The sequence below is a fragment of the Physcomitrium patens genome, chromosome 15 (genome assembly GCF_059467195.1).
Source record: "Physcomitrium patens ecotype Gransden chromosome 15, ASM5946719v1, whole genome shotgun sequence".
NCBI classification, from domain to species: Eukaryota; Viridiplantae; Streptophyta; class Bryopsida; order Funariales; family Funariaceae; genus Physcomitrium; species Physcomitrium patens.
Window position 1 is genome coordinate 2258107 of NC_143424.1, and position 70997 is coordinate 2329103.

General features: G+C 35.1%; 6 protein-coding genes across 11 annotated transcripts; 1 reads left to right on the forward strand and 5 right to left on the reverse strand.

Moving 5' to 3' along the window:
- Nucleotides 1–13985: 13985 nt before the first annotated feature.
- On the reverse strand, nucleotides 13986–15892 carry LOC112292890 (upstream activation factor subunit UAF30). Of its 2 annotated transcripts, none has more exons than XM_024541852.3 (3): nucleotides 15511–15892; nucleotides 14963–15142; nucleotides 13986–14333 (listed from the first exon to the last, which is right to left on the reverse strand). In XM_024541852.3, exons 1-2 carry the CDS (start codon nucleotides 15673–15675, stop codon nucleotides 14984–14986), a joined length of 324 nt encoding a protein of 107 aa, XP_024397620.1. In that variant the 5' UTR covers nucleotides 15676–15892; the 3' UTR covers nucleotides 13986–14333; nucleotides 14963–14983. The 2 variants fall into 2 exon arrangements, with proteins under 2 accessions (XP_024397620.1, XP_024397621.1); XM_024541853.3 differs by having other exon boundaries at nucleotides 13986–14345.
- Nucleotides 15893–16837: 945 nt separating this feature from the next.
- LOC112292889 (uncharacterized) lies at nucleotides 16838–23391 on the reverse strand. 3 transcript variants are annotated; one of them, XR_002972850.3, is made up of 10 exons: nucleotides 23011–23391; nucleotides 21646–22435; nucleotides 20273–21357; nucleotides 19827–20127; nucleotides 19229–19561; nucleotides 18835–19008; nucleotides 18437–18640; nucleotides 17876–18002; nucleotides 17491–17604; nucleotides 16838–17270 (listed from the first exon to the last, which is right to left on the reverse strand). XR_002972850.3 is itself a non-coding variant. In XM_024541848.3 (10 exons), exons 1-10 carry the CDS (start codon nucleotides 23076–23078, stop codon nucleotides 16911–16913), a joined length of 3543 nt encoding a protein of 1180 aa, XP_024397616.1. In that variant the 5' UTR covers nucleotides 23079–23391; the 3' UTR covers nucleotides 16838–16910. The 3 variants fall into 3 exon arrangements, 1 of the variants encoding a protein (XP_024397616.1); XR_016506524.1 differs by having other exon boundaries at nucleotides 17876–18281; XM_024541848.3 differs by having other exon boundaries at nucleotides 17876–17989.
- Nucleotides 23392–23616: 225 nt separating this feature from the next.
- On the reverse strand, nucleotides 23617–33854 carry LOC112292888 (kinesin-like protein KIN-14I). Of its 2 annotated transcripts, none has more exons than XM_024541845.3 (24): nucleotides 32753–33854; nucleotides 31911–31980; nucleotides 31599–31730; nucleotides 31438–31506; nucleotides 31136–31305; nucleotides 30598–30925; nucleotides 30159–30258; nucleotides 29682–29863; nucleotides 29457–29572; nucleotides 29140–29242; nucleotides 28795–28947; nucleotides 28450–28596; nucleotides 28134–28349; nucleotides 27843–28007; nucleotides 27511–27714; nucleotides 27140–27277; nucleotides 26658–26852; nucleotides 26331–26457; nucleotides 25953–26155; nucleotides 25531–25713; nucleotides 25195–25293; nucleotides 24742–24939; nucleotides 24306–24577; nucleotides 23617–24129 (listed from the first exon to the last, which is right to left on the reverse strand). In XM_024541845.3, the coding sequence occupies exons 1-24, from the start codon at nucleotides 32890–32892 to the stop codon at nucleotides 23955–23957; spliced, it is 3885 nt and encodes a 1294-aa protein (XP_024397613.1). In that variant the 5' UTR covers nucleotides 32893–33854; the 3' UTR covers nucleotides 23617–23954. The 2 variants fall into 2 exon arrangements, with proteins under 2 accessions (XP_024397613.1, XP_024397614.1); XM_024541846.3 differs by lacking the exon at nucleotides 32753–33854 and adding an exon at nucleotides 32531–32678.
- A 3775-nt stretch (nucleotides 33855–37629) lies between these two features.
- LOC112292556 (uncharacterized) lies at nucleotides 37630–40271 on the reverse strand. The gene is made up of 6 exons (XM_024541151.3): nucleotides 39922–40271; nucleotides 39377–39603; nucleotides 39079–39189; nucleotides 38767–38919; nucleotides 38279–38517; nucleotides 37630–38133 (listed from the first exon to the last, which is right to left on the reverse strand). The coding sequence occupies exons 1-6, from the start codon at nucleotides 40269–40271 to the stop codon at nucleotides 37810–37812; spliced, it is 1404 nt and encodes a 467-aa protein (XP_024396919.1). The 3' UTR covers nucleotides 37630–37809.
- Nucleotides 40272–40949: 678 nt separating this feature from the next.
- LOC112292555 (uncharacterized) lies at nucleotides 40950–46122 on the forward strand. 2 transcript variants are annotated; one of them, XM_073539143.2, is made up of 14 exons: nucleotides 40950–42146; nucleotides 42279–42371; nucleotides 42551–42755; nucleotides 42889–43002; nucleotides 43150–43207; nucleotides 43493–43589; nucleotides 43694–43839; nucleotides 44027–44105; nucleotides 44256–44337; nucleotides 44469–44535; nucleotides 44776–44849; nucleotides 44991–45214; nucleotides 45382–45529; nucleotides 45705–46122. In XM_073539143.2, the coding sequence occupies exons 1-14, from the start codon at nucleotides 41034–41036 to the stop codon at nucleotides 45956–45958; spliced, it is 2754 nt and encodes a 917-aa protein (XP_073395244.1). In that variant the 5' UTR covers nucleotides 40950–41033; the 3' UTR covers nucleotides 45959–46122. The 2 variants fall into 2 exon arrangements, with proteins under 2 accessions (XP_073395244.1, XP_024396918.1); XM_024541150.3 differs by having other exon boundaries at nucleotides 41034–42146; nucleotides 44991–45169.
- Nucleotides 46123–46142: 20 nt separating this feature from the next.
- On the reverse strand, nucleotides 46143–49078 carry LOC112292557 (UMP-CMP kinase 3). Its single transcript, XM_024541152.3, has 9 exons — nucleotides 48960–49078; nucleotides 48628–48786; nucleotides 48208–48325; nucleotides 47805–47961; nucleotides 47468–47548; nucleotides 47181–47288; nucleotides 46890–46958; nucleotides 46536–46622; nucleotides 46143–46371 (listed from the first exon to the last, which is right to left on the reverse strand). The coding sequence occupies exons 2-8, from the start codon at nucleotides 48764–48766 to the stop codon at nucleotides 46545–46547; spliced, it is 750 nt and encodes a 249-aa protein (XP_024396920.1). The 5' UTR covers nucleotides 48767–48786; nucleotides 48960–49078; the 3' UTR covers nucleotides 46143–46371; nucleotides 46536–46544.
- Nucleotides 49079–70997: the final 21919 nt, after the last annotated feature.

Consider the following 70997-nt stretch of genomic DNA (forward strand, 5'->3'; position numbering starts at 1 on the left):
TGAATGCCAAATGCATGAAGGAGCTTCAATCCATAGTAAGTGGCTTGGATCTTGGTCATTTCAGCTACAATGCCATGACACTTGCTTATAAAGGTTGTATACAAGGCAAACAACAAAAGAGTTCATTTCCAAATGGAATTACAATACATGCAACCAAATTATTAGAGGTTGTGTATTCTGATGTTTGTGGACCAATCAAGACACCATGAATAAGAGGAACATGGTATTTTGTCACATTCATTGATGATTTTTCAAGAAAAGTGTGGATTTACATCATAAAAGCTAAGAGTGAGTGCTTTTCAATGTTTAAGGAGTTTAAAGCTCTTGTAGAAAAATAATATGAGTGCAAGATTAAAATATTGTGTACAAACAATGGAGGTGAATACATGTCAAAGTATTTTGATGAATTCTTGAAGATTCAAGGTGTTGCAAGACAAACCTCTACCCCTTACACTCTACAACAAAATAGAGTTGCTAAAAGAAATAATCACATCATTGTGGAGATGGCAAGGAGTATGCTTCATGCACAATACTTTGGGCATGAATATTGGGCTGAAGCCGTGGTTACTTCAGTGTACACAAGGAGTAGGTGCCCTACAAGTACACTCACATCAATGACTCTATAAGAAGCTTGGAGTGGCAAGAAACCTTGTGTTTCACTCATGAGGATCTTTGAATACATTACTTATGCAAAGGTACTAGATTGCATGGGATCCAAACTTGATACAAAGAGTACAAAATGTATATTTGTTGGATATTGTGAAGGTACAAAGGGATACAAGCTAATATGTTTACAAACCAAGAAGATCATCAAAAATCGTGATGTTGAGCACTTGAAAATGTATTCAAGTGGGAGTAATGGTGTATTTGTGGATACATCATTAATTTCAGCAAAGAAAGAAGAAGAAGATGATGGTAACAATGAAGATGTCCGAATTGCAAATCAAGATAAAGTGCCAAAGAAGGTAGACCATAGTGAGCCTTTGATTGTTAGAACGAGCAATGAATACAATGAAGATATTGATGATAATTATGATGATGAGTAGTATCAACCTTTAAGTGAGAAAAGACAAGCTTTAAGGAAAAAGAAGCTTAGATGAGAGCATGAAGTGCAAGAAGATGAAGCCTCTCCAAATAAAAGAAGATATCCTTTGAGAAAAAGAAAACCACATGGTGAATAGTGGAAGGACCACATATTTTCTCATGTAAGTGAAGAACATGTCAATGTTGCTCTTCTTACTGATCCATTAAGTTTGTGTGATGTAATGAAGTCCACGGATGCTATCAAGTAGAAGAATGCTCTGGAAGAAGAATACAAATCACTCATGGACAATGGAACATGGAAATTGACTCAACTTCTATCAAATCGATCTTTAATTGGTTGTAAGTGGGTATTTAGAACCAAAAGGGATGCAATGGAAAATATTGTGAGATACAAGGCTAGATTGGTTGCCAAAAGCTATTCACAAGTTGTTGGTGTTGATTTTAATGAGACATTTGCTCCTATGGCCAAATTTACCACCATTAGAACCATTGTGGCAATTGGGGCAGTAATGGACTTGGAAATGCATCAAATGGATGTAAAGACGGTATTCTTGAATGGAAGCTTAAAATAAGACATCTACATGGATCAACCTCAAGGATTTATACAAGGCAATCAACACCTTGTTTGTAAGTTGAAGAAATCTTTGTATGGACTAAAGCAATCTCCAAGGACATGGTAACAACGCATTGATACTTTCTTTGTGATTGAAGGATTTATAAGGAATGAGGTTGATCATTCCTTATATGTGATGCAATCAAATGAGTTCATATTGATTGTCATCTTATATGTTGATGATTTAATTATCTTAACTAATATTATGAAGATGATGGATTAATTGAAGGCAAAGTTAGAAAGAGAATATGAGATGAGTGATTTGGAAGAGCTTCACTATTGTTTAGGAGTGGAGTTTATGAGAGATCATGCTAACAAGACCATTACAATGAGCCAAAGTAAGTATATTGAAGAAGTGTTGAAACGATTCAACATGAAAGAGTGTAAGCCTATTGGAACACCTTTGGAAGCAAATTTGAAGTTGATAAAGCTCATGGATGAAGAGTTTGCTAAAGTTGAAGGTCAAATATAAGGAATTCCATACAAGGCAGCAATGGGCTCACTAATGTATATAATAGTTGGCACAAGAGTGGATCTTGCATATATAGTGAGTGTTATAAGCCAACACTTGTCAAAGGCTGGACCAATCCATTAGACAACCATCAAAAGGATCATGAAGTACTTAAAAGGTACTTTGAACTTCAAATTGTGCCTTGGAGGCAATAACATTACTTTGTATGGCTATTGTGATGCGGATTGGGTTAAAAATACAAATGATAGAAGATCAAAAACAGGGTATGTATTCTTTGTTGGAATGGGAGTTATATCATGGAATTACAAGAGACAACCAACAATTGCAAGGTCTACAATGGAGGCGGACTACATGACAACAAGCTATAGTGCAATAAAGGTAATATGGCTAAGACAACTTTTGGAGGACATTGGAGATGTGCAAATGGAAGCAACTCTAATGGAGTGTGACAATCAAGGATGTCTTGCATTTGCAAAGAATCCCAAGTATCATTCAAAGATAAAACACATTGACATTCAACATCACTTCATAAAAAAAAAGATTGAAATAGGAGTGATTGATATGAAGTATTGTACAATGGAAGATATGCTTGCTGATTTGTTGACAAAAGCATTAGTAAAGGATACACATCACATGTTGATAAAGGCTTTAGGATTGAAAGTTCTTTGACCAATAGCAAAGTGGGAGTGTTGAAGTAAGTCACTTTATTGAAGTAAGTCACTTAGTAAAAGGTATTACCTTAGGAAAGTTGCTAGTGGTCAAAAGGCAACAAAAGAGTATAAGGAAGTTATTATAGTGGCTTGTAGGATTTGAAGGTGGCGGCTAGGTTAAAAAAGAACATAGAATTTAGTTGGATGAAGTAGAAATGGATGTAATATCGATGGAAGTTGTCTCGTTGGTTGGCAACCACCACCTATAAGTAACAAGACTTGGAAGTAAGAGTTATCTTACTCCATACTCTCTTTTGTAAGCAACCTTACTCATGCTAAGTATTGTGACTTCAAAGTGCTTGTTATTCAATAGATTGAAAGGATCTTAGATCTTAGAGATAGTTCAATCCTATTTCAAATACCATAGATACTACTTAGCCAGATAAAACATTTTTATGATATAATGAGATAGTCTATTAAATTTGTAAAGAATTTTAAATGTACTTATATAGAAAGAAGATTCTAAAACTTGGTTTGTAGATAAAAATGAGGAGATGTCTTTAATAAAAATAAAATTATCATATATAATATTTTATTTTTATAATTATAAATATAATTATAATTGATATTTATTCTTTATACTTTTTTAAGAATTAATTTCTTTTATCAATTTCAGAGTTGACCTCTTTTATTTGAAAATAAATTATAAATTATTTTCTTTTATAAATTATTGATCCTAAAATAAAAGTGAATAAATCAAATGGTAGAATTTTTCTAAAATAAGATATAGAAGCAAAATTAATGATATTATTTTTTTTTAGCTATTCTAATTATATATTGAATTTGTATCTAAAATATAATTCTGAATTTATTAAAAAAATAATTATCAAAAGTAGAAAAATTTCTTATATTTATAGTCCCAAATAAAGCCATGCCTTGGAACAAGAACCATATTTACTTCTTTCTTGGTGAAAGACTTCTATACAAAATGCTTTGGTTAAAACTTCTTAATCAAATCTTTTTTCATGCACAATACATAATAGAAGTTACTTCTTTTTGAATACAAAAACATACAAATAAAGGACTATTTTTTCATTTTTTTTTTTTTTTTTCATTTTTTTTTTGCTGTAAGATACAAATCCTAATGCAAACTATCTTGGTATGGTATATACAAAGTTTTCAGATATCTTTTCTATGCTTTCAAAATCCTTTTTAAATCACCAATTAATATCAAAATATAATTTTTTCACCTTAGTTATCACACTTGATTTAAAATAGAGATAATTAAATAACTACTTAAAAAATAGAAATATTAATATAAAATTTCTATTATATAAATTAAATTAATTTTTTATTTATGATTTTTTGTAATTTTTATTAAAATAAAGTACCACATTTATTGTAGAACTAATATGTTTTTTCAGAAAAGTGGCATAGAATGAAACTTCAATATATTTTTGAGAAAAATCAATAGTTTAAAATGAAAAGAATAAAATAAATTAAAGGTTATAATATAAATTTATTTTGAAAATTAATTGTAATTAAATATTTTAGAATAGCAAATTTATAATATTAATCTTTAAAATATTATAAAAAATAATTATAGAATGCAAGAAAAGTGTGTATAAAAATTATAAGTTTATTTATAAAATTAAAAATAATAAACAAAAAAATATATGGATAATATATATTTGTACAAATACTTTTAAGAACTGCTTGGTACACATTTGCTTCCTTATCTATACACATTCTTGCAATAAATAACTAATTTTTATTTTAAATCATAATTCTTTTATATTTTTTACTTTGATATCAAAATTTTATTAGTATTTATTCATTTGTATTACATGATCTATCTTATTTCAACCGTCAATTCTTTTTTTCTTACAAACCTTTGTCAATTTAATTTTTTAAATAACTAAAATATAAATATTGTATTTTGTTACTACTATTATTTATCAATGTCAAATAAAATTTTAAAAATCTCTTTTATATGCAAAACTACTTATTGTTTTTAGAAATGTGAATACAAGGCAAGGAAGCAAAGGTATTTGTATATCAATCTAGCAGTTTCTATATTTATTTTTAGTATGTATATAAAGTAAGACAACAAAAGTAATATTAAAAGAGAGACGCATATTATATTGTAATAGAATACCAAAAATTGGCAATGCACTAAAGACATGACAAATTCAAACATATTATAAAAGAACTAGCTTAAAAAAAGAAGGATCCAAAATAAAAATTCTATTATTTTAATAATAATTGAAAAGTATAGTATTAAAAAAATTGAAAGAGATAACCAAATAAAATTTGAATATGACATCAAAATGAGGTAAAAATAGTATAGTTTGAGAATAGTAGTGGTACCAAAAAATTTAATTAAAGAAATAAGATAAAATAATAAGAAATAAGGAAATTAAAGCATACAAGAAGAATTGAAATAATATATATACTCAAAGAAAAAAGAACATAAAAGAAGACAAAAAAATAGTACAATTAGGTAGAAAATTGGTTATAAAAAAATTTAATAATAATATCAATTGAAAAAAAATGTATACAAAAAATATTAAAAAAATATTATTACATAATAAGAATAGTAATGAATTAAAAAGATGATTTGAAAAGATTAAATATCAAAAGAAGTAGAAAGAATAAAGTTCACTTAATAATTAAATAAATTTATATTAAATAATCAATTATTCAAGGACAATAAGAAAAAAAATCATATTAAAGGTGCATTTATCAAATTTTAATAAAAATAAATTTAAGAAATTATTAAAAAAAAATTAAAAGAAAAAATAGAGGTATTTGAAGCATGAAAAGGATATTAATAAAAATCATTGAAATTATTATAAGAATTTTAACAAGAAAACAACAAAGATAAGATCCAAATAACAAGATTTAAGGACCATCTATTAGATTGAAGTGAACTAAAAAATTTAAAAATTTAATTTAATAAAAATTTCTTTAAATAATAAAAAAATGGTTTAAATAATATAAAAAATATAAAAAAAAATATGGTCCAAAGAAGAAATAAGAAAATATCAAAGAAAGATACTTTTATAAAAAAATATTTAGAAGAGTTATCCAAGGAGGGTGATTAAAAGACTTATGTTTTAAGAACTTAATATTCTTGTTATCATATATAAATATATTTATATTTTTTAAGAATTAGCATTGTAAATGAATAAATTAAAAGAATGATTATTGAGTGCAACTGGTTTCTTAAGAATATACAAGTTATAACCATAACTTTGTATTAAATAAATTTTAAATTTTGACATCTGGTTTTAGAATACATATATATATATATATATATATATATATATATATATATATATATATAATTTAAAAAGGTCTAAAAATCAACCTTCTATATCTTTGTCTTATTTATACATGCACTTTTAGTGCTTAAAATGATAAATAAGGTCTTTTAAAACTTTAAAGTTAAATTTTCATAACTTAATACTTAAGACTAAATATTTCAAATAAAAAGATGTCAATTTGAGATGGATAAGCCACCAAATAAATTGCATCATTTATATCAATTTTTATACAATATTTTAACCATCTTTGTATATTAATTACAATTTTTTTAAAGTAATCTAGTATTTAAGAGGAATATAATAAATATGGCAATAGATTTTTAAAAACATTATATCTAAAAATTTGCAATAATATCTAATTGACTATCACATTTTACAAAATCAAAGTATCAAATTTTACACAATCAAACATATAGGAGATAATTAAAGTTATTTTATTTTAATGATAATTAGAATTTGGTTCAAAAAAAAATCATTAGAAGAATATAGAGATTCTAGGCATCATGTTTTCTTTGATTGCATCAAATTTTTATATTATTAAATAAAACCAAGTATTAGCAATAATCTCTATTTTTTTATCTAAGATGTCTACAAATGCTACCACTAAGATGTTGATTATTCTATCATTATTTCAATTGAGGCATTGAATCTCTATCATGTCAATTAAGATAAACAATATTAACTATTTTATGTAGAGTTGCAAAAGTTTACATAATTTTTTGATAGAAATTATCAAGATTACTATGTATTATTAAAAAATAAAAATAAAATATTATAATTTATTATAGCTACTTACATAAAAACATGGCATAATCTAATTCAATGTCTTTTCTTATAAAATAATCAACTTTAAGTGTCTTCTAATAGATGCACATGTGTTGTTGGTAGATGTCAATTTCATTAAAATTATATGTAGCATATATTATATAAAACCTTAATTTTATTTTTCAGTGCATTATTGTAATAAATTCTTGAAAATTTTCTTCAAAGCATTAGTTTTTGGCTATAAGATTAATTAAATTTTATTCTAAATAAGATTAGAACGTATTTTTTAGACTTCATATGAAGCTTGAAATATTTAATTATAGTTATGTTTACTTTGGAAACTTCTTAGCTAATATTAATTTGTTAAATGTCTATATGTAGGTATCTTCAAGTCTAATTAGTAAGACATAATTACACATTATATTTAAAAACCTATAAATGCTTATAGTCTATATATAATTTTAGGCATCTTCAAATAACAACTTATGATTTTTTACAAATAAAAAAAATTATTTCATTGAATAAGATAAATAAAGTCTAATTTTATTTAGTCAAATTTTTTAATTGACTTAATTTAATAAGTCAAATTGACAATATATATATATATATATATATATATATATATAGATATAGATATATATATAGATATAGATATATATATATATATATAATGAGATATTTTAAAACTCTTAAATACAAAATAATATTAATTAATTAATATAAATTAATTATTATAAATTATAGTCTAATTTAAGCTATTAATCTATTAATTGATTAAGATTCATACATCCATCCAATCAATACTTATTTAATCTACATTCATCCAATCCATGCAATAGATGTTATATCAAATTTTCATCTATAATACATATTACATCCAAATTGATGATTTTATTTAATTATTATATCTATCTACAATTTTAACTATTAATCTAATTATTTATCTAAATTGATCTCTACTTCTTTTTCAACCTTCTATCCAAGATTTATCCATTAAAATTAACCAATAGACAAAAAACATCACTTAAGTAAAAACCAAAGATATTTGGCACTTCTAAACAAATTACTATATCTACCTTTAAAAATTGATATATTACAATTTATTCTAAATTTAAATTGAATCTAATTGGTTTTTATTGGTAAGAAGACTCAAAAGAATACTTATTCTTTAAATTATGCCTTCAAATTTGGTTGTATGCCTTAAATATTGCCTCTTAAAGTTGATGCTATAATTCACCACAGTAGCAAATTTTCTTCTGTAAAATTAAGAACTATGTCTTGATTCTTGATTTTTTTTTAATAAACCTAAGCTTATTAAAATCTTGACTTTAAATTTCATCTTTTTTAAATATATGGTCTTTATTTTGTGCTATTCTTCCTGATCTTATCCTCCAAAGTTATATCTTCTTTTAGTTGCTTGAAATTAGAGTAAACAAACCATCTCTCACAATAATCAATACTACTATTATGTTATTTTATTGTTATATGGCTATTAAATAAAAGAGAGAATAAATATTACATTATATTAAAAATTTATCTTAAAATTATAGCTAATATTTAAGGAAGTAATAAAACCAATAAGTGTTAATAGTACCTTTTCATAAAAATAACTTTTACTTCTTTTGTAGGACCATAAGTAAGAAGAAAAAAAAAAAGGATATATTAGCAAAATATTTATTATAGGCATCTTTAGGTATACAAAAAAAATAGTAATAAAAAAATTACTTAAATGAATCTTAGATTGATACCTATGCAAGGTTGAATATGAACAAAGGTCAAAATGAGACCTTGAGATATAAAACTATGTACCTACGATAGAAGAGGCTTTTGTTTGTGTCAATAAAAATGTGGCTTTTGAAAAAAAAATTGATAAAGTTTTTTTAAAAATTGATTTTTAGAGATTTAAATACACATATATTTTTTAAAAGCTTTACAAAATTAAGATTGTTTTGGATGACTTTATTTTATGTTAAATTAAAAAGATTTTGTGAACATATTTGTATTAAATAAATGTTTTGAATTTAATCTCAATTAGATGGTTAGATCAAACTTAACATTTTAACAATAAGATATTGAAGCTAGAAGCTTTGCTTTGAGGTTAGAGAATGGAGAGAGCTAACATCCAAACAAATTAAGAGAATGTCTCTTTAATTTTTAAGTTAGATCTTCTTCAAACTTTTTATACTTGTTTTCAACTAGTAAATTGAGATGTGTAATTTTTTTGAATTAAGATCAACTATTAATATAATATTTATTAAAGTTTGAAATTTGATGTCATATTTACATAGGCTTTGACTAGGATTTGTTAAAATTTACTTGAAATTTGATTAAGATTTTTAGGCTTTTTTTAGGAATCTATTAGGATTCAATTAAGATTTCATTACAATTCTATTCAAAGTTGCTTAGAATTTAGTTCAGCTTTATTTTTATAGGAATTAAAATTTTTTAGGATTTATTTTAATTTCTTTAGGATTTTTTAAAATATTTCTTTAATATTTTATTATTATTTAATATTTAAATTTTATTTTAGATTTTTTAAAGATTTTTTGAAGTTGATTATAGTGTAATAAGATTGTTTAAATTGCTTAAGCTTAAAAAGGTGCTTTTAAATACCTCATGCATTACTTTTTTGGATTACAAATTCAACTTCAAGATAAGATTATATCTTTTTATAGCCAAATTTTTAAAGTATATTTAAGCTTATTTTATATAACACAACACCTTTATTTTAAAATAATCAATTTTTATTATTCTAAAAAATTAGACTTTATTATATTTCTTAAAAATAAACTTTTATATTTTTTAGCTTGAGACCAATGAAGAAGAACATTCTAAAATTGAGCTACCAACCTGTAAAGTCCATATATCATCTTTTACTAAACTGGAAGTTTTTTTTTATCTAAATTCTAAATTTTAAGATTGTCATATCAACAAAATGACAAAAAAAATTCTACCTTCACTTTAATATATAAGAATTGATTCTAAAAAACTAAAAGAAAAAAATAAAAAAATATTGGAATCATTTACAAAATCTAATAAATAATTGGCATGGCTTTTCTATTAGTACAAAAAATATTTCAACCAAATGAATCCATGATACCTCTATATATTATTATCCTAAGACCTTAGGATGGTGGCTACATTTATACCTTTGAACTTCAAGGAGTTCAATTGAGATCTACTATCTTCATTTCTTCAAGAATCAAAATCCAAAATTTAGATTAATGGTCATCTAATAAATCCTAAAAATTCTTCTTTGAAAAAACTAACTTCATTATTTAGTTTGATTACATTTTTTAATAAGATTTGACTATTAATATTTCTTTATCCAAAGAATTTTTTTATATTTATGAAAATTAATTTGTATCTTTAGCCAAATCTATTTTTTCCATGCAAAGAAACAAAATCATAGTGCCTATTTGGCTAGCTTAATTTGAAGTGGTGGATGCATGATTATAATCTTTGAAAGTCCTTTGTTTGGTCTTTTTATTAATTTAAAGTGTGCCAATTTAGATTAATTGAATTTATTCCTAAAAGTAATTCTAATTTATTGATAGCTAACTTATGACATCTTTTTTATCTAATTAAATTTTAAATTCTATAATTAGAAAAAAAACTTTAAAAAAATATCAACATTGATTCAATTAGTGATCAATTTATTATGCTTACAAGTGATATCCAATAAGACAAGATATTAATAATTGTAGGTGGTTTCAAAATAAAAATTTATAGTTCTTGTCAACTCTCAATTATACTCTAAATTTTAAATTTTTATTATTTTCCTATTTTACGATAATTAAACATGTTAGATTATGATTTATATAAGTAGAATTCAGTTTTATAGAATTTTTAGGATTACAACCCCTCATGGTATAAATCATAGCCTAATTCCTTGAATTAAGTTAATTAGGACTAAAGTGACAAGAGTTAGAAAATTAAAATCGCAACTTAGTTAGTTTAATAATTTAGATGTTGTTAGTCATTACTATAAGGGTTGACTAAAAGCCAATGAGTATGTCTATAATCATTCGCATGATTTAGGGATTGGAATTATAACTCTCTAAAAGATTTAAGAAAGTTAGCAATGGTAATTTTGGATTTTTCCTCCAAATTTGGCAAATTTAAGTGGCATGGTGGTTCTTCTACTTAATGTGAGTCTCTTTAATGCAATGGTGGCACCGGATTTACCTCGTGGAGTGAAGAAAACAAGATCAGCAACCTCTCCTTCAAAATACAAGAGAAGCAATGAAATTCTCATTTTGAAGAATTTCACAAAAAAATTGCAAAGATCCTTGTAAGTAAAAACTTCTATAGAAATTATAATTGAGCATGGATTGGGGCATAAGAGTAGTCGATCTTAGCTTAAAAAGGTGTTTTGAACACAATAGTGAAGTTAGATTTACAAAAAAATGCCTTCTTGACCACTTACAAGGGCCATCAGCCTTGATAACGAGATTGGCTCTTGGATGAATGAAGGCCGTAGATCTAGATTAGGGATCTGAAAAATCAAGGGTGGAGATGTAGCCACCCTTCTACGAACCTCCACTCAATTGTATAAGAGAGGCTTGGTTTTCCAAGCCCTCTCTCTATCCTCTTTTGATGAAGGATGAAGCCATGCTAAAATTTGGCCAAAAATCCTAATTTTAATTTCATTTAGATTTTAAATCTCATTGTGAATTTTGTGGGTGGGTGTGAATGGATTTCGAGTTGTGGATGATAGTCATTGGGTCTTAAAACACGTTTCATTGTGGTGAATAGCTCCCTTGGCCTCCCAATTACTCCAAGGGTTTCAAGAGCCTCAGATTTCCCTCCATCAGTCATTCAATTGTTTTAGTTCCAATGTGATTTTTTTTGTGGTTGTAGCTTTTGTTGTTAGCTTTCCAACAAGGTAAATCTCGCTCCATTTAGAGTTGAACTGAATTTCTGGTAAAATTTTGAGTGTGAGGGGGTCGACTGCCTTCGCAGTTTGGTTTAATCGAGTTTGGGAAGGCATTTCTCAGTGCCTGATAACTGGATTCGTTTGAAATTTTGGGAGAATCAAGATTTGTAAGCTAAGCTTTGAAGGGCACAAGTTTCGCTGGATTTGAAAACAATTTGAATTTTTAGCAAATTTCTAAATGAAGGGGGTTGGTCTCCGCGGCAGTGTGGATCACTCAACTTCAAAGGAGCAATTCACACGACTGGATCACTAGATTGCAATGAGATTTGTTGGGGCAGGAGCGTCTTTAAGTTAACCTTGCAACAACTTGCTAATCATTAAATTTGGAGATACTTAAAATTTTTTGGCGAATTTTGGAGTAGAAGGGGGTCGCTGCCTTCAATCCTTGGCGTTGTCAAGGTACCTTCGCTTTTACCTCTCTAATTTTATTTTTACTTTTATCTTCACAGTAACTCGTAATCTCCACATTTCAACTTTTGATTAATAAATTTTAACTTTTAACTTTTAACCTTTAATATTCTCACTTAAAATTTTAAACTTTGAACTTTAACTTTTGAATTTAATATTTAACTTTAAATTTTAACTTTTAACTTAACTTTTAACGTCAACTTTTAACTTTTAATTTAAACTTAAGTTTTTATCCTTATTGTGAATTAATAAGAAAAAATTAATTAATTACTTTTATCCTTTTTTTGTGTGGTGAATTTCATCTGATATTTTAATTTAATATCAGTAACCATTGCTTGGAAGGTGTTAATTTTAATTGAATTACAACCACCCACATTTTAATTAACCTAACAATTTCACAATTGGGAGTTCTTCCATTCTACCTCTTGAGCTCATTGTGTAGTACTAAATCCATAGAGTGGTGGATTTTAGGCGCACAGTTCTTAAAAAAAATAATAAAATAGTCAAAGAAGGGAAAAAAAATAAAATAAAATAAAAAATATTGTCAGGGCAATGCAATTTGATAGGTCAAATGATTTTATGCAAGAAATTAGATTTGAAGTTATTGTTGAAATCTTTGTAGAGTTTTTGAAGAAATAGCATTAGATTGTGAAGTAAGTCTCTTTGTTTTTGCACTTGATAATACTTCATGAATGTAATAAAGATATTACTAATGTTATTTAATACTTCATGAATTTAATAAAGGTGTTACTAATGCCACCACAAATTTTGCTTCTACTACTACAACTTATTTTTTATAAAAAATAATTTTTTTTTTACATATTTATATTTATATATATATATATATATATATATAAATGTTTAAGTGACATATCTATTTACTAAATCAACCTACCTTGTTGGGACTATCATTTAAAAAATAGATCATCTCTAGAAACCATTGTTATAATTATAGCCTTCATTCTAACCTATTTTGTTCCTAGCTCCCCCTCCCTTAGTTTTCAACATTTTTTATTCCCACCCCCATGTTCTCCTCCTCCTATTCCCAAATTCTCATTCTAAATCCCCTTGTTCTCTACAATAGAGTGTCTCAATTTAATAAATGGATGGATCATTTTAACATTTCTTTGTATATATTATAAATAGTCACCTAATTTTTAATTAATATAAAAGAAAATAAAAACACATATTAAATGGATGGTAAATCGTAGTGATAATAGCATAAATTGTGATAGCATAGGCAACAATAGGCAACACCCTATAATGAGGTGATTATTTTTATACAATACAAACAAATCATAGCATATGTAAATCACCTTCTACAAATTTTCACTATTATTATTATTATTATTAATTTTTTGTCTCATGAAAAAGGCTTTTAATGCTAAAACCTAAGGTTATAACAATTCAAAGTTCATTTACTTCATTCATGTTTACATTTTTCAAACGAAGTACATTTGTATTTGACAAAAGCAACTTCATCCAAAACAGGACAATTTAACTGACCCAAGATACATGCTTTGTAATACTATGTCTGAAAGTTTGTCAAGAACTTATTCCTCATTATTTGCATGTGATGATCACTAGGTATTGAAGAATAGGTGCCAGTTTTGAGGAATGCAGGAATTATACTATATAAATAACCAAAAAATAATGAACTAACAAATCAATTTGATATATCAAATATTTTCCAATATGTGAACATCATCAGAATCAATTACATAGTAAATATCATCAATTCAAGGAGTTGAGCCTAAGAACAGAGTACAGCAGAGAAGCGGCCCACAAGAAAGGTTGAAATTGATTGATTGGACCTTGCGAACAACATTCACTTTACAATGTGAAATTGACAGTTCAAGCATTTGCCGTGGAGATATCTCTTGGACAATCATTTACTGAGAGGACGATTAACTTATCACAAGGGCATTCCAATCTCACAGGCACCACACTGCACAAAACGGGGAGCCATATTAAGCCTCTCATTTCTAAAACCTTTCTCCCACACGAAGATATAGAGCAACGGAGCCAAAAACAAACAAATGCTGTGGAGCAGCCATGTCAGCGTCAACTGTTGTTCGCCGTTGGTGGGACAGTCGCAATCAACCTGTACAACCTGAAAGCAGAACTATAATTCCAAGCGTCAATGTAACGATGAGGAAACCCACAAAATAGATACTTCTGCTAGTCAGAGAGATCGAATTGCAGAAAGTCAAAGGATCTCGTGAAGTATCAATATGACACTTCACATGCATCATGAGTGTTGACAAATGACTACCAGGACTTACGTTTGCGTTAAATCCCGTATTTAGAGAACATGCAATTCTAAACTCTAAAAAACGTTTTGAAATCCAGTCAAAAAAGTGACCATTAAGGGGTTCTTATCAATATGACAACTAGAAATATATGTGCAAGCATTGTCATTAATTAGGGTTCTTGTCCTTGCTCGTCCGGCTCTCATATCTCAGATATTACGCCTAACCCTAAGTCAACGCGCATGGAGAGCAAGTGGAAAAGAACATTAATACCCCAGCAAGGCAGTTCCGAAATACGAGTCTACTCAACAAAATCCACCAGTGTTGACGATACATCAACCACATAGATTCTCAGCCTGCTTACTATCAAGAGCATCTTTGAAAGGCTAGATGCATGTGTAAGCATTCAGAAAGCCAAAGAAACTATGCATCATATCCGAAATTTACAAGCACCTACTAGTGTCCGATGAAGATGAAGATGGTGCTTGACCTGGATGAATAGCAAAGATCTTCATGTAGACGTATCCACTGGCGTTTTTGGTGTCTTCGGTGCCTTCGGAAAGTGCTCGCTCAGGAGTTTAGCAATCTCCGTAAATCCAACCTTGTCTTTGCCTCCTAAGACTGGCTTTAACTTCTCATCGCAGAGGATTTCTCTTTTGTTCTGCGGATTCTGAAGAACAAAATTGAACATTCATTTTCCAGTCAGATATACTGTTAACAAATCGAGTAGGTGGATAGTACATCATTAATCCTTAAGCATATCTAATATAATAGCCGATTCTTTGTTTACATTTCTGTAAGAGTTAAACTCATTTGTGCTTGATTCCTCATCAGAACAATGCCGTTATACAATAGCTAATACAGACAGTCAGAGCGCATACCCACCAAAAGGAACATACTAAAATCTTGCTGCTAGGGAGACATGCAAAAAATAGGACAGCGCAATCAGCACCAAAACGTGGAATATCCACTGAACAAAACAAACGCACACAACTATTACCTACCTTACACTACCACTAAAGCACTAAAACAATGTACCTGAAGCTTTTGATCCTTGATATAATCCCAGATGCGTTTCATTGACTCGGGACGCGAGCATTCTCCAACGCCGAGAAACTTCTTAAGCGTAGGCGACACTTGGATCGCCCGAGTGAGTGCACCTCCCACTTTCGTGGCAGCCTTTGCTCCCGACGATACAGGCATAGTTCCCCTTTGTTACTTGCTTCCGGCAAACGTCGAAATGATTCGACCTCCTTAAGAACCCTACCTCCTGCTTCTTTCTCCGCTAAACTCCGCCAATATTGAAGCGCAGCCGATCTCCCAAGCCGCACAGCAAACTTAACTCCGACCAGCAAATTTAATACTGGACGATGAATCGAAACACAAAACAACCTACCAAAATTCCAGGAGACAATTCGGAGAGGCGACGAACGAGGCGCCGTACCCCGGCTGCAGGCTTGACATGGATGATCGCGGTCGAGGGACCTCATCCACGGCTATAGAGATCGTCGCGGCTATGGGGCTTGGTTCCTCTCCCGCTCTTGACAGTGGTGGCTCTCATCGCCTTCAAACTTCAAAACAATATGCAGAATGGAGGTTGAGGATTGTGAAGATTGGCGGTGCAAGTGTGATTGGAGTGTATGTTGCATTGATGGTTTAGGAGGAGGAGGAGGAGGAGGTGGTGGTGGTGCGTAGTTTGAATTGAAATTTAGCTGCGCAAGGATTAATTAGCAAGTGGTCAGATAGGTGAGAGGTTGAGTACAAAATGACTGAGGCAATCGGGAGGTGTGGGCATTGTTTATTTTTTAATTTTTGTAAGAGGCTATTTTTTCTCATACTCCGTGGATCGTCGCTAGCTAAGTGTGATGAAAACCTATGGAGTTACGATTCGGTTGCTTTGCACACGGCGGGTTCTTGTATCGGCTTTCGATTTAGAATTTCGTAATGCTGACATTAGCGATGAGCATTTGACACTAGCGCGTGGAGTCTTGATTCTGTTGTAGTCACAGTGGAAAGAATCGAGGATAGTCGAGTCCGTGTGTGAAATGTTTGCGACGTCTATTGGAATACTGACACTTAGCTGGATGATTTCATCATTGCTAGATGTGCGTCGAGGATTCATTCATGAATTCTTGAGTATCGAAATCTGAAGCGTACAATAAAAGTCGATGAGGACGGCCCACACCAGCATGTAGTTCGCTACTCCATTGTAGACGATTTCATGAAGGATATATCTGAGACGACAGAACACGTTCTATAACTTGTTGGTCACTAGCAAAATGAATCTCTCAATTTGCACTTTTGTCAAGTTAGATTAGAGAGATCAACAGTTCCCTTTTGCAATTAACATGTTGCTCTACCGATCTTGACCAAAAATGAACTTGGCAGCTGTAAGTCGACTCTTGTTAGCTTTGGGTTACTAAATACAGTGTACGTTCTTAGGGGCTCCAAACCTCTTTGAGAAGTTGGTATCGTCCTGTGAACACTAGGGAAGCATCTTGTGAGTGCATCTCTGCAATATCCATTTTATCAAGAGAAGGAGAATTGCGTGTGTTGGGACTCTCTTTAAGCCATGCGAAAGGGGTTTGAAAGTGATTGAGTTCATCGTCGCTTCCGTAGCCCTTCCGAAGAAGAGAAGATGGTGCTTTGCCCAATTCTTCTGTTCCTGGAGGTTCGCCAATCCACAACCTAACAAATTCTGACGATGGAGGAACGTAAAAAACAATCGGCACCGGGGCTATGCTGATATCCTCAATATTCATTTCTGCTTCGCCTTGCATCTGCCTCTCTAGGGACACCTGCAACAGGATGTATTTGTACTTAATTTGTGATGCCTAATTACCACCTCACACAAACTCATATCAAGCGCCTAGGTTTAGGGTCAAGGGTATACACAATCGAACTTGCAGTGAATCGGCAACTAACGACCAAGACTGCAGATCAGGACAGTAAGTTCATGCATAAATATCCCAGAACAAAAATTTCGCTAAAAGTTTGATGAATCACTCCAGGATCTACCTCAGCATTAATGGCCGCCACAAGGGACGGCGATACAGGTTCTGGGGCAAATTCGTCGGGAACAAAGTCGTACAATATGCGGCGGATCAAAGGTAGTTGCAATTGTGGGCAAACCTACCCAACCATATTCACAAGTATCCTAATTTTTAGATGATTACCATTCTTCCCCACATATATGCTCTCTGTACAGCTTAGCACATGGTAGCAGATCATCACTTCAATCAATCTGATTTTTCCCGTCAATCCTTATAACAGTGCTTACTAGACCTCTTGAACAAGCATGTTCATCTTTCAAAGTCAGGTGTGAAGTTATGTTTGCAGAGCTTAAGAACATGAGAGCTGATGAACTCGATGACCAAAGAAGAACTGGCAATGGATGAGGTACCTCTTTCCTCACTGACTTATCCGTTAGCATATCTTTCGGCAGCATTAGGAGGTCGCCCGCTGATCTAAGTAGAACAAAATAAGGACTGCGTTTCTCAGCTTCTTTTCTGGCTGCCTGGAATGTCCACCTTTCAGGCACATATATTGATCTCAACAATTATTGATGGGGATCGACAAATATGTATGCTTTTGCAAACATGCAGGCCAGTGTGTGGTTTTAAAAGGATAAGGATTTGCACAATCACAGCCCAATTTCTTTCTAGCGTGTCCAGCCTTTCTCGTGGTCAACAATCGTAAGGCGAAGTGGAGACGAATATCCATTTTCAGTATTGAAGGTGTGGGGTGTTGGTCCCAGTCTCAAATGAATTTAACACTGACATAATCGCGTAACGTAGACAAACGAAGGTCTGTTAACAAACGACATTTCCAGGTAGCACTAAGCAGATTGGTATGTGCAGCTAAGCTCAGAGGTATTTTGCTAACACAGACTACGTATGTCACAGCCCCTAAAAAATGACTGTCAAAGACGTAATTAGCAATTTCAAAGAGATCGGCAGCGTACCTCTCTCCTCATGGCCATCTCGATCATATCTTTGGGAACCATCAGCAGGTCACTCGCAGTTTTGACAATGCTATACCTCTTACGCAACAGCACATTGTCATCTTGTTCATGTTCAGAATGTTCCGACGAATTATCCTTAATATTAGATTCTGTAGGGGCTTTGACGCTAAGTAACGTAGATAGCCAAGTCGACCATGTAACAACCTGCAAAATGTTCATGTAAAATTGAAACGTGCAATTGACATGGTTTGTTTTTCCAGGTTTCGAAAACTACTATTGCAACGAAGTTGTTCGCCTGAACAACCTCAGAAGCTTCAAGCATCCGAACAAGAAGCTGGTCAGTCATATGAGCGGATTGAAGGAATGATTTTGTCTTAAAACAGTTATAAATGGCATACCGCATTCTTCAGCTGAGAACCTGCTCCAAAAGTCAGGGCCCCTACAGGAATTGGAAGGACTGAAAGGTCTGTAACAGGGTCTGCTAGAGGATCGGTAGGAGAATCTTCCCCTGGGTTCCGCATGATACCGTTGAACAGAGCTACATCCAGCCTATCCACGCATTCTGAAATCACCTGCAAAATCAAACACTAAAAACCTCAAACAAACAATCCTCCACACCGCGAGTAAATTTAGTCCTCAACCAGAAGGATATCAATGCCGTACAGGGGAAGAAATCCTGCTGTGCGTGATGCACAAGACACTATGACCATCACGAAGAGGGACTAGGCACTTTACATGAATGTGTCCTTTCCTAGGAATGGAAATTCTTGAGAGTTGGACATGGTCTTGTACCTGTCTGCTCAAAACAGGCAAGCACCCGCATTCTCCCTCGTGGCCTTGAAGGGGACATAGTCTTTTCAATGCGTCTGCGAAGGCATTCTTCCAGATCTCGATGGAGATGATTCCTTGGCGGGCATCTCCAAGCTGCGAAATTTTTCCATCTTGTCGTTCCTTTGTGAAGAACTCCTTTACATCTCCAGCAAATTTGTTGAGTTCACCGAGGCCATCTTTTACCTTCCCTGCGATTCTGTTCAACTCATCTCGCACGTTGATGAAGGTCTCACCTAGGGCGCCTGCTCGTGCCTTCCGATCACTGCCACCAACTTGCATAGGTGGAGCCATAGCCTATGCGCACTTAGTGTTGTCAGAAAGAAAGATTCTTGACAAATTTCATCCTTGCAGATCAGTTCCCAGCCAATAATCAGTTCGTATTCAAAATTTCTCTCAAGGTCTTCACCAGCTTAGCCACTTCTTGTAAAGAGACCGACTAATCAACCGTATAATGCAAGACTGGCTGATAAACCTGAGAGAGACCAAGAGGACACACAGAGCCCCGCAGTGCATTTCGGGATCCGTTCACTAATAAACGAGATAAGCAGTGGTAATGTACCTGCCACCATACACACTCGAGTATTCTTCCATGTATCCACGTCTCAACTTTCAACAGAGCAACGACGAAAGTGTTACAATCCTGCCATTTGTTATTGAAATGCTTAAACCCTAAAATTTCATACGTGCTTCCAGTTCTGGTAGTTCTTGTATGCTGCTGCTGGTACTGTTTGGCACGATCAGCATAGCTACTGTCGATGCCACTAGGTGTGGCAACATCTGGATCTGTAGTAGGCTCCGCATTGCAAGCCTGCATGATTGACTCTCTGAGAACAACTATATTCGACCACCAGTATGTCAACCTAGAGTCCAAGGCAACAGTTAATATTAGGTCCTGCTTGTCTTTGCTCAGAACAAAAACATGCGAGCTATTCTTGGCGGCACCTGCTTTAAAAGCCTATTGGACCAGGTGAAAAGACTGAGATTGCTAAGCAGAGGCAGCCGCACCTTGGGACATCATTGCCACATGCCCGGACAACTACGACCAGGCCCTGAACAGCGTTTCTGGCTGCGCTGGCATGTCTATCCGAGTTACAGTTTTTGTAGGCGTATACGTAGAGTCTTGCCAGGCGGCGAGCGGGAGTGTGCACTTTGTGAGAAGAACTTGTATGCTCAGCCACTATCGAATATAAAGCAACCTCAATAGCAGCCGTATCTCTCAACTCGTCTTCGCGCTTCAGCAGTTGTTGTTTCAAATCTCGAGCTATTTCTTTTCCCTTCTCCTCGTTAGCAACTGCCTTCGCTTCTGCTGCTGCCACTTTAGACCTTAATTCTTCTATGGCTCGTTTCTCAACCAAGGCTATCTTTGCCCTTGCTTCTGAGAGCACACTTTTACTGCCATCACTTTGGTAACCTGCATAAGACCATTTCTTTTCCGGTTGAACCTGACTGGAAGAGCTCGAAGCCGTGGCAGAATCGATTGACCGCGAATACAGCTCGAGCTTGCCTCCAGTATCAATGGGTGAAAAGGTTCCGGGCGTAGACCCTTCTGGAGTAGAGCCCTGAGACAGTCGACTTTCCTTGATCTGAGATACCTTCATTGTGGCATACGCAGCAGCGGCTTGCACCGCTGGTGACTTGCCTATCCCAGCAGAAACTTTTGCTGATGCAGAAGAAACGGATTTTTCTAAAGAAGTAGCTGCCTCCTCAACCATCTTGGTAGCTGATGCTGCGATGTCAGCGGTCTTACTCAATCCAGCCGATGCAACCACTGCTTCAAGATTGGTCCCTGCCGAAGTCGCTTTAACTGCTTCAACGCTCTTTTCAGCAGATTTTCTTGCTGCTTCTACGGTACTCCCAGCCGAGGTCGCTACCCTATCAAGATTTCTCCCCACAGGAAATTGTCTCACTGCTTCAACACTCCTTTCTATGCTCTTCCCAGCTGAGACCGGTGCTGCTTCAAGAGAATTTGCAGCTTTTGCCAAAGCTCTTCCTGGGGGTGCCGTTAAATTAAGACCTAGCAACTTCTTCCGCTTCTCCTCCTCAGACAATTTTGGTGGTTCTAAACTACTTTTTGATGTTTCTGCATCAGCCTAGAATCATCACTCGATATAAGAATGTAACAGAAATTGTCTTGCTGAGAAATACATAACCATCAGCTCAAACCAATCGTACACCAACATACATCACATGCATCCCAGCAGTCAAACCACAACGAATACTGCTCATAGATTTTGTTTTTTAAAAATGCTTCATGAAAGCTACATATATGTGAGACAAATAAGTCATTATTCATTGATATTCGTTCAATAGATGGTGGTGTCATCTGATAGAGTTCCAGTTAATAAGGTCAGCGGCGTGCGAATTTCGCAGGACCATACCTTCGCATCAAAAGAACTGCCAGAACTTTGACCGTTGTCGTCTGACGGTGCAGGAGAAGCAGTCCTTACTCGGGCAATGACGGGGTTTGAGGACATAAATTTGGATGCATCTGAAGAAGCAGAGGCTGTGGCAGAAAACAACTGATCTCGTTTGCTTGCTGGTATTTTTTTCGTGCTCATTGTGTTATCATAAGAGGACCTAGGAGAATCTTCGTCATCAGTGAACGAGTCGATCTCATCACTTTCATTGCCGTCTGAGTCGTCAGTTTCCGGCAAAATATAGCTCGTTCTCTGGCTCATGCTATCTGCTCTACCTCCAGATGAAAGTCTTCCAGAGAATATTGAAGGTGAAGGAAGTCTTCCACTAGAAGAAATCCTCAAGGATAAATAGGGGTCACTTCCCGAATTACTTCCACTTAATGCAATGGTCATTGGAATACTGACACATCGCGGTTCAGTCAAATACACAAACTGTGATAGGTCGATCTCTCCAGTGGCGAGTTGTCTGGAAATTTTTATCGCTTTTGCATTCTCGTCCTCAATTAACGCGAAAGTCACGCACTTCTTCTGTATCTGCCCCGAGCTTCTTTCGAACAATGTGGCAGGAAGTCTGAAGCTCTCGTTGAAAGCTATCCTCCCAACTGACGGAACCACAGTCTTTGTGGTGCCAGAGCGATTGCTGCCCCTTTGCCAAGCCAGCAAAAGGGGAATAGTTGCCCCATCACTCCATGGCTTGATATCCTCTATGAAGATATCAAACTCAAACTTGACGGGCGTACCCTTCAGGCCCCTGAAGAACATGGTTACATCAACTCACTATGCATTTCCCTTCAGTTCAAAATGAGAAAAAAAATTCTTGTATCCTAAGAACAAAAGAATTGAACCGTCGATGCTGTGAAAGCTCCTCACGTAGGTTTTCATCATCTTAGATCCGCTCATGCTTATGAATGGCAACGGCCATATCTCACGGATCCGAGAGAGAGAATCGTATTATTATGGAAACTAAAAACACACCCCTAATGGTGCGAATGTCCAGGAGTAGATTTTGAAACTTGTAACAATTGCTTACTTCGCGACGTTTTGTTTCCCCGCGCGCGACTCTTAAACCCAAATTCTTTTACATATCTCTCTGTTCCACAACCTCCGCCTACGCTATTTATCACGTTAAAAGGAAAAATCAAACCACCTTTCCTAACTGCAATTTTACTCTCGCATTCATAAGAATTGCAGGGCACCCCATAAATCCAGCATCCACATCAGTACTCTGAGAACAGAAATGCTCCGGTGTGAGGAGACGGAAGATTGCGGAGTGACGGGTTGTCGCATTCAATGCCTGTGCACAAGAGCATGAGTGAAAAGACGTACAAAATGTTGGTCGCAGGGCGTGCACGACGCCCTTCCGAATTCCGGCATGGACATGGATATGGACACATGGGATAGGTAAAAAGAAACTCTCAAAAGAGCCGAAGCGTCCCTTAAATGCCACTATGAGCTAACCACTAACGTAACCCTGGGAAAGTTTTCAACTCAGGGCTAACCCTAAACGAAACTGGAGCACCATTCCTGTTCCCAGCCACTCCACACATGCATATTACATGTTGCAGTGCGCTAGGCCAGCAACCCAATTACACGAATGATTAACTTTACAACAAAAATCCGGTGGATTCTGTATTCTGTTCTTAAACAGCGTAATTGCCGTTTCATCTGCATACCACGCAAACTACACTTCTACTGAGATATGCATGAATTTTAGATGATAATACTGAGCCGTGGCCACAATTCCTCTTTCCAAAACCCCTCAAACAAAACTGAAGTTGTGAAATATGCCAGAAAGTCACCCTCGTGTGAAGTGAGTCACTTCTGGGGATCGGTAAATTCTAACAAAAATATGAGGCTGTCGTGGCATTCATCACCAATTCGTTGATCTCACATGATCAAATCCCATCAAGGCAGTGATGCAGTAATCAAGCATTGAAGAGTATCAACCCTACCATGAAAGTAGTGGACCACAAGTTACGCTCCACTGCAAGGTTATCTACTACAAGATATCCCTCGTCTGGGCAAATCTCACAAATTGAGACCTGAAACCCTCTGAATAAAAGTGAGGGAAGAACCAACTGTTCTTACAGTTCAGTAATTTTTACCTTGTTCATCTAAGTACACCTAGCCAGGTATGAAGGAAAGGTCACATAGCGCACGGTTAGAGCTGAATATTCACACCGCAATGCTACGCGTGATGTGAATAGAAAGCACCACACTGAAAGCAACCAACCTCACTACATTGATCCCAGCGACTGGTTTCTTCTAACTTAATCAGCAGCTTTGATTACACGATCATCCATGACCTCTTCAAGATCTTCTGACTCTCCCATCCTGCCGGCTTGCTCCTTCCAGTACATCATTTGTTTCTTCAGTCGTAATATCTCTTTCGTTGTAGTGTTTTTACTGGCCTCATTAATGATGGATCTGACCCTTGTTGCATAGCTACCAATACAACAACAGAAGTCAGAAGTAAGCATTTTCAGGCTGGAAATCAAATCAACTCATACATCTAGAAATCTCCATCTTTGAACCTTTATTAGAATCTAGAGACATCAAAAGTGAAGTGAAAAAATAAAGATAAAAATTGGAAAGGAACACGAGCCAGATCAGTTACTCACCAGAGTGAATTATGGGTCTCATCCAGGTTGGACTCTGCCGGTGAGATATTTACAAACATGAGTGTCTTCGCATTTCCACCAAGAGAATCGCTCATGAGCATTGTTAGCTTGTGGTTACGGTAAGGAATATGCTGTTCCTCTGTTGCAAGGGCGCTGATGACATCACCTAGTGCTGATAACGACTTGTTGATGCTTTGGGCCTCCTTCAGCTGTTCACCACTAGATCCAGATTTCTTCACTCGTTCGGAGCCCGCTAGATCCACAAAGCTGAGCTGCTCGGAGTTCGCAAAAAATAACAAAATAACAAAAAATAAGAAGATCGCCAAAAGGTGGTGGCATTGATAATCACAAAGAAGTGACCAAATTAATAAAGTATAATATTCTGAAAAAAGGTCGGAGAATTTCTTTTTGCATCAGTTTAAGAGTAGCAGCACACCTTGCCCTTCACAAGAACTTGAGACTGTCGGTTGGTACTCTCAACGATTACTGACAAAATGAGATGTGACCGTGAACTCTCTGAATTCATGTGGGTGCCCGACACATGTCGTCTCTCGAGCCCCTTGTGAACAATAGCTTGCAGCTCATCATGTGATGCTATCGGCAGCAATGTAGCATTCTCTACCACAACCATGCCCTACAAAGATACAAAACATTTAAACCGTTTAGAACCTCACAGTACCTCAAGCGTTGCCCTGTATCCTGAATATGCCAATACTTGGAGACGGATCGAGTAGCTGAAATTGATTCCGTTGATCAGAATCAATCAGTTGATATAATTTTCATGAGTCAACCTCCAAACCAAACTTAAGCACGGAGAATTATTCAAAATGTATGAACACTTGTAGCGGACTGAATTAACCTGAACTTGACAGCAGAGGGTTACAATTACCTTCGAATCCTTCTTAATCTCAAGCTTTCGTGGCTTTGCAGCACTCTTTGGCAGAAGTAGATCAATGAGCGAGTCTTGATATATTTCAAGCATGTAAACCTGCAAATACAACGTAGGACATTAAATTCAAGCTAATCAAGAAGTCCACTGCAAGTCAAATCCAAGCAACACGTATGCAAGCAAGTCATTTTCCCAGAAGGCGATAGAACCTTTAGACAGCGTAAATATAACACAAATCAACTTCCAAAACCATACCTAGTTCTACATGCCGCAAACATAACAATGAGCAGCATTTCAGAAATTGAACATATAATTCTTCACAAGAAAGACATGTACCTTGAGACTAAACGAAAACTTATTAGCATCTCGTTTGAGGTAGCCAAAAAGTTCTTTTGTAGCCCGTGGCGTCAGACCTGGGTTATTTTCAGAACCATAAATAGTAAAAGTTTTCCCTGATCCAGTTTGTCCGTATGCAAAAATACAGACATTGTACCCATCAATCGCTGATTGGACCAAATACTGCACACGTTACATTCATGTTAGCTGCGCAGAATACAGAATCATTATTGAATAACAATGAAGTTTTTGAATACCCTAAAACAGCAGGACAACTAGGTGTGTAGTTCAAAACAGTGGGAATAATCAACGTCTTTTAATTGGTCGATTGTGTTTCTTGAGACCAATAATTACGAGCACAGAGACATACCCTGTTAAAATTGCAATAGTTGAATCAATTATTTTGAGATCAGGACGTTTACCTTCGTATCTTCAAAGACCTCCTCTTGGGTTGCATAATGATCGAAAACATGATCAAATTGATGTTGTTTGGGTTTATCATCTTTCCAAGGATGTTCGATGGTGAATTCATCGGGGGCTATCAACACATTTTGTTGCCGCTCTTTGATCTCCTTACTACTAAGTGGTCTCCACCGAGCATACACTCTTATCTTACCCTTCATGTCTGAAATCCATTATACTGTTCTGATAAGCCCCTCTTTTGTTACGATAAGATTGCCAGAGGGAAAAAGAGTACCTTATCGAGAGCTTGCCTCGCAGACAAGTTCTTACATTGTGATATGCGAACATTTAAGTAAAAAGCATATGAAAGGCAGAGAAAATTTGTAAATGAAGTGTACCTTCCATCATGTTGAAGTATCGTTTTCGAAGGACTTGTTCTTCTCTGTACAACGTTTCTAGTTCAGTTATCTGGTCTGCCTGTCGCTTCAATATAGCTGCTGTTTGCTCATTCTTTCTGTCAATGTCCTAAAAACAAAAATAAAATAAAATAAAATAAAAAAGTAATCATAATTCATTATCTTTCAAAGTTAATAATCCTACACAACTCAAGTAGTTATAAAAACTCAATAAACGATGATTTCAATAGGTCACAATAACAAAAAAAAATATATCAATAGTCATGTCAACCATGCATTTTCATCCTAGATACATGTTTTTTTCTCTACCTCTTTCATATCCCGAAGTTCATTAAGCTCCATTAGACTGCTTTGCATGGATTCGAGTTCGCCCTCACGAGTTGCCAACGTTGACTCTGCAAGACTCAAATCTTGCGTACGCTCTGCTAACTTCTTTTCCAGAACTACAAGTCGTCCCCTCAAATCATCTCTTTCGAACTCGAATTTTTCTTCCATAAGGAGGGCCTGAGCTCAGAGAGCAAGAAACCATCAGAACTCCTTCGACGCTAAATGTGGACACGTGTTTGTATTCACCAGATGTAAACCCCATGTAATCTTAGTGCAGCCAAATAATAAAGCTTATTCATAATGGTTCAGAGGATTTTAAAATCTGATGCAGCAATTAGAATCTGCCACCACAATGCGCCTGAAATATATCTGGACCTTGCAAAATTAGCAACAATAACAAGGAAGAACGAGAATTTTCAAGCCGTGAAGAGGTGTTTCAATAACCGACAAATGGTCATTATTACCTCCTCACTCTTGTTTTTCTCAAGACGAGATGCCTTCTGCTCAAGCAGTTGTTTCTCCTTAGTAAGATTCTTGACTCTTTCCTCCTTGTTACGTAATTCCTCCGTTTTCTGTCTCAAATCATTGCGCAACTCCTTAACCTGGAATTCATCAGGTATTTTCACATAAAAAAATTTGAAGACAAACATGTGAAACAAGAGAAGACCACGGCCTACTTTTAGAAAACAAAGGTTTCACATCAACTGTAACAAGTAGCATGATGTTGAAAGGTGTACATTGAAACATGAAATAAAAATAGAAACCAACTCAGCAGCAGACGTAAACATAGGAATAAAGTGTTGACCAGCATATTAGGTGACACACTGAAAATTACCTGAATCTCTAAATTACGAACTGGTTCATTGTTTTTGTCCCTTTGTCCAGGAGGTGGCAAATCCCGCTCCCTACGAATTCCTCGAGGAGTTCCAGGCGCTACTCTTCTAGGTGTATCCATATCTGTACCAAGATCAGATCCTGCATCCTCGACTGCATGGCTGCCTGAACCTGACGCCAAAATTGTCTTTTCCGCTTGCGCAGTCTGTCGTTCCAAATCCAACATGTTAACTCATCAGAGCATATTCTCGACTGTGCTTGACTATTGAAACTACTTCCGCATAAAACTACTACACAGAGTTATCCCTTCATAAAAAGTGTGAAAGGGAAAACCTGCAGAGCAACTTCCAGGTCCCCAAGCTGCTTCGACAGTCGCTCTCTCTCTTCAGAGAGCTCTGCTCTTGTTTGCTCCTCTGCACGCAATGAATCACGTAGTCCGGCTAATTCTTCCATCACCTGTGTTTCTCTTTTCTCTTTTAAACGAAGCTCTTCTGCAAGCTGCAAGTAGAAACAAAGAGAGCATTACAAATCCATAGGAATATCGTATCTGCTGTGTAGCTTAGCACAGTATCCAGACACCTAGCTTTAAAAATCATTGAAAAGCCTGGGTATAAAGGGATCTGCCTGATCAATTTTCTTCTGTGATTCTTCCAGTAACTTGGACATTTCCTGTACGTGTTTCTCGTACACTTCAATGCCTGGAGGCTTCTGAGTTGCCACTACGGCAGCAGCAGGTTCTGTCACTTGCGCCTGCCCATTGGGCACATTGCGTGTTCTTGAATACCTCCTCAACATTACGTCATTTATATGTGTTTGCAGAGCGACACATATGTCCTCTCCCTGTTTCAAAGGGATTTTACATTAAATTGTTGACTCATAACTAAAATTAAATCCACACCGCAGAAGCTTGAGTATGACCATAGACATTAAGAATAGATACCTGCTTTGTTTCGAACTGAAAAATATGTAGGACTCCAGCGACTCGCATTTTAAAAAATACAGCAGTGTTACTACTGCCAAACTGCATGATATCTCGCAACTCTGCAGAGTGTAGATACTCCTTTGGAACCGGTCTAAAAAAGTGCACCTGCCAAGAGTGAAAATAGAAAAAAACAAAGTGAGAATGGAATAGAAAAAATCAGACTACAAGTTACAGAAGACGTGTAGTCTGCTTAACATGACACAAAGCTCTAAAAACACGAAGACCATGCAAACTGACTTGATAATAAGGAATTGCGAAACTCAGCAAAGCTAACCCACTTAGCTACAGGTCCATGAAACTTACTCCTCGCTTGTTTATGCCGAGGATAATCCTCCCGGGCAATAAGCCTATAGGGTCTTCAATTCTTCGCACACTAAAAAAGACAGAATTACCATACGGTAATGAACGTAGCATTCGAAGAAGTTGTTGCTTCGCATCATCCTTGGAAAAATGTGCCTAAGTTTAAATAGCAGAGTATCCCATACCAATGATCAATGCACCGGCTGTTAGGTAACAGCTCAAAGTTTATCCCGCAACATCGGAAGAATTCACAGGAAAGTGGATACTGAAATATATATATTAATGAAATATTTAAAATCTCTGTGTCGGATTCTCATGGTTCCAAAGGATGCAAGGTAGAGTGCTCACCAACGCCCGATACCGGCTCAGTATGTCCTGATCCCAATCACGCTTATTACGAGTTGCGGCTACCTGCTTGGGCAGATAACAATCTAGCATGGAATTCCACTCCCTGCAGAGACCAAAACTAAGTCACACTTTAGTATAGCCCATCTTAGGCGTATACTGCAGATAAGATATTCAGCGAATACCCTCTAAATACAACTAGTTGGCATCCAAAACAACAAAATCTTTCGTAAATCTTACATTGTTCATCAAGAACCACTATGTCCTAACCTGCTCACCGCTCAAGAAAGCATGATCGGGGCAACAATATCAAAACTTACGCGCTTGTTTCAGGATTGGGTATGCTTCCAAGGTCTGCTATTGTCTGTAGTGCAGCCAACTGTGCTGCATCTTCCCTACCAACAGGGTAATTTCCTAGAAGAAAATCATGTTGGGACTGTAGAGAATCACCCAATTCATAAGAATCATAAGCTTATTCCAGTTTGATATGCACTGCAACAATAAATGAGATACTGATACATGAAGGTCCAAGCAACAGAACATACCTGGATATAGCACAACTGTACGAACATGGGCTCTGTGATGGCCTCATCAGATTCTCGAAAAAGCCGTTTCTTAAACAGCAGCTTACTCTGAAAAAGCTCACCCTTGCTACGATCTCGTGACAACTTGAACTCTGCCACAATATCTCCGATGTACTTATTATCATCCAAGCCTATATGCTCCTCTGCAAGCCCCATTTGAAAAGATGAAACGCGTGTTAAAAACAAAAAAGTAACGTAAAAGCAAAAAGTAAAATAAATTTATAAAATTATTAAAATTATTAAAAAACATATAATAACATATAATAAAACATGCAAAAAAAAACATACAAAAATTAATACAACAATCCATGTCGATCCATCAGTGAACAATCCCAATCGTCCTTATATTCCAGACCAGGCTGGATTAATTGTATATAGATTCAAACCAGGCTATAAGTCCAAAACTGTTTCAACAGACGGGAGATTACATGTACATACCAATTGCGGCATCAACTGCTCTCGACCCATTCAAACTTTTCCGACATTCGAAAAGACTGAAAGTATGGAAAGAAGATAATTTGATAATGCCTGCCAATTCCTGAAAAAGAGCAAACAACTCCTAGTCAATTCCGGGTCATTTTTTATCAGGCATTAAGTAAAAGCAATAGTTCAAACCATACGCTTCCATCCAAGAATGTGTACAGAATACTATTGACGCACAAAATCGAGTTTCAAATGCAATGGATGATGAACACCAAAGACTTCGTTGGCACAGCCATCAGTAAACTTTACGCTTCGTCAACAACCAGTAAGTACGTACTTTACAAAACAAAAATTGCAATAACTCCACTATGGTTTTAAGGCCTTTCCTTCCAAGAACTACAGATAAAAGGGGTCACTAAAACAAGAAAACTTCGAAAAAACCGAGTTTCTCTACCTCGACAGCATCTGAAACAGTTGTTGACATGTCGTAGGTAATGTCTTCAAATGTCTCATCCAAGAAGAAGGCAATGGTAGTCAATTTACGCCCTTCTAATAAAGCCTCAATCTCCTCTTGAGTTGGGTCTACCCGCCGAGGGCCTCCCTTAACGGATCGCTTCAACGCTTCCCCTGTGTTCAAAGCAAGCGCTTGTACGGAACTATCCACTCCAGGTGAGTTGGCTACATCATGTACATATTCTGATAAATATGCACCAAATTCCTTGCCTGGAGGCATTGCTGAAGAGCACATGTATAATAGTTCCCATGTTTTCAGCAGGCTTGTCCTATCAAAATACAAAAATTATATATCAGTATCGATTTATGCGTGTTGTTGTCGCACCCTTGTCAACCATGACCTCTGCAACATTCACTGTTATGAAAGCTACGACCCAATCCGTTCTGAAATATTGAAAACACTCCAGATCACCAAAACGTAAAAATGTGTCCGCCATTATTCGACTAATCGATTCCGTAACCCATAGACTTACACCCACCTATCCGAATTGTTGCGTGTCTGTTTCACCAACTGTGCAAACAGTTCATCACGAAGCTCGGATCTTTTCAAAGTGTGTTTGTACAGCTTCTTAAGAAGTTCAATCTGCTCTTGTCCAGTTGGTGGACTTGAAGGCCCTCCCTCTGGTACACCAATGTACTTAAGAAGGACCTGCAAGCGAAGAAAGCAAGAAACAATATTACAAAAAGGAGGAATAGCTCTATTGGAAAGAAATATTACGAGAAATCTGGTTCTGCAATACATCAGCCTCTAATGCATTATTTATGGTCGTCGAAAAAGTACCTGGAAAAGTTTCACGGCGCGACTCACAAGATCTGCATTTATGCGCAAGAGAGACGTGGGGATCGGCTCCTGAAAGGATCAGTTTTCCGTCAGCAATTCCGACACAGGATATAGTGAAACACTCGAATGCACTATCATGAAAAGTTAATGAGAAGCTATACCCGCTGGAAACAAAGCATATCTTCAACGGTATACTTGTCGCGGTTTTGAGGAGCTACAGCCCTTTTCCCAAAGAATGACCTTTTACCCCCACTCTGCAACTGTCTGTGCATGGCTTTAAGGAAAGCTTCCACCTGGATGGCGTAGAAACTATTAGCATTGATAGAATAACAGTAAATCCTGGAATTACAGAATTAAACCCCAATTTGAGCTCCACATGGCCACATTACAAAACTTCGACCAGCACAATCAGACTGTGAAATACATGGATCAGAAAACGATGAAAAAAATGAAGACATTGCTATCCATATTACCTGATACTTCTCTAGAATCTGAGAACCCCCTGCCGACTCCGGAGCCACGGAGGCCGACAATGTACTGGGCCTGTACAGACGTAAAACCATCTCATAAGGCAAAGCTTTAAGTACCAAGCCTAAAGACAATTGATTACAAGAAAGAAAACGTCGGCCACTGCTAAGATCCGCGATATTTCGAGCAGTGTCTAAGTTAAGTCATATACACCGAAGTAAATTCAAAGGTACCAGGTAGGCATTGAAAACTATTACTTGACATCCCCAACAATGTGAAGTAAAATTATCATCGTCCCATCGCGTTCATCACATGTGGGAAAGTAATATGTAAATCCAATGACTTTTACTATCACAGTAGTTCTGCGAGGGCAAAGAGAATCACGAAGTTTCTGCTCATAGATCTATGCCACATTTCATGTAGTAGAAAAGCCCTTCCACATTGTGCCAGCAATTCAGGAGAAGATCGACTCATTACATCTCACAGTACCCTCGTTCAAAAACTACAATGTGAGGTACGCAAGCCATTCGAATTTGCTGCGTTGTTACAGAGGGGTGTTTGTGAGCTGCATTTACCAAGGTGAGGGAACATGTGTTCGTTTATAGGAAAGGGGAGGACTAGTTACCCTCCACTCATATCTTTGGAGTCTTCGATTTGATCTCCTTGCTGCATGTAACTTCGGAATGGACTAGGATAGGAACTTCTACTACTTACACCACTACCACCGAAACAAGCATCTAAATACAATGCAATGCCACATCATAACAAACAGAGGATTAAATTTTCAAAAAGTGTCTCGAGCATGAGGCAGATTAGAACAACTGGTTTAAAAAGAAAGAATGCGTACGAGCTATTGTCGCTGTCCAAGTCGGGTTCATCAACACTTGGAGGCACCCTAATTGGAGTCCCATTAATAGAGCTGGGAGGTCGCCTGCTCCTGATATACTCCACTCTCACATCGTTGACATGGGATGCATCCGAGGCCATTTTATTCTCCGCCAAATCCACCCAAATTCCTACTCGACCACAGGACCTCGTCTGTTTCGCTCCCTAATTGGACTGCCCTCGAATGTCATATAACTAGCAGTCGTCTCTCCGCCACATATTTAAATCTCCAATATCCCAGGTCTCCACAAAACACTATAATGTGAAAGCCCTAAAACACACTAGCAAAGAAACAATGCCAGGATCCGATGCACTCGCGCTCCACTCCCGGAGCCCAGCAAGCAAAGAATCTGTAAGCCACGGAGCCTTTCCCAATGCAAGAAGATGCGTTGTATTTGCCAACTACAGAGGCCAAACCAGACGGCAACCCGCCTTCTTTTTTCCCACCCTGCATTCAAAATACCATCAGCACAATCAACCATTCAAACAGGAAAAAGACTCCACAGCTCCTGGTTCCCATAACCACACCGAGATCCACCACCTCTCTCCCCTCCAACCTCGGATCCACGCCCGATCCAAAAACCCACCTCAAATCCTCTCCAAACTTACCAAACCCACCGATCTACTCGCCTCCACCTCCCGTCTCCTACTCTAATACCCAACCACCTGCACCAAATTACCATCCCCGGCACAATGCCACCTCCCTCTCCCTCTCCCTCTCTCTCGCTCTCTCTCAGTCACCACTCACTGCTCACGTCGCACGCTTCGCTCTTCCTTCCTTCTCACTCTCTCGCAGCAATGCAATCGGCATCACATCCCACACGACGAGTGACAGCGTGGTGTACTCAAAGGGTCTGTCGTCCCAGGTGATGATTGTTAGCTTGCCATGCGTGCCCGCGCAAGCACAAAAGTCAAAAAAAACCGCACACGAATCCTCCTAGAGTGGGATATGGGGCGAATTCAAAGTGTGTGTGGAAGGGATTTCTATGTAAGACATTGGGTTTCGCAGCGAGGAAGGGATCCAACAAGTCCACGTTACGAGCCCAGCCAAGCCCTGCCAAGCCAAGCCAAGCTTAAGCTTAAGCACGCGAGGCCTCGCCCTGGAGCAGCGAGGATGCTGGGACTCTGGGTTGGAGCCTCCTTAACCAGCGGGCCTTTTGCCTATTTCCGGCTATGATATTTACTTTTCCGTTTCCTCGCATTACTTTTTTCGCTGGTTACTTTTACGCGATCGCTCGGGACTTTTCAATGGACATACGTGGATGGATGGACGTGTGGATGGATGTGAGAGTGGGTAGATGGATGGGTCCGTTGTGTTGGATGACTATTCTTCGTGGATGATCTTTATTGGGGATGTTCGAATGTAGACATTATGGTGGAATCATGATTTATTATCTTTTTATTTTATATCATTTTATTTGATTTAAAAAAAAAAAAAAAAAATCAGAAGAAGAGGGGCTCGATTAAATTGTGGATTGCATGGAGAAGCCTTAAAACCTTTCCCTTATATAATAAATAAATAAATAAATAAGAATATTTTTTGATTAAGTAAAATAATCATGATATTTTTGTGTGTATGTACAGACACTTGAAGTGACATATAGTTTTCACGTATTGTACACAAATGAATTTTTAAAACTATTATTGTAATTCATATGGATAGTGCAACACTCTTAACGTATACATTGATAAAAGTTTTTAAATATTATAAATTTTGCATTGGTTTAAAAAATATCTTTGATCTCCTATCATTAGTATTAGTATAATATTAATTACGGTAGAATTACAAAGAAATCACCAATAGTTGGTATTGTAGGTACTCTTGAAGACTTGCAAAATAAATAAACTATTTGTTCACCAAAGATAAAAATAAAATAAAAAAGGTTCACATGATGTTCATAGTTCTAATATAAATATTTTGATTCAAAATCTTAAAATCCCATATGGATCTAAAAATATGTTTTTTGTGTGGTATTAATTGTTATATTTAATAATAAAAAAAATACTATGTATATAAGGAAAAATGTGTATAGCATTAGCAATATTAACAATTCAACATGTATTTCAAACATTTTGACATTAAAAATTCAATTTTGACACTGAATTTGATAAATGCAATATTTTCTGCTTAACATTTATATTAATTCAATTGAAATATGATATTCATACAAATCTAGATCATAAAGATAAAATGATATAGATTGTGGTTTAGACATGGATTGGGCTCAACCATAGAACTCTAATGATTTGGACTTTGCATTGTTAACAGTAAGATAATGCCATGGTCCCATAATGGTTATTATTATATATATATATATATATATATATATATATATAAATTGGTACATATTTTTTGGAACATGCTTCAATTTTTTAGCTGGAGAATACTTATCATTATGTTGGTATAATTATTTTATTTTATTCACAATAAAAAATAGGAAGATGAAGACATTATTACAATAGAATAGATGATTATTGATATTTAACCTATGAATTAATATTTTTTTATTAATGGAGTTTATTTTGAATTACGAATTCTAAAAAAATAAAAATAAAAATAAAAACTTCTAAATTTTTGTTTAATTAAATAAAGAATGATATGATTTAACTTAACTCAGAAGCTGATGGTCCTGGAAAATTGATATTTGTTGTTCAAAAACTCATCAAAGAATATATGCTACTAAAAAATACCTTCAAGAGATTTAAAAGAATTAAATGATATTTCTAATAAAAAAAATTTTTAGTGTTCTTAGAGAAGCCAGAGGTGTACCAAGTCCCACACAGTATACCATAGAAGATGTACTTAGTTCCTCTCACTACCATGAATTATTATTGAAATGTTTAAAAAGAATGATGTGGCTTCTAATAAAGTTTGTTGCTAGCGATTCTTACATCGATAAGGATGTATGGAATTTTTAGAAAAAATATGAATAAAATATTTTATTTCATCATTATAATGTTGAAAATAGTCTTAAAATAAATTTAAAAATGTTATAAAACTATTGTAAATATAAGAAAATGTTAAATGAACCCACCATTTTATTAAATTGATCCATAATTTTATTAAATCAACCCATCTACTTAAGAAATCTATGAATGTGTGCCCAATTTCATTGTTTTAAGAGTGTGTGTTTCATAGTTTGTTGTGGTGTAGGTGCTTTGCAGGCTCCACTTTTGTATCTTTGCTTGATTTGCAAGAGGGTGTTGGATTCTTCGTATGTGATTCTTGTTCAAATGAATCAATTTAGTAAAAGGGTGGATTGATTTAACAATTTTCTAAATAGATATACATATAATATTATAATAGTTACATCTTTAAGTTTTCTCAAATTACAAAATAAAGTGGTATTGATATAAAACCTTAAACATTTGTAATTTCTTTTACTCAATTTTATATATGTTTATTCGATAACATTTTAAAAATAAGATATTATAATGTTCTAAACAAAATCACAAAACTTGGAGATTAATTTTTTAATTATATATTATGTATTTATTTGATTTAATAGTAACTTAATTTTTTTATAATATTAACAGCACAATTTATTATATTATGGTTAATCCACTTCAAAATACATTTTAAATGACCATCTTGAGGACTGGAATGCACAATTAAGTTAGAACATTTAAAACCATGAAATGTGACATTAAATCTCATATGACTCTATTAGAGTGACTTTGCCTCTCATCCAGAGTTGTGAATATATATATATATATATATATATATATATATAATTAAATAAATGTGGAAATATGAATAATTTAACTAATTCATGAATGTGAGCAAATGTGATTAAATATATCAAATTTACCTACAAATTTCGTATTTAAAAATTAAATAAAATGGATGACTTTTCCTTTCTTTGTAAATATTTTGACAAGAGATTGGAACCAAGAATAGTCCAAAGTATTGTGGTGGGCTTGGATTGTATTTCATTTACAAATAACAATATATCTATATATATACACAACATCACCTCTACTAAGTTATGGGGTCAATTTGCATCCTAAGATAGAATTTATGAGGGATTATAACTTAACAAGGGATACTTTAGCACCATACAACCATGATGGTTCCACTTTTTTCCATATCTTTGCAAAGGTTACAACTTAGTAGGGGATAGCTTAATGAAGGTGATAGTGTATATATATATATATATATTTACATACAAGTAAAGAAAAAAGGAACTCCATCCCTCCTTAGCTATGGTTGGCACCAGAACGCACAGAGGTTGGAACCATGGTGCGATATTCAATAATAAAGTTTTAGGGTGTAGAAATTATGATTTATTCGTCAAAAATTTAAAAATTAAAATAACGAAAAAACAGGACCCGGAGGTCACAGTCAAACTAACTTATAGGCTGAGGAACCTAGTGTCATGGAATCCAGGCATGAAATCTAATGCAGACTTTTGATGTTGGTGTTCCAGCTGAATGGATCATATTCAGTCCAATACAAAAGGCTTTTGTTTGAATAAATGCTTACGACAAAATGGCAGAGGCATTGAATGATTGGCCACAGTGCAGGGATAATCTCCTGAGCAACAACCAATCATGGGACAACTTATCTCATTCCGTGCTGAACTCTGATGAACAGTCAGCTTCAGGTAGAAGAAACCAGCCAAAGATGTGTCGGTGTAAGGATTGAAGGCATGTGGAGGAGGAGCTGCTGTATCTAGCCTCCAGATCCCAGATTAAGACGACAAAAATGTACAGATCTACTTACATGCTCTCAGTTCTCAGTTTCGAATATGCATCTGAGAGCGTTTCACTAGAATCGGTGAAGTTTTATGGCTTTTGCAGCAACCAAGCTGGTGATGAGTTAGATGTTGTTTGCACTTGTGTTCAACTTGGTCTGCCACTACAACGGGGTTTATTGATCCGCAGAATCCAGCACGATACATGGTTTCCTAACTCAACCCTAGAGAATGTGCCCACTGAATCTGGTATTCCCTTGATTGTTTTGCACTAGTTGAGGTAACCCACTTGAAGATTCCTACACCAACTGAGCAAGAGTGATCACATCTTGCTCAGCACAGAATAGCCAATGGCGATCCCCAAAAATGTTGCAATGGCAATTCCGAAAATACCAATGAGGATGGACGGAACCAGTAGAGACCTCCAACCCTTAGCTGTAGCCATACCGCCTGCTGTTGTAGGACCGCCTACGTTTGCGTTTGATGCCAGCAGAATTTCGCGCATTTCAAACTTGAAAAACCTCCCAACTCCAATTACGATACCTAGATGGACAGCAATTTGAGCTAAACTGAAGAAGAACAGAGCTGGTGCTGTCTCGATCACGTTTCGCACACTGCCATTGGCACCCACAGTGGCAAAAAAAATCTGCACAAAGGAAGAGATAAAAAATCAAGAAGCCAATCAAAGGTTCACTACCTGAAGACGTTATGGGTATGCAATGAAGCGACTTTGAAAAGCTTCTAGTCATTCTTATTCAAGTTTCCATCTTAGCAATGAGCAGAGAACATACCTGCATGAGAATGTTGGCAATACCCTCTCCAGAAGGAGCAAGAGAGCCAACCCAGGTTGGAAACATAGTGGCTAATGTGACAACAATGCCAGTAATGCACGCGATGCTTCCGCCTTGGAAGCCAAAGTGCTTTGCTACCGCCACTCCACCTGTGCAAATAGTGGCAGACAAGGCCAGTGCAATCGAACCTTCTAGCACTTGCACTTGGCCTCTCCCTTCCACAAACCCCTCGACTTTTCCTGAACGATCATGGAACTACTGGATAAGTAACACAGTTCTATACAGATAATAGATTCTCATGGTTGAATGAGATTGCTTGAACTGTGGTGTCATTTAAAAGCATTCTGGAACATAAAAGTCCGTTTGATTTGTAACTAAGGACTACCAACACCTAACCATGTTGTTCTGCTTGATGAAGTTTGATGTAGCTATCTTTGACGGAGATAGTCCTGAAATGTATAAAGATTGGTTTTAACATGAATACATACCTGAAGTTGATGCTTGTTCAGGAGGAATTTTTGATGCCAAGGCGAACAGAGTGGTGAAGTAGACTGCGCATATAAGATTATCTGCTGCCAGACCAGCTGCTACTATCGATGGAGACGCGCCTAGAGCTTCCGTCACAGCCACATAATTCACAGCTGCAGTACAGAAGAAGAATTCAATAAAATCCTATGTGCTGACCTCTCTAAATGTTGAGCACATTCATGCTGTTAAAAGCATGCCCTCGACCTTGCTCACTAGACTAAGGGAGAAGAGTGAACTTCCAATCGTGATAGAACAGGAAGTGAGAGTCTGACCTCCTCCAATATGACGACTCATTAATGCAGCACCAATCTTCCATCCATCAGGGCCCAAGGATTTCAGCGGAACCATCACCATAGCAGCAAGAGTGCCCAAAACAGTAGCCACTGCCAATTCATGGAATTACCACCAGCGTAAGCACGCCTAGTTACAGACCGGCTGCAACATAAGATGGCACATGGGAGACTTAACACAACAATCTGCGATGATCTCGTTGGGAATTTGTCAGGATCATGCCAAATTTATTTGAAATGAATTCCTCTAATCTCACGAGCCAAAAGTGAAGAAAATTGCCTGATCCGATGCAAAAAATACCAAGGAGACGACCAGTAGAGCCCAAGACTCGTCGCATATCTGCCCCAAAGAGGAGCAATGGCACAGCGAGGGGTAGAAGGAATTTGTTCACAATAACGTAAGCTGGTGCCTCCGATGCAATTATGCCTACGTTGCTCGCAAACAACCCAACCAGTGTGCTTACTAGTGCTCCACTTAGCGCACTTCCCCATTTCGTCTTCTCAGACCTTCACAAATATCATCAGAGGCAGTGTTGATAAATACCACTAAAGAGGCAGTAACACACTCTTCACAGAATCCATAGCCAAAAAAAAACTTGAAAACCTAGCCAAGATTTCGTTTGGGGGTTAGTCATTTAGCTCCTTGAAAGAGCTGAAAGCTACGGGAACATCACTTCGCGAACGATGCTTTATAACACACACGACTCATAATAAATTCTCGAACTCATTCTAGAATCTCATTGTGAAAGTTTTTCTTCATTTTTCTCCGAAGGTAATCACGACTAGATGCGTAAGAGCTTCAGGTAACGAAGGGCTGTAATTCACCAGAGCCCGAAAGCGCCAGCAGCAAGAAGCACAGTCCAAGTGCCCCACGAATCCGTGGCCGCAATCAGGGGGGTTGCCAGAGACGCACAAATCTGCCCTCTAGCTTTTCTCTCCTTGGTGAAGCCAGGGTTGCGTTCGGCAAAGGATCTCCCGCAAGGGACGCCGAGGAATTGATTTACAAGCAAAGAATGGTAAGTGCTGGAAGCAGACAATGAAGATGCGGTCCGATTCTTTAGAAACCCCACAGTGGGTGTATTTGTCGTCAAGTTGCTGGACAATCGAGGAAATGCATTGCAACGATGAACTGGATTGGAGATTAGCTTCCGGTGAAGGAGTGCCGTGGCGGACATGGTGAAAAGTTCGAGACCGCCTCAATATGGGGGAGTCTCACGCGAAGGCTCCTCCTCGAGGCCTTAATTCAGGAAACAAAAAGACTCACACTCCTCCTACGTCAACACATTCCCAAACCAAAGAGCACGGCCAACTACAAATAGTCACATATCGCTAAGACAATTAGCACTGCAAGATGATCTCAGCAATGTCCGCTAAGCTACGAAATGCTAACTTCCAAGCGATCTCTTGTGGAACATTTTACATGAAGAGAAAACAGAGAAACACAGTTCCTTTCGTAACCCGTCGCCTAGTCCAAAAAAGTGAAGAATAGAATTGAACCGAAAACCTCAAATGAGGAATGTCTCTTCACACTGACGAGTGAACATCTGTGGACCCAGTCTGCAATTCAAATGGAACTTGATAAAAGGTTCCTCTCCACTCAAGTTTCTTCAGGTGTAACCATGGGAATGTAACGCAGATCCGCAGTGTCACGCTTCAAAGTAACTTCCCCGCCACACCCACGTGACATTCCAAAAACAGGGGTTAGGTTTCTGGAAATAATTGTGATACTAGTTGTGCCATTGTTGTTCTGACTGGTATATCTATGAATTCAGTGTTTGTGAATCAGTTAGTGCAAATGCTGGTCGAAATTTCTCTCCTCTGATTCCTAGAGATTGGTTGCAAGATTACGAGTTGTCACAGCATGCGAGAATTTGATCGCCCTGTTCTGCGATTTTCTTCGTTGAGCAAAATCTGCTGCATGTAGATTGATTTTTATAATGGGATCTCGGGGTCCGTGTGGGAGGACTTGTGGGGCCATGGTGTGGTTGATGTGTGCAGTCACATATGTTTCGAGTATGGAGAGTTTCATTGTGTCAGCAAATAGTAGCGAATTTGTAGAAAGGGGTCCTGGAGAAGTAGTTGAAATTGGGGAGGGGAAAGGAAGTTTGGGATTCGAGGATTGGAGTAGAATTGTTGCAACTGAGCTGTTACTGAATTCGAGATACAGTTTAGGTGTTCAGCATTCTACTATGTCTTGCAAAGACCATAAATTATCAGTGGAAGGTCATGGTGATGAGCAGGTGCTTGAAGTTGTGGTGAAAGAAATGGAGCATCGTGCTGCGAGAGACAATCTACAAAAGTGGTTGACTCCCACCGACAAGTGGCATTTCATTATAGGTTACACTAACATGAGAGCTTTCAAACTGACTGATAGACTCACACAAGGGGCACGAGTCAATCATTTTCCCAATAGCAACAGCTCTTTGCAATTTTTCTTAACCTTCATCAGCACAGTGTCAGCGAAGGTGATGTGTAGTAAGCCAATTTTCCACGTGGTAGAGCCACTACTCCCTTATCTCAAAATTGAAGACCTGACCCTCGGTAAACTGATCAGAGACCACGAAGATGGTAACAAAGTGTCTGAAGAACTCCACGACGAGTTTCTTGGCCTAAAGGCAACCTTGGCTCACGGCGCTCTTACCATGCGTGAGGTTGAGATTCTTGCAGCTCGTTGGGCGATCGCACTTCAATTGGGGTCAAAGGACCCGTCACGTTTGCATCTTGAGCATACAGCCACGTTGCGCTATACAGATGGAGGAGGTCAGATTGGCATCGAGGTAAATGATGAGGAGGACAAAATGTTCACTGACGACATTTTATTCACGAAGTCTCAACATAGATCGAAAACGAATTCGGCACAAGCAAAAATGCAATCCGCTTCAACGATCCAGTGTGAATCAGAAGTGGGGACAGCAATTGTGTGCTCTCCAATCATCAAATCAGAGCTGAAGAATGCGGCACACTATATGGCAGCACACGCGGTGGTCCAACTGGTGGAGCTGAATCCTCGTTATGAAGTGTTCAACAAGTGGGCTAAGTATGTGACACAGGTTAGGCTTCCCAATTGTTAGAGAACAATAGTCTCTGCCTCTGTTGCTTTCCATTGATTCGGTTCACACTGAAACTTTGCTCTAACTCTAATTATGACCTGTTTTCTGATGACCTAAATGTCTGTTTTCCAGAGTGTAACTGGAAATCGTCTCACTATCTTTAACAATGGCTTGCTTGGTCAAGGAGAAGTGATAGCATGTGCTGATACAGGAATCGATATGGATGTAAGCCTTCATATTCCGCCTCGTGAGTGCGGACATGTAGCAAATGTAGCATATAGATATGATAAAGTAATTTTGGAGTTTGGTGTTAGTGTGTTGCAAGCTTACTCTCCAAGCTGTTGCGTTTGAGATGAACTTTTTGGGACCTTGGTCCATCTCATGTTCCGTTTCTCCATGTACAGCACTGCTTCTTCAAGGACAAGCATCGAGCTATCCCCTTCAATTCGGTCGATTTGCAAGCTCGTAAGGTTGTGCAATATGTGATGTCCTGGGGAGACAAAACTGACTTTGCTGAGGGCCATGGCACGCATGTAGTGGGTAGCATTGCCGGCGATACCGTTGAAGGTTCTCATGAGTTCGCTGGCATGGCTCCTGCCGCCAAAATTGGTGGGCTGATCTTGTTATTTGAAGTTCAATTGGTGAATTTTTATTAAAATTCAGAAATCACCATTGATAATAGCAATGATACTATGAAACCTGGGTAAAGTTCTGAGGATGCAGACATGGGTGGTCGGTACAGCATTTTTTGATCTGGGGAGTAACTCATCCAATCTCCAAGCTCCGGTTGAACTTGGAAGAGGCATCTTCAAGCATGGGTTCACTGCCGGAGCACGTATATTTTCGAATTCTTGGGGTGAGTACTGTCGGGCGTTGGTTTCCCACTTTTACCAGAAACATGTGTTATGAATCAACACTCCATCGATACTTATTTGTTATTCAACGAATGATGCACCGTGTATTGGTTGACTTTATCAGAAGTTCCCTTATGGTGTATCAACAGGTGTGGTGAGGCAAGGATATAGCTCGAATTCACATGACGTGGATTCATTTTCTTACTTGTAAGGTGAAGTTGCATTTTCTTCATTTTCTATCGATTAGAATTGGATCAGCCTTTCCTGCATTTCCAAGACATGAGATCAGTTCATATTTGATTGCAAATGGATCTAATTTGTTTTGGTTAACTACTGTCTCCAGCGGTGCAATATAAAAGGATAACCTTTAAATGCGGCCAAGATTGTGCAGTTAAATCTTCAAATAACGTAGAAACCCCGTTGCTCATTGGAGCACCTCAAATAAGTCTGTTTTTCGCGGAAGCAAGTTGATACACTTTGCTGTGGGTGCAGGAATGAAGACGTGCTGATTATCTTCGCGGTCGGTAATGAGGGTGTTCTTGGGAGAGGGACCGTAGCTATGCCTGCCAGTTCCAAAAATTGTCTTGCGGTATGTAAGCTTCTCCTGCAGCATTTTCTGCACTGTCACTGACGGTGTTGACTTCACTTGGACCTACTTAATGCATTTCGAATGAATGCGAAATGTGTTACAAGGTAGGGGCATCATTCAATGCGGCTGGAAGTATAGCATCGCTAAGACAGGGTTACTCGAGAAACCTCATGAAGCCCTCGATGGTGGCTCCCTTTTCGAGTGCTGGACCAACCATAGATGGGCGTATTAAGCCTGATGTCTTAGCTCCGTAACTTCCCTTATTCCACTCCCTTTCCTCTTTTTCGTTCTTTGAAACTCCTGACGTACACAACCAACCTTTCAATAGACTTGATAATAGACTTTTTACTTGTCCGTTTGAATTTTTTACAAATTGTCATGTAAGCAGCGTCTGATCGTTATACCATCCTGGGTTTGTTTCAAATTGATTCCTGCAGAGGCATGGTAGTGTGGTCTTCAGTGCCAGACTTCCAACATGGTCCTCCACAGAAAAACTGCCAAATTGGATCAAAGCAGGTGTGCAGAAGCTTTTTGGAAGCTTAACAATAAAACTTAGTTTTATCGAGTATGGCATTGTACGTCGCATGCGTGTATGTAGCTCTGGTATTCTTTCCACACGCAAGTAGTCTTGCTACAGCACGGCATCAAAAACCTTGCATGCTGCAGGGAACATCAAGCTCAACACCGTTGGTAGCGGGGTTGGCATCTTTGGTGCGCCAGTACTTCCGAGAAGGTTATTACCCATCAGGTGCGTTCAATACGATTTGTTCTCATGTGAGCTTTCTGAGCCAATGATTAGTCATAGGCTCAATCTTTGCCGAATGATTTGAAGATGTCATGTTGACGAGAGAAATGACTCGGATTATACAATCTGTTCAGGTAAGAAAAGTACAAAGGATGGCTTCATTCCATCAGGTGCATTGCTGAAAGCTATGATGATTCACAGGTTTGCTTCCTTTCCTAAACTGCACCAAAGTACACTCAAATTTGCACGCTTAAACAATCAATCAGTCATGCTCTAATAATACCTGTCAATACTCGTCTATATAGTATATGTGATCGTAATATTCAGAATAATTGATTTGTGGAAAGAGTAACTCCTTAAAGATTCTACACAGGCGTATAACCTTGTGCGTTTCCGAAACGAGTTCCAAATGCTAAAGATTGTTGATACTTGTCTATCCAGTGCTGTTCCAGAACAATTATATGTTAACTCCTCAGGCATGAATGATCTTCAACTTGCTCCGGACTATGTGCAAGGTATGTCTTTTGTTTTCTTTTTTTCTTTTTTCTTATCCTTCTTGCTTCTTCTTCTTCTACTCCTCGAGCATTGCGACACAGCTACCCCCTCAGGACATTTTCATCCATAATACACCGACAGTTCCAATGGTGTAATGACAGGATATGGACTAGTAGTACTGGAAAAAGTCTTGGTTTTTGCAAAGCCGAGTTCGAAGCATCAGCCTTCGCGTATGTTTGTTCAATCGGGACGGAAAGATGGGGCCGTGATCAAACATGGCAGTGTTCAGACTTTCACAATTAGAGTGACTTCCTCGAAAGAACCTCTAAGAGTGACAATGGTCCGCTTCTCGGTCATACTTACCATTGTATCAGTACACTTCTATGTATACCCACCACATTGCTTATTTGTTTCGGAAGACACATTTCATTTTTCGTAAAATGTCAACCTGTAGATTAGATAAAGTAAATTGCACCAGATTGCCTCTACTGGCCTTTCGTCCATATTCTCTGTCTTGCGACAATCTCCGTTGTATTGGTCTCCATGACGCAGGTTTGGATGGATCCTCCAGCCGCACCTAGTTCTCTGCATCCAATGGTCAACGACCTCAACCTTAAGGCCCAAGGTCCTGACAACAAAACCTTTCACCCGAATGGCTTGGATAAAGAGGACTCCATTAACAACGTGGAGGTCATTCATGGTAAGTCATTCTATATAGGATTAATAAATAGGAAGCGTGGTGGAGAGTTGAATAATAAAAGCATCTAGCCACAGGAATTATCAAATTTTCAGGGCTTAGAACACTGCATGGACATCAGTTCTTAATTCACAGGACATGTCGTGACTGGTTACCTGCGGCTTGTACCTTTTGACAGTGATGAAGCCAAAGAAAGGGATATGGAATATCACTGTGGAGGGAGCTAGGGTGGTGCTTCACAGACAGCCTTATACACTTGTTATAACTGGCCAGATGCACAGGCTGCAACTCTGCCAAAATTGTTATGATGGCAACCACGCTAATGCGTCAGCTGCGGGTCTGCGAAGAAGTTCTTACTGGAAATACATTTATTATTTATGGATATTTTTTAGAACGTTTTATATTCTGCCATTCTCCTTTTCTCTTTCCTAAAAAATTAGTTTCATGTACAACGATGTGAATGCAACTCTAGGTCACGCTTTTCGCTAAGGATACACTGAGTATGAACCTCTCATAATTGCTGCCGTTTCATTTGAAATGGAACTATGCAGACTGAGTGCAAATAAGCCTCAAGGGCGATGACAAAATTTATGATATATCTCAATGTGTACTGAAGTGTAAAAATCTAAAATTGCTTTTATTGATATATACGTGAAGTTCGAGGTTTCCATGCTGAAAGGCTTAAGATGCTCTAATCATAAGTGAGCAAGAATAACAACCACAAGTTTAAAAAAGGACAACTCGGTTCTGCGGTCGGAAAAAGTCGTGGAGTGGCTGCCTGTAGATTGCTCACCATCTCAAAGGTGATTGTATAGATGATGATCAAAAGCAAAAGACCGGTGCTCCTGTCAATAATTAGATAAATGTTAGAAGGATCAACGACAGGCCAACATCGATAAAAAAGAAATCATGACACAGAATTCTTAAACTCAAGGTTTAAAATAAGTAGGTACCACTACAAGCAGAGTGCAAGACTTAAAAACAAGCAGGAAAAGAGTGATCCACAAACCTAGATTTCCTAAGCTGCAACTGGAGTGCTCCTAATACTGTGGTTTTTGATTGCTTCAACTAGCTCAACTTGAATCTCTGAATCCGTCTGCACACCCATTGAAAATACTCTTGATGAGTAGTTCACATGGAACTGGAAATGACTTGCCATGAATATGCTAGCCAACACCATTATTGAGTCTGATGGATTTCTAATCAGAAAAGGAGAGATACACAAGCATTTTGTGGACACTGCCGCAACATTCATCACTTGTAGTATTAGATATCGTCATCTTATTAACCCTCAAAGCAAGAGAAGTTAATGCAAACGACTAATCGACAGAAAAAGAGCTGTAGATCAAGGTGAAGTATTAACCTGCTTGAAATGCTTGAAGAGTGGTTTAATCGATTCAAACACTTCACTTGGGGTTTTGGTTGCATCAATCTGGGGAAAAGGGACGGAAGAACAATCAGAATAACGAGAACCAAATACTCATCAGGAAAGAGTTAACATCATTCCACCGATTAATAAACAGGGACGTGAAAAACTAAAAATATAGTAGTTCAGTATCGACATAATAGCATTCCACTTCTGCTCTATCTCACATGTATCTTCTTTGAATATATGCAGGTCAATTTTGTATAAAATCTGCGATGGAAACTTTACCTTGTGAACCTTGCCGCATTCTTCGTAGTGGCCCACAACCGGTAGGCTAGAATCAATGAAAACCTTAAACCTCTTGCGGATAGTCTCAATATTATCATCAACTCGACCCTGAGAAGGATCCTTGATGTTAATACATAAATGAATTCTTAATACAATTCTACGCTACTTACGCATCCACGGGCAATATACCCACTCAAATCCAGAAGTCAGCGGTGTATGCTTGCGATTAAAATAGCTCAAAAATGATTGAAACACACACTTAGAGATGTAAGGTAAGAAGTTCCGACCTGGTTGCGACCCAAAAGACGTCTCTCCATTTCGTCCTCCGGGCAGTCAAAGAATAGAATAAACTGCGGCTCGATGCCAGTCTGCAATTACAGTAACAGAAAGCCTTAAGTTCAGATCGGAAACAAACGTCAGCTATTTCTGAGACAGCACTTCGACCTCCGAAACCACGAATTCCAAATGTCCTGACACGTATATTCTGGTGAAAACATACTATTGAAACAGATTGTCCAACTGTTTTAAAGTTCGGATCAAAGCTATTAACTGAGTGGTAAACCATTGTTCCCCGAAGTCTATTTTCACGTCCGACTGTTAATCAACTGCATTGCCTCTGCTTACCACTTCGTCAAAGCACTTGCGGTTATCTAAGTTGCGGGGGAACCCATCAATGAGAAACTTGTCATTGTCACTCTCCTTCATAGCCTTTTCAAGAAGCTTTACAGTCACTTCTGCGGGGACTATCTTGCCCTCCTTGATCATGTTTTGAATCATTGTTCTGCGACAGTCACGTATTCAAGTGAGCACACGAGCAGCTGCGGGGTTCCAACTATAAAGGTCATTTAAGAAGAAATTGCGCCATGAACTTCCAAGATGGAGAGACATCAGAAATGTAGTGAGACGTTGATGCAACAAGGGCCAAGCGAAATTCGAACGAATGGATCACTCTAAATACATAGTTGAGGAGCAAATAGCCGAAGCTTCATGAGCAAATGTAGCGTATCCACTTACGTTACGAACTTACCCGTTTTCATTTCCAGAGTTGATTTCAGCTCTCAACAAGTCCCCCGCACTTAGGTGTACAAATCCAAAGGTATCAACAATCTTGGCACACTGTGTGCCCTTCCCACTGCCAGGTCCACCTGCATTCCAAAATCACGCGATGTACTAGTCATTGTTTGTTTGCATGAAAACAGATTATACAAAAAACAGAGAAACATGGCCACCCCAGCTAATATTACTGAATTTTTGTCAAGTATATATCTCTGTTTGACAAATACTCGGGACGCATCAAGCCCAAGATATCAACGAAAACGGATTCATGCAGGTGAAAATCACCGGACGACAATTCTCAGCCCAGGTACGGTTTATTGCAAAGCAGGAGCAATGAGCTTAAAAAAGCGAAGACGGTGCAAAGTCCCCAAAACTACCAAACCACACATACCCAAGACAAAGACAACTTTCAAGTCTTTGACAGGACTGCGCTTTGCGGCCACCCCGTTCTCCATGGCCACACTCTCCAGCACCGTATCCACAGATCCAGGCTCAACCTTGTCACCAACAGCGTGCACCTCGTTTGACATTGTCTTGAAATCTAAACCCACTGTCCAAATCCAAATCCACAAACAATGAGCCCAAAACACACAAACTCAACCTCTAAAAAAATCCTTAGAAGTCCTCTAACATCCTTGAAACTCCACCCAGCTGAGATCCGCGCCGAACTCTCTCGCCCCAATGTGGCAAACGAGGCAACCAAAAGAAATCACCGCCACCAACCTGACCAAACGGCGCACAGAGGAGTTGTGAGAGATCTAGGCACTGGGTGACACGTGAGACACAGGGAGACGCAGGAATCGGCAGCGAGCTCGCAGCAAGCGCGTGACTGGATTAAACACGCAGAAATTCTTCGTGCCCAGTGATTGAGAAGCGATTATATGAGTGCGAGAGAGAAAGAGAGCTCGCACGTCGCGTGAGGGGCCTCCAGTAAGGTGATTTCGTCGCCGTGTGTTGCGATCGTGCACCATATTTCCCGAGGATCCAAGTGTGCCGGCTTTGTGGGTCGACGAACTATCGCCTGAAAAGTAATTACAGCACAGAAAATTCATAAAAAAGTTGGAAAAATCGATTGTGCTCGTGCAGATTTCGGGAAGCGGGGCTCGAATCGGGCTCCGCGTCTGGAGAGTCAGAGCGCCCGTCTCCTGATCCCGTGGATCTTCCGCGTTCGGGCTTCAGTGACCGTTTTCGGGTAGACCTGTGGCCGTGCGAAGGTTGTTCTTTTATATAATTGGTGTAACGTTACAACGCCATTTGAATATAATCTTTTTAACACGTTTGAATACATTTTATTTTTAGGTTATTTTTATTTAAAATAATATATTTAAGAAATTTTGTGATATATATAATAAAATCTAATAAATTATTTAATTATAATATTAAAAAAATAACTAAAAATTATATAGACTTTTCTAATTTATAACATCATAATAAGTATCAAATAAAATAATAAAAAAAATATTATATATATATATATATATATATAATATTATAGTACTTGTAATTTTTGTTGTATGGTTTTTAAACTTAAAAGAAAAAAATTATAATAAATTTTAAGTATTTTTAGTAAAATAAAGAATAAAAAATAAAAAAATATTAAAATATTTTTTAAAATTTTTAAGAAAAAAAATTTGCATTGAGATGGTCAACAATAGCTAGAATTATTTAGTAAAATACAAATTATTTTTTGAGGATTTTTAACTTGTGAACATCTTCTCTTAGAATCAAATGGAGATCCTAAAAGGTATAGTCATCATGGGACATAAAAGAATGTGTGTTTTGACTAGCAAAGAAATGCACTGGCATGCATTGCTTCTAAAGATATCCAAATTTAGAAGCTATAACATATGATTAATAGATTTTTTTTTTTTTTTTTTTTTTTTTCTTTTCATGCCAATATTATTTTTTTATTATTATATCATCTATTTCATAATGTTTTTATACCATCAATGTATCTTTTTAATTTGAGCCATTTTTAATTTTAAAGAAGAACAAATCAATTAATTATAATTTCATGCTTTAATTTTTAAAATATTATTTTAAAAAAAATACTTTTGAACTAACTTTTAGATTTTTAATATTGATTTTTTTCTTAAAGAAAGTGAATTATCATTTTTTGTGAAAATTTTTATTTAGTATTAGAAGTTGTAAATTACCTTTCTCTAATTTTGACTTGTAGATTTATTTGAATATGTCTATAGAAGGGATAATTATAGATGCTACTTTTGGCAAAAATGAAAATAAATTTGCAACTATTACAATTCTTTACAAAATTGTGAATATTTTAAGGATAAAAATCTCATGTATTTTCTAATGTCAATCATGGAGATAGTATTCTAACATCTATAGAAGAAATTAACAATAAAGTTCAAAGTCTATGCCAAAAAGTTGTGCAATTAAGAGAAGCAAATAGACTAAATTCATAATTGAATCTAAGAAGTCTTGTTACTGCAAGTATAAAAGAGATTAAGATCAATATGCTATAGAAGTTTGATGGAAAGAGATTCTTATAATAAGTAAAGCTCTATCTAAGGTTGTTTCCTTTTCAATACCTTGATGGATTTACTTAACTTAGATTCATAAGTGCACTTTTTTTAAGAAGTGATTTTTTAAAAAAAATTTCACCTTCGATAGAAAAAGATTCACGTCTCCTCTATGATTTGAATTTATTCTTAAAGGTGTTTATAACTACTTTTAAAAAAATAATTGAGAAAAGGTAGTAAAGACCAAACTCATATTTTTATGATAAAAATAACATTTAGCTACCATATATCCAATATAATTCTAAAACTTTGCTTACAACATCGATTGGAATGATAAAATCCTTAAGAATCAATTTTGAAATGGATTAAAAGATAATGTCAAAGATTTATTATTGACAATGCTAAGAGTAGTTTTATTTGAGCAATTTATTGCTTAAGCCATTCTATGCAACAATTGACTATTTGAAAGACACCAAAAATAAAGATTTGGTTGGAGAGATACAAATCAAGTCATGACAATATCTTCTAAGTTTTTAGAAGCTTATTCATCTAGGCAAGAGCCTACACAAATTGATATAATATATTTCAAACATCTTACTAAGTAAGAAAAGACCAAACGTCATGAAGAAAGATTATGCTTATATTGTGGAAAATCCAAATATATTACTTAATATTGTCCAAAGAAGCAATATAATCACAAAATAAAAAACATGGTTGCTAATAAAGATGATATGTGAAAAAATAAATTTCTCCAATTATAATAGGAACCATGCAGTTGAAATCTTGTGTAATTTCTAATAAATGTTATATTTTCTCTTTAAATCCCTCACCTTATTTTATGGTAGAAGTTTATTTAGGATAAAAAAATCAAAAAGTCTTTGTCTTATTAGATTCAAGAGTCTCAGTCTATTTATTGACAAAGACTTTATTAAAAAATAATAAATATTCTTAATCAAGAAAATCAAATCTATATATATAGAAGTAATAGATAGTTTTTTGTTGTCTTTTAGAGATTTTATCTATGAAATTACTTCTTTAGATGTAATAATTAATGGTTACAATAATTTAATAATATTTAATAAGATTAAATCTCCTTTCAACTCAATTATTTTTGAATTATTGTAATTAGAAAAATATAATCTTTAAATAGATTGAATTTTTTTTAATATTGATTTTTTTTTCTTAGTTTAATCCAAGATTTTGTTAGTCAAATAAAAACTCATAAGTCCAATACAAAAAAATCTTTAGTAGTTGGTATAAGAGCTTTCATACATGTTGCAAAAAAAATGTCATCTTTTGCCATATATGCCATATCTATTTTTGATAGTAAAAAGATTTTAAGAGATATTCTAAATTAGTATTTAGATTATTAAAATGTTCTTGAAAAAAAGAATGTAAATATTTTTTCAAAGTATTATCTCTATGATTGTTCAATTAATCTTCAAGAAGAAATTCAACCACCATTTTGACCAATTTATAGCTTATTGCAAAAAAAGTTGATTGTATTCAATGAATACATTAAAAAAAACTTGGCTAAATACTTTTTATAACATTTAAAATCTTTAATAGGAGATTTTATCTTATTTGTAAAGAAGGAAGATGGATCATTATGGATGTATGGAGAATTTTGAGGATTCAAAAAAATCACCATAAAAAATAGATATCTTTTATCTTTAATTTTAAAGCTTTTTAATTAACTTAATCAAACAAAGATCTATACAAAAATAGATTTATGATGAATATATAACTTGATACATATCAAAATAAGAAATGAATTGAAGATTATGTTTCAAACCAAGTATAGGCATTTCAAATATAATGTTATGCCTTCTAGACTCATAAATACTTAAGCTACTTTTTAACATCCAATAAATGATGTTTTTTTGAGAGTTTCTTAATTATTTTGTCATTTACTATTTAGATATCATCTTAATCCATTTCAAAAATATAAAAGAGTATGAACTTTAAATTTTTCATGTATTATAAAAACTTAGAGATACAAGATTATATGCTTAGATAGAAAAGTATATATTTCATACTACTTAAGTTGACTTCTTATGATAGATTATTTTAAATGATGGTCTCTTGATGGATTCTAAGAATGTCTAAACTAGTATAGATTTGAAAGTTTCAAAAAAAAAAAAAAAAATGTAATATTTTTTTGAGATTTTTTAATTACTATTAAACCTTCTTTAATTTTTATTTTAAAGTTTTGGCTCCTATTACATGTTTAACATGTTAAAAAAACTTTAATAGAGTAAAGAAGCTGAAGCATCTTTTGAAGCTTTCAAAATAGTATTAATTTTTATATCAATCTTGTATTATATCAATTTTTTTGAGACATTTTTCATGAAAAAAATGATACATTAGAGTTTGCTATAGATGTTGTGCTATTACAAATGGAAGCAAATAATAAGCTCTATCCAATAAATTTTTATTTTAAGATTTTTTTACAATTGAGATTAACTACAAGATCCATGATAAAAACTTCTTACAATTATAGATTCATTTTAAGAATAGCATCATTATTCAAAAGATGCTTTTAGATTAAACACCATGTATACAAATTACAAGAACTTCAGGTATTTCATGGTAGCACGTGTTTTGAATCACCATCAAGCCTATAGAGGCAAATCTTTATTAAGATTTGATTTTAAAATGACTTATAGACCTGAAAAATAAGAAGATTTGTTAGATGTCCTTTTTAGATGATCTTATCTTGTATTAAAAGAAGAAGATGTAATTTTTGATCAGTAAAGAATGGTTCTCTTGAAGTCAAAGTATTTTATCTTCAAAAAATGAAATCAACATTGACTATTGATTTAACTTTTTTTTAATTAAGTTCAATCAAGTATGTTCAATAACTTTCTTATTAATAATATTAAAAATAAATCTTCTAAGTCTCTTGATATTTTTAAGTTTGAATTCAAAAATAATTTATTTTATTTTATGAAATGATTATATATTCTAAAAAAAAACCATGATTATGTGTTCTTCAAGCTTCTTATAACTTTCTAACAATATGATATTTTAAATACAATAAGACTTTAGAGCTAATATTGATAGATTTTTGGTGGTTTCAAATATAGAGAGCAGTCAAAGACTTTGTAGAATCATATGACATTTGTTCAAGATTAAAAACTCCTCTTCATCAACCTTATAGACATCTTTAGCCATTACGTATTCCAATACAACTATAATCTTTTGTTTCAATGGATTTTATTATAAATCTTCTAGTTTTAGGTTTAAATGATTGTATATTTGTGATAATAGATCGTTTTATGAAGATGACGTATTTTGTAGCATGTATAAAATTTATTATAGGTAAAAAAAAATAACTAAGTTTTTTGTTGACAATATCTATTACCTTCATGGATTACCCAAAGGTGTTATATCAAATAGAAAGACTCAATTTATATCAAGATTTTTAAAAATTCTTTTCAAGTTTCTAAAAGTAGAGACAAAACTATTTTTGAATTTCTATCTTCAAATCAATAAACAAACAAAATATGTAAATCATGTTATAGAATAGTATTTGAGATGTACCATCAACTATCAACAAGATGATTAGACAATTCTTTTACCATTGGCATAATTTATTTATAATAACATAGAATATTCTTTTATTTAATAAATATATTTTTTTACTAATTATAATTATTATCTATGACTAGATACTTTTGACTTTTCAAATTTTGATAATCTAATAAAAAAATATTTTGTAATTTATTTATTTGAGCAACATATATTTATTTGAATGTAAAATCAAAAGAAGCTCAAAGACAATAAAAACCAATATGAATGCCTATTACAAAGAACAACGACAATTCCACATTACTGAAAAGATATGATTATTTCATTGTAATATAAAGACTAATTGCTCTTATATTAAATTGGATTATTTGTCAAGGATATGAATTAAAAGATGCATAAATCAATGAAATCCATGTCAAAGAAAGAATAACAAAATAGAAATAAGAAAGTATGTATATTAAAAAGAAACTGGAATACCTTATTGCCAAAAGACAAGAAAACTTGAGACTCTTGAAACTAGACTAGTAACAAAAAAATAGTTAATAAGAGTGAAGAGGGCTTCACTCTTGTTTCTATATATACTATCTAATTAGAGGATACATGGAAATATTCTATAGGACCTCCAATATGTATTGATTTTGTAGGATACATGCCTTGACTTACAAGGTAAGTTTTTTTTTGTGTGGGCTACATACTTAGCTTTGTCTTCAAACAAATAACATGTGTGGCATATTGCCAACTTATTGACCACGTTTCTAAACCAAAAAGTCAATTAAAGACACCTATAAAGTCAAAGCAATAACTATAAAGCTTCTAGAAAGCTTTCATAGAAGATATTATAGAATTAACTTATTTTTACCTACTTCTATTTACTTCTACCTATTTATACATGTAATTATTGGCTTACATGCATGTACCCATGACATTATCTCCTCTTTTAGAGACAAGTTCCATGATGAGTAATCATCATAAGTTAAAGAAATCTATGATGTGATGAATTATATTTGCCACATACTCAGATCTTTGTTCTCTTTGAAGATGATAGATAAAGCCTCTCAACCATCAATAGTGTTCCATACCAAGGTAGGAAGACCACCATGTTATTTGATTGTTGTAGAGGCCTTCATAGCTTCCTTCAAATAAAATATTTGGAATACCCTCAAGAGTTGTTGTCAAGGACAAGAACTCGATGAAAAAACAATTCAGACAGGTGAGCCTTCACTCAAAGAGAGGTAACAAAATATATATATAAACAAGTATATATATTGAAAGAGAAACTGGAATGGCTATTGCCAAAAGACAAGAAAACTAGAGACCCTTGAAACTAGACTAGAAGCAAGAAAGGAGTTGACAAGAGTGAAGAAGCCTTCACTCTTGTCTCTATATATACTATCTAACTAGGGGCAATGTGGCGACGTTTTATAGGACCTCCAATATGTGTTGACTTTGTAGGATACATGCCTTGACTTACAAGGCAAGTTTTTCTACGTGTGGGCCACATAGTTAGCTTGATCTTCAAGCTAACAAGATGTGTGGCACATGGCCAACTTGTTGACTACGTTTCTAATCCAAAAAGTCAATTAAAGACACCTATGAAGTCAAAACAACATCTATAAAGCTTCTACGAAGCTTTCATATTAAATACTATAGAATTAACTTACTTTTACATACTTTTACTTACTTCTACCTATTTGTATATATAATTACTAGCTTACATGATTATATCCGTGACATTACCCCCTCCCCCCCTCCTCCCTTCTAGGGTCGAGTTCCACGAGGAGCGGTCATCATACATTGAGGAAATCTATGATGCGACAAATTATATTCGCCACATACTCTGATCTTTGTTCTCTTCAAAGATGATTGATAGGGCCTCTCAACCATCGGTAGTGTTCCATACCGGGGCGGAAAGACCACTCAGTTATTTGATCATTGTTGAGGCCTTCATAACTTCCTTCGAATAGAATATTTGGAACACCATCAGGAGTTGTTCCTACCTCTAGCACAATCACCAAACATCGGGAGTCCCTTTCCAAATTGTGATACCAAACGCATTGTATCTCGCCATCTATTCGAGGAAGAACATGTCGTTCTTGAAGAGCTTCATCTCGATTCCGTCGTCTTGAAGGTTGTGACAATCATAATGTCTCGTCTGGTAGATCAACAAATGAAGGCTCTTAAGTCAAATCTATTGGTTGTTGGTTCTCCATCTCTTGAACGTCACTACTACAAAGAAGCTACGAACAAGAATTGAAAGTAGAATGTTATCTTGCCTAGATGTTGTTTCTTTTATAAAGAAGGTTTTCATCTTGATTTTGATGGATGTCGTCAATGAAAAGCCTCCACCGCCTTTGCTGTATTTGCAAGATTCTTTATTGGCTTCTATGTGCGTTCACTAATACCATATTCGTGCCAATGAACAAGATATTCTAATTTATTTTGGCACCGCCTTGAATCTAAGACTTCTTCTATATCAAACTCTTCATTATTGTCCACTTCTATAGGAGGAGGTGGAACTTGTCATCTTCTTGGTATGTCCACTGTCTTGTATGGTTCAAGAAGAGACACGTGGAATATTGGATGGATTTTCATTGAGTCCGGTACATGTAAACGACATGCAACTAGATTGATTTGTATAGAAATAGAAAATGGTCCCAGCCTTTGATAGTCCAACTTGTCACAAGGACGAGTGGTCTTGATATTGCGACGAAGTAGCCATACCTTATCATCCAAGACGAATGATGGTTGTTCCTTTCGATAGACATCCGAATTGATCTTTTGTTGTTCTTGAGCCTCTTTTAACTACGCCTTCATCATTGCATGTAGCTCTGATAAATGAATTGCCAAATCTTTCGCAGCAAGATTATCAACTTTTGAAAAATCAAAAATATCAAGTCATGGATGATAACTATAATTAGCAAAGAAAGGTGTTTGTTTTGTAGAAGAATGTATCCTGTTATTGTAAGCAAACTCTGCCAATGGCAAAAGAGTTGTTCAATCATCTTGTTGGTAATTAATGATACATCTTAAATATTACTCCAAAACTTGATTAACACGCTCCGTTTGTCCATCAATTTGAGGATGGAATACCGAAGATAGTTTTAGATCCACTTTAAGAATCTTGAAAAGAGTCCACCAAAATCTTGATACAAATTGAGTTCCCCTATCTGATATAATATCCTTGGGTAATCCATGATAGTGATAGATATTGTTAAGAAAGAGCTTAGCTATTTCTTCACTTGTGATAGATTTTGTACATGGTACAAAATGTGCCATCTTAGTAAAACGATCTACTATCATGAATATAGAGTCATAAGAACCTGAGATTGGAAGATCCGTGATGAAGTCCATAGAAACAGAAGACCATGGTTGTTCTGGAATGGGTAATGGCTGAAGAAGTCCAAAAGATCGATGACAAAGAATTTTCGATCTTGAGCAAACATCACATGATTGTACAAAATCTTTAACTGCATTCCACATTTGAGGCCACCAAAAATTCCTAGGTATCAGCTCCAAAGTCTTATTATATTCAAAATATCCTGCTGTTGGGAAGTCGTGACGAGCTTGAAGAATACGTAAACGTGCTTCTCCTTTTGGAACATATAGATGTCCTTCGAAATAGAGTAGGTTGTTCTTGAATTCAAATTTAGAGGAATCATGAGATTTAGAAGAATTATTCTTGATATCATGAATAAGAGGATCTGAAGACATACTTAACTGGACTTGCTTTAGAAAAGTTAAATCAACAGTCAATGTTGATTTTATTGCTCAAAGATGAAATTGCTGTGGCTTCAAGAGAACTGTTCGTTATAACTCAAAAACTGCATCTCCTTCTTTAGGTGCAAGATAAGAACGTATAGACAAGGCATCAGACAAACCTTATTTTTTTTCTGGCCGATAAGTGATGATGAACTCGAATCTTGATAAAGACATGCTCCAACGAGCTTGGCGACGATTTAATACGCATGTTGACATAAAATATTCAAGGTTCTTATGATCCGTATACACGATGACTGGACTAGAAGTGCCTTCTAGATAATGATGCCATTCTTAAAAAGAATCCACAATTGCAAGAAGTTCTTTGTCATGGATCTCATAATTGATTTTTATTGCTGAGAATTTTCTTGAATGAAAGGCTACTGGATGAAGTTTGTCATCTATTCCCATTTGTGATAAAATCGCACCCAGAGCAAAGTCCGATGCATCTGTTTCTATAAAGAATGCTTTGAAAAAATCAACACGATACAAGATTGGTGCAAAAACAAACGTTGTCTTCAAAGATTCAAAAGCAACTTCCGCTTCTTCATTCCATTGGAGTTTGTCTTTACAAGTCAAATGTATAAGTGGAGTTGCAACTTGAGAGAAGTCTTTGATGAAGATCCGATAGTAGTTGGCAAATCCCAAAAAACATTGGACATCTCTTACCGTTTTTGGGATCTTCCAGTCTATAATAGTTTGAACTTTCTTAGGATCCATCATAAGTCCATCATTTGAAATGATGTAACCTAAGAAATTGACTTGAGTAGTGTAGAATATACACTTTTCTATCTTGGCATAGAGTCTTGTATTTCTTAATTTTTGTAATACACGACGAACATGAAGTTCATGTTCTTTTGGATTCTTAGAATAGATCAAGATGTCGTGTAGATAACAGACCACAAAATCGTCTAAAAACTCTCAAAAAATATCATTCATTAGATGTTGAAAAGTCGCTGGTCTATTTGTAAGTCCAAAAGGCATGACGTTGTATTCAAAATGTCCATACCTAGTTCGAAATGCTGTTTTCCATTCATCTCTTTCTTTGATGCGTACTAGATTGTATGCTCCCCAAAGATCTATTTTTGTATAGATCTTAGCTTGATTCAGCTGATCAAGAAGTCCAGATATTAAAGGTAGTGGATACCTGTTCTTCATAGTAATCTTATTGAGTCCTCGATAATCAACACACATCTGCAATGAGCCATCTTTTTTCTTCACAAATAGAATTGGAGCTCTTGCCAGAGATTTTGAATGGCGTATGAAATTTTTGGCTAGATTTTCTTCAATATACTCCTTGAGTTCAGCCAATTCATTTTGTAATAAACTATAGATTGGTCCGAATGGCGGTTGTGCTCCTTCTTGAAGGTCAATTGAGCAATCATAGGGACGATGTTCCGGGAATGTATCCGCATTTTTTTTTTTCAAATACATCTTGAAATTCTTGATATTGGCTTGAAATGCCACTTGAAGTCTTTTCACTAATAGAAACGGGTGTGGCATAAATAATATATGATGATTCTTTCATAGCAGCATGCAAGAAAGCTTTTGCACCTAGAAATATGGATTTAATTGAACTAGACTTATGACTCTCTACTTGATTAACTACACTATTAGTTATACTTTTAGAAAAAGTAAGAGTTCAGGAGATCCAATCTATTTGAGGGTTGTATTTTTCTAACCACAATAAACCTAAAATGACTGGATTAGAGGGAGATCTAATGATATTAAATACTACAAAACTATTAGGACCATTGATTATTACTTCTATATGAAGGGTTTTGTGAGTAATATCTCCAGAAGACAATGGACGACCATCTATGACTTCTACATGAACAGGTTTAGTTTTCTTTATTAAAGATATGCTATGTCTTTTAATAAATTCTTCATCTAAAAAACACGCTGAGGCTCCTGAATCTAACAAGGCAGAGACTTTGTAATGTTTAGGTCCTAAAATAACATTTAATGTAAAACAAGGAGAGGGCTCTGAGGAGAGAATAGGACCTTTATTAGATGTTGTGCAAGGTTCCAGCCGCACGATCCCTACTGTAGCTGGACAAACTCGTTTTCGGACATATTGTCTTCTTTCACAGCCATACTCCTCATTTTGTGATTGTGTCATTTCTTTGGACAATATTGAGTAGTGTGCTTTGGTTCTCTATAATATAAACATAATCCTTCTTGACGACAATGAGTCTTTTCTTGCTCAGTAAGAGGTTTGAAACATACTGCATCAATTTGTATATCCTCTACTTCCGAATGTATGTATTGAAGAGGTGTTGGTGTTGCCATTGAATTATAGTAACGTTGAGGTCCACTTGTACGATTCTCAGATCGGAATTCAAAAAGACGATTGTCGCACTTCACAACAAAGTCAATTGCTTGACTCAATGTTTGAGGATCAGGTAAGTTGAGCATTAATTTTTTTACCTCATATTATAATCCGTAGAGAAATTGGCTAATAAGTGCAGCATCTTTCCACTTGATATTAGTTGCAAGTTGTCAAAATTGTGAAGCATATAATATTACTGATCGATTGCCTTGTCATAAAATACGGATCTTATTGGTTGCAACACGAATTACATCATGTTTTCCATACATGAAATAAAATTCCACCAAAAAAACCTCTAGATTATCCAATATTGGATCTCGTCGTTCAAGAAAAGATGAAAACCACGATAGTGCTGAACCTGAAAGAAGCATACTAATGAATCTAACTTGTGATCCTGGAATTGGATAGCTTTGGGGTTGAAGTTCAATCACAAGTTGCACTTGATTGATAAATCCTCGAAACTTGGATCTGGTGCCATCAAACTTCTTGGATAGGGCAATTCTTAGTTCTCTAACATTTGAAAGGCGTTCCATCATAGGAGAAAGGATATGGTTTGGTGCAGATGTTGGAGCAGCTTCAACCATTCCTATATCTTCACTTTTTGCCAATCTTGTTGCTCTTTGTGGTGGTAAATTGAGTTGATGCAACGCAAGCATTAACTCCCTCAATTGCTCTTGCATTTGTGCCATTGCACTCTTCATTTCAACAAGTTTTGCTATGATAACACTAAGAAGAGAAAAGATGTCTAATATCGCTCAAGACAAATAGAAGAGAGGACTTGAGAACAAAGAAAATACTAAGGACAATATCAGTTTAGAAGAGGGTAATCCACAATTTCTAATATGCTTATATCTTATCAAGAAAAAGGGGTAATCCACTCTTAATCAAGATTAGACAAAGCTCTGATATTGTAGGTGTATTCTTTTCAATCTGTCAAGGACAAGAACTCGATGAAAAAATAATTCAGACAAGTGAGCCTTCACTCAAAGAGAGGTAAAAAAATATATATATAAACAAGTATATATATTGAAAGAAAAACTGGAATGGCTATTGCCAAAAGACAAGAAAACTATAGACCCTTGAAACTAGATTGGAAGCAAGAAAAGAGTTGACAAGAGTGAAGAAGCCTTCACTCTTGTCTCTATATATACTATCTAACTAGGAGCTACGTGGCGACGTTCTATAGGACCTCCAATATGTCTTGACTTTGTAGGACACATGCCTTGACTTACAAGGCAAGTTTTTCTACGTGTGGGCCACATAGTTAGCTTGATCTTCAAGCTAACAATATGTGTGGCACATGGCCAACTTATTGACCACGTTTCTAATCCAAAAAGTCAATTAAAGACACCTATGAAGTCAAAGCAACGTCTATGAAGCTTCTAATAAGCTTTCATATTAAATACTATAGAATAAACTTACTTTTACCTACTTTTCTTTACTTCTACCTATTTGTATATATAATATAAGCTTACATAATTATGTCCGTGACAGTTGTTCTCACCTCTAATAAAGTTACCAAACATCGAGAGTCTCTTCTAAGGCTGTAATACCAAATGCGTTATAACTTACCATCTATTTGAAAAAAAATATATCAGTTTTAAAAATCTTCATCTCAATTGTATTGTCTTGAAGGTTGTGATAATTACAATTTCTCCTCTGGTAGGTCAGAAAACAAAGGCTTTTCAGTCAAATCCATTGATTGTTGATTTTCCATCTCTTTAGCATCACAACTATAAAAAAAGCTACAAACAAAGATTGAAAGTAGAATGATATCTTGCCTAAATCTTTTTCTTTTATACAGAAGGTTTTCATCTTGATTTTGATGGATGTTGCCAATGAAAAGCAACTATTACCTTTGTTGCATTTGTAAGATTCTTTATTGGCTTCTATGTACGTTCACTAATATTATATCTACGCCAATGGACAAGATATTTTAATTTATTTCGGCACTGCCTTGAATCTAAGACTTCTTCTACTTCGAACTCTTTATTATTATTTACTTCTATAAAAAGAGGTGGAACTTGTCTTCTTCTTTGTTTGTCCACTGTCTTGTATGGTTCAAGAAGAGATACGTGGAATATTAGATGGATTTTCATTGACTCCAATAGGTATAAATAATATGTAACTAGTTTGATTTATACGTAAATAGAAAATGGTCCAAGCCTACAATAGTCCAACTTGTCACAAGGACAAGTGGTCTTGATATTGTGACAAAGTAACCATACCTTATCATCCATGTAGAATGGTGGTTGTTCCTTTTGATAGACATCTACATTGATCTTTTGTTGTTTTTGAGCTTCTTTTAACTACACCTTCATTGTTACATGTAGCTCTGATAAATGATTTGTCAAATCTTTCATTGCAGGATTATTAGCTTTTGAAAAGTTAAAAGTATCAAGTTGTGGATGATAACCATAATTGGCAAAGAAAAGTATTTGTTTTGTAGAAGAATGTACCGTATTATTATAAGTAAACTTTACCAATGGCAAATGAATTGTCCAATCATCTTGTTGATAGTTGATGGTACATCTTAAATATTATTCCAAAACTTGATTAATATGCTCTATTTGTCCATGAGTTTGAGGATGGAATGTCGAAGATAGTTTTATATCCATTTTTAGAATCTTAAAAAGAATCTACTAAAATTTTGATATAAATTGAGTTCTCCTATTAGATATAATATCCTTAAGTAATCCGTGATAGCGATACATGTTGTCAAGAAAGAGTTTAGATATTTTTTCACTTGTGATAGATTTTGTACATAATACAAATTGTGCCATCTTGGTAAAACGATCTACTATGACAAATATAGAGTCATAAGGAATTGAGATTAAAAGATCCGTGATGAAATCCATAGAAATAAAAAACCATGGTTGTTCTAGAATGGATAATGGTTGAAGAAGTTTGTAAGATTGATGATAAGGAGTTTTTGATCTTGAACAAATGTCACATAACTGAATAAAGTCTTTCACACCCTTCTACATTTTTGGCCACTAAAAATCTCTGGATATAAGCTCTAAAGTCTTGTTGTATCTAAAATGTCTTGTTACTAGAAAGTCTTGATATACTTGAAGAATACATAATCATGCTTCTTCTTTTGGAACATATAATCGACCTTCAAAATAGAGTAGGTTGTTTTTAAAGTCAAACTTAGAAGTAACTTAAGACTTTGAAGAAGGATTCTTGATATTATGAATAAGAGGATCAGAAGACATACTTGATTAGATTTGTTTCACAAAGGTCGAAGCAACAATCAATGTTGATTTCATTACTCGAAGATGAAAATGCTTTAGTTTCAAGAGAATCATTCTTTGTTGATCAAAAGATGCATCTCCTTTATTTGGTACAAGATAAAAACATCTAAAAAAGGGATTTGATAAATCTTGTTATTTTTTGGATTGATATGTGATCTTGAAATCAAATCTTGATAAAGACATCCTCCAAAGGACTTGACAACAATTCAAAACATGTGCTGACATGAAGTACTCCAAATTCTTATAGTCTGTATATACGATGATTAGATTAGAAGCACCTTCTACATAATGATGCCATTCTTGAAATGAATCTATGATTGCAAGAAGTTCTTTGTTGTGGATTTCATAGTTAATCTCACTACTAAAAATTTTTTGGAATGAAAAGCTAATAGGTGAAGTTTATCATTTATTCCCATTTGTGATAATATGGCACCTAAGGCAAAATCTGATGTATTTGTTTCCATAAATAATTCCTTAGAAAAATCAATGCGATACAAGATTGGTGCAAAAATAAAGGCCGACTTCAAAATTTCAAAAGATGCTTCAACTTCTTTGCTCCAATCAAGTTTATCTTTGCAAGTAAAAACTTGTAAGTGGAGCTGTGATTCCAGAGAAGTCTTTATTGAAGATTTGATAGTAACTGGCAAGGCCAAAATAATTGAACATCTCTTACTGTTTTTGGAATTTTTCAATCCATAATAATTTAAACTTTCATAGGATCCATCACAAGTCTATCATTTGAAATGATATATCCTAAAAATTTGACTTGAGTAGTGTAGAATATACATTTTTTTTTTTTTATCTTGACATAGAGTCCCACATCTCTTAATTTTTGTACCACATAATGAACTTAAAGTTCACATTCATTTGTATTCTTGGAATAGATCAAGATATTGTTTAGATAACAGATAACAAAATCATCTAAAAACTTTCCAAAAACATCATTCATTAGAAGTTGAAAAGCTGCCAATCCATTTGTAAGTCTAAAAAGTATGACATTATATTCAAAATGCCTATACCTAACTCAAAATGCAGTCTTCCATTCATCTCTTTCTTTAATACATATTAGATTGTATGCTTTCCATAGATCTATTTTTGTGTAGAACTTAACTTGATTCAATTGATGGAGAAGTGCGGATATCAAAGGTAGAGGATATTTATTCTTGATGGTGATCTTATTGAGTCTTTAATAATCAACACACATCTACAATGATCTATCTTTCTTCTTCACAAATGAGATTGGAACTCTTGCTAGTGATTTGGAATAGCATATGAAATTCTTGGCCAAATTCTCTTCAATATATTCCTTGAATTCAGCTAATTTATTTTATAATAAACTATAGATTGGTCCAAATAGTGATTGTGCTCTTTTTTGAAGGTCAATTAAGTAGTCATAGAGATGATGTTTTGGAAGAGTATCCACATTCTTTTTCTCAAATACATCTTGAAATTCTTGATATTAGCTAAGAATGCTACTTGAAGTCTTTGCATCATTTGAAATAAGTGTGGCATAAATGATACAAGGTGATCATTCTTTTGCAGCATGCAAGAAAGCTTTTGCATCTACAAACACATGTTTTATTGTGCTAGATTTATATCTTTCTACTGGATTAATTTTACTCTTAATTATGCTTTTAAAAAAGTCAAGGATACGAGAAATCCAATCTATGCAAGGATTATACTTTTTTAACAATGATAAACCTAAAATGACTGAATTAGTAAGAGATCTAATTATATTAAAGATTATACAACTACTATGACTATTTATTTCTATATCTATAGGAAGTTTTTCATGAGTAATATCTCCAAAAGACAATAGATGACCATCTATGACTTCTACATGAACAGATTTAGTTTTTTGTACTAATAGTATTTTATGATTTTTAACAAATTCTACGTCTAAAAAACAAGCTGAGGCTCTTGAATCTATCAAGGCAAAGGCTTTATAATTATTAGGTCCTAAATATACATCTATTATAAAATAAGAAGAGGGTTTTGAGAAGAGGATAGGACCTTCATTAGAAATTATACAAGATTTCAGCAGCACGATTCCTATTATAGCTGGACAAATTCGTTTTCTAACACATTGTCATTTTTTATAGTTGTGCTCTTCATTTTGTAATTTTGTCGCTTCTTTGGATAATTTTGAGTAATGTGTTTAGGTTCTCCATAATATAAGTACAATCTTTTTTAGCGGCAATGAGTCTTTTCTTGCTCGATAAGAAGTTTAAAACGTACCACATCAATTTACATATCCTCTACTTTTGAATGTATGTATTGAGGAGATGTTGGTGTTGCCATTGAATTGTAGTAATATTGAGGCCCACTTATACCACTCTCAAATCAAAATTCAAAAAATTGATTGTCACACTTCACAGCAAAGTCAATTGTTTCACTCAATGTTTGAGGATCAGATAAGTTGAGCATCAATTTCTTTACTTCATATTATAATCCATAGAAAAATTGGCTAATAAGTGCAGCATCATTCCACTTGATATCAGTTACAAGTTGTCAAAACTATAAAGCATATAACATTACAGATTGATTATCTTGTTGCAAAATATGGATCTTGTTGGTTGCAACACAAGTTGCATCATGTTTTCTATAGTTAGATCAGAATTCTACCAAAAATACCTCTAGATTATCTAATATTGGATCTCATTGTTCAAAAAAAGATGAAAACCACGATAGTGTTGCATTTGAAAGAAGTGTATTAATGAATCTAACTTTTGATCTTAGAGTTGGATAGCCTTGAGGTTGAAGTTCAATCACAAATTGTACTTGATTGATAAATCCTTGGAATTTGGATCTTGTACCATCAAACTTCCCTAGCAAAACAACTCTTGATTTTTTAACACTTGAAGGATGTTCCATTGTGGATAGAGGGACATGATTTGGTGCAGATATTGAAATAACTCTAATCATCTCTATATCCTCACTTCTTGCAATTCTTGTTGATCTTTATAGTGGTAAGCTAAGTTGATACATGGCAAGCATCAATTCCTTCAATTGTTCTTACATTTGTGCCATTGCACTCTTCATTTCAACAAGCTTTGTCATAATAACATTCAAAAAAACATCTAATAGTATTCAATACATATAAAAAAAAGGACTTGAAGACAAAGAAAATACTAAGAACAATATTAATTTAGAAGAGGGTAATTTGTAACTTATAATATGCTTATGTCTTATCATGAGAAAGGAGTAATCCACTCTTAAACAAAACAAGACAAAGCTTTGATATTATAAGTGTATTCTTGTCAATTTATCAAAGACATGAACTAAAAGATGAAGCATTAATCAATGAAATTTGTTTGCATATTACTTGTTGTTTGTTTAGGAGTGCATAAGGCATCGTGCTATGGAAGGTGAGATTGTGTTTCACAAGTTGCCAAGAAATCTTAATAGGTTTCTCTCATACGAGAAGATTATAATCTGAATTTCAATTCAAAAGTACTTAAAACACTCTTCTTATTAATCTTAAGCAAACCTTAATCTCAAGTACCTTATTACTTTCATATTTAAGCAATTTAGATTTTTCTTGTAAGTCCCAATCCTAATCATTGTACTGTAACAAGCTATTACATCCAATCCAATTATCCATTTGATGTTAAATTTTGCATGCAATTTTCAATGTAAGTCTTCTATATGCTCAAGAACTTTTAGTCCAATTAAACTTAGAGATTGTGAGAAAACCTCCAAAATTTGCACTGATGTCATTCAGCTGCCAACTTGAAAAGTGAAGTAGAAATCTTAACAGTGATTTCTCCCTTTCCAACCATTAACTTTGTCTCAAATTTGGTGCATAGCTTGATCTTCAAGTCGTTCAATACCACACTAATTTTAACTTTAATCCGACTGAGAGATCTTTAGATATCATAGAAATCCTATCCAACCTCAAACTGCTACCTTCTAAAATCCTCTTGTGCTAAAAACTAGATATCTCTAAACCACGTTGTTAGAGTATTACAAACTGTTGTATATACTTAGCACACCTAATAATCCAAATAGTATCAAATTTTCAATTGTAGATGTTATACCAATTGCACGAACTAGCCAAAGTTGCTAGCTCTAATTACATAATATAAAATCCAAATCACTTATACAAACCCTGACTTCAAACAACAATTGCTAAGTCTTCCAAAACCCTCTCAAAATAATTCTCATGGCTGTGAAAAGAACTTCAAGCTAACTCTCAAACTCCAACCTCCAAGCTTCAAATGATCCCCTAACTTGCATTCAATGGTCATTTTAGTGACCAGAGGTGTGGTTTCGACCTTGTTTCACAAATAGTTGACCTTTGAGTATCAATCTAACTTATCCTAAGGATTTGTTAGCCCAATTCTATCCTTAACTTGATCCTAGTATCAATCATATCAACCACTTACTTCTTCTACCCTGATTTTATTAATTTATGGTCTTTCTCAAGTAGTAGAAGAGTCTCTATAATCTAGAAGGTAAAATTACTAACTAACCTTCAAACTACTAACTATTAAGATAAGAAAATAACTTAAGAGGCTTTTATGAAAGCTATTTTTAGATACCTCAAATCATAATTGAACTAAGATAATTAGATATCAATTAGAAATTCAAATTTTATTATAATTTCACTATATAGTTATATTACATCACAACATCATCCCCCTCTTAACCTGCTCATCATATGGCATGTATCAAATGAACCAAATGTCATAATTGGCATTGCACCATCTCTTCATTTTTTTCATCAAATCCTTTATTTTTATTTTTATCATCCTCTTCAAAATAATTGTCTTCTTAAAAAATATCGATAACTTTAGCATGATCTTTCATATTGATTTCTCTATCTTGTCTTTTAAAAATCTTCACTCGCTTTTTAGCAATAGATATTTTCAACCTAGTACCATCTAACTTTCTTAATGAATATGTGGCATTATCATAAACCATTACTATCATATATGATCCAAATCAACATTTTGAAAACTTCCGCAAAGTACTATGTTAGTTATCCAGATTGCTATTATAAACAAGTATCCAATCATCTTCTTTAATTTTTCTAGGCCTCAATCGATGTTGTTTATCAAATTGAATCTTATTCCATAACCTTTTTAATGCCAATTCCACATCTTTTGATCTTTGTTTAAGTTGCCGAATTCTAATGGCTAACACTTCTTTCCTTATCAACCCATCTTCCCATGGTAGCATACTCCAAGTTAGCACATTTTCTTCAATTGGCATAATTGATTTTTGACTTGTCATAAGTTCCACTGGCATATATCCTGTCACCGAACTATGTCTTGTTTGATAAGCCCATAATGCATAAAGTAGAAGTCGAGGCTGTTCTCTCACTCTTCTATTGCAAGCTTTAACTAAAGCTTTTATAATTGGTGGATGTCCACGTTCACACTTTACATTCCCTTATGGATTATAAGCAATAGTCAATGATAATTTGATTCCACATTTCATAAAAAAATCATGAGCTTCATGTGCATCCAATTCTCCTCGATCTGCAGTGATCTTTCCCACACATCCATAGCAACAAATAACTTCTTCAACTAAAAACCTGCAAATTTCCTCTATAGACTTTGTTCTTAGTGCCCCGCCTTCTACTTCGTTTGATAAACCTTCACGAGCCAAAACTAAATATCTCATTTACCATAGTCCCATCGGTACAATAACCAAATCCACAACCTATTTAAAATGAATAGCCAAAGGATATGTCGGATGTAATTCATCTCGATGTCATATATTTGAATACATGTGATAAGTTACATAAGATTCTACAAACAAAGTTACATCTCGATACATATTCTTCCACCAATATCGTTCCTTCATTTTAGCAAAAGTAGCCCAAATTCCTCTATATCCTACCCATAGACTCTTATGAAACTTCTTGAGTAGTCTTTGTTGATCTTCTTTTGTACCTACTACTTGTCTTGGAATTTCAATTCCTTTCTTTGGTCTCTTCCATAAAAATCCTTCTTGAAGCAAAAACCCATAAGCCTTCTTTTTTATTTGATTAAATTTTTCTGTTGACCAATTCTCTTGTTTAGCCAAGGTATTCAAATAAAGACCAATTCTTAATAAATTTCCTTCATAAACTTCTTCAAAAAGCATCTTGTCTTTCTTATTAAGATTTGATACTGAATAGAATTTTTTTCCAACATCATCAATATCTTCAACCATCTCGTCTTCTCTTTCATATACTACTTAAGATAATATATCTACTAGCGGATTGTCTTTTTTTGCAACATGCTTAAATTTTAAATTTAATAATTTGATATAAGCAATCTATCTCAACATTGTAATATGTGATATTGTATAATTGGTAACCATTTCAAGTAAAGGCAAACATTATGTTCCAATTACCACCAAAGTTCCAATCAAATAATCTTTTTCACCTTTCATAGGTGAAACAACTCCCGATAGTTTCCTTTTTATTTATGAATATGCACGTTGGCGAGTACTTAAAACTTTAGCTCCAAATTTTATTACAAATCTAAATCCATTTGAGTCATCTTGACCTACAGCCCATTGATTTGCGATTAGACTAGTATCCATAGTAAAAATCACTAGTTTATTGTACTTATAATCAACCTTTGTGAACATTGGAGGCAATATCAATAATTTCTTCAATCTTTGCATTACTTTAATATGCTTTTCTTCCCATTTAAATTGATAGCCCTTGCATAATAGTTCATACAATGGATCATCTATGTGAGCATAATGAAGAATTCAAATACGATAAAATACACATTCACCTATAAACTTGCAAACCTCTTTTATAAAATCACAATCCTCTTTCATTCTTCTAATCGCATCAACCTTAGTCGGATCTGGTTTTCTTCTATAAAATTCAGATAAATTTCCAACAATCACAACCTCTTATATTCCAAATGTAGATTTTGTATTCGATAATGTAAGATGAACTTCTCCAAGCCGAGTCAATATTTTTTTATAATCTTGTATATGATCAGCAACATACTTACGACACCCCCTCTTATCTAAAGTTTCATCCTTGTCTTCTTCTTTGCATTCTTTTATAGGAACATCATCTAGAAAAGGTATAGTCTTGTCAGGAATAAAATCTCTCAATACCTTATTCATCCCATTCATCATATACGCAACTGAGTTGGTTGCGCCTTGAAGAAGAGTATACATTCTAACTAATTGAAGTGGTGTCCTTATCGTTGTCATGTCTCTACTTCCTTTTGCAAATTGAAATTGGTCATAGTCCGAATACAAATCACCCATTGAATAGATTGTCCTTCCTTCAAACGCCTCAGCAAATTCATCTACAATAGGCCCAATTCTTGCATTCTTGATAGTTATTACATTCATTAGTTGCATATCTTGAATAAAATATAATGACTCATTTTTTTTAGGCACTATAAACCATCGACTAGAATATGGTACAAAA

Bases quoted from the DNA above. Each gene is read 5' to 3' on its own strand.
- LOC112292555 (XM_073539143.2), top strand. From the start codon at position 41,034: ATGGGATCTCGGGGTCCGTGTGGGAGGACTTGTGGGGCCATGGTGTGG. The intron at 42,147-42,278 runs GTTAGGCTTCCC...TCTGTTTTCCAG, and splicing joins GGGCTAAGTATGTGACACAG to AGTGTAACTGGAAATCGTCT. The intron at 43,003-43,149 runs GTGAGTACTGTC...GTGTATCAACAG, and splicing joins TATATTTTCGAATTCTTGGG to GTGTGGTGAGGCAAGGATAT.
- LOC112292890 (XM_024541852.3), bottom strand. From the start codon at position 15,675: ATGCCTGTATCGTCGGGAGCAAAGGCTGCCACGAAAGTGGGAGGTGCA. The intron at 15,143-15,510 runs GTACATTGTTTT...TTTGTTCTTCAG, and splicing joins TCAAGGATCAAAAGCTTCAG to AATCCGCAGAACAAAAGAGA.
- LOC112292557 (XM_024541152.3), bottom strand. From the start codon at position 48,766: ATGTCAAACGAGGTGCACGCTGTTGGTGACAAGGTTGAGCCTGGATCT. The intron at 47,962-48,207 runs GTAAGTTCGTAA...TGACTGTCGCAG, and splicing joins AACTCTGGAAATGAAAACGG to AACAATGATTCAAAACATGA. The intron at 46,959-47,180 runs GTAAAGTTTCCA...CCTTTTCCCCAG, and splicing joins AATGCGGCAAGGTTCACAAG to ATTGATGCAACCAAAACCCC.
- LOC112292556 (XM_024541151.3), bottom strand. From the start codon at position 40,271: ATGTCCGCCACGGCACTCCTTCACCGGAAGCTAATCTCCAATCCAGTT. The intron at 39,604-39,921 runs GTGAATTACAGC...ATATTTGTGAAG, and splicing joins GCTGGCGCTTTCGGGCTCTG to GTCTGAGAAGACGAAATGGG. The intron at 39,190-39,376 runs GCAATTTTCTTC...ATGAATTGGCAG, and splicing joins TATTTTTTGCATCGGATCAG to TGGCTACTGTTTTGGGCACT.
- LOC112292889 (XM_024541848.3), bottom strand. From the start codon at position 23,078: ATGTGTCCATATCCATGTCCATGCCGGAATTCGGAAGGGCGTCGTGCA. The intron at 19,009-19,228 runs GTACAAGACCAT...TTGATTTTGCAG, and splicing joins TGCCTGTTTTGAGCAGACAG to GTGATTTCAGAATGCGTGGA. The intron at 17,605-17,875 runs GTACCTCATCCA...ATGGTTGGGTAG, and splicing joins ATAAGTCAGTGAGGAAAGAG to GTTTGCCCACAATTGCAACT.
- LOC112292888 (XM_024541845.3), bottom strand. From the start codon at position 32,892: ATGGCCTCGGATGCATCCCATGTCAACGATGTGAGAGTGGAGTATATC. The intron at 28,948-29,139 runs GTGAGCACTCTA...ATTTAAACTTAG, and splicing joins TGAGCCGGTATCGGGCGTTG to GCACATTTTTCCAAGGATGA. The intron at 26,853-27,139 runs GTAATAATGACC...CTCTGAGCTCAG, and splicing joins AGAAAAACAAGAGTGAGGAG to GCCCTCCTTATGGAAGAAAA.